A 62,459-nucleotide genomic window follows, 5' to 3' on the forward strand; every position below is an offset into this window, starting at 1 on the left:
ATCGTGTAATTGTATCATCATTTGTTTAATTTCGTAAATAAAAACTGCGTCATCAAGATAAGAATTATTAAAGTTATTTTCTAATGGTAAAATTGACCTTTTAAGAGAATTCGTTTTTCAAGAATTGCATCTGTTTTTTGAAATACTTGTTGCAGCAATTTTAACATAGGCTACCATCTGTAGTAAATATTGGTTTTTCACGCATAAGTTTGGATTTGTGTCTGCGATCCTTTAAATTAGTTGGCTTTTGGGACATTTTACGTTTCAAATTTGGATCGGCGTGACATTTTTTATTTCAATATTCTCTCTTGCTTTTTGTGTACACTTTTCGTTTTCTTCCAAGAAACTAGAACCCAAGAAACAATGTGGTTATGATCACTGCAAGTTCTTGTTTAGTGAAGCGTGACAGTGTATTTGCAGCGATGTTGGGATTGTTACGTTTGTCGGAGAGTCTTCGTCTGGTGCAGGCGATGGTATGGGCTGTGGCGGCTTCTAGAAACCGGGGTGCTGCGGACGAGCAAAGCCCGGCTGCGTGACCGCCGAAGGCGAATACAACAGCGGGGGGTCTCCCTCAGAAAAATTACATTTGATTTGGTGCATTTTGAGCATATTTTAGCTTTAAATTGTGATAACAGTTTAAGTAAAACTTGGCTTATTTAAGAGTTTTGCAAATGTGTAATATTTTGAAGGGACGATCAACAAACATAATATGTTTTTGATCACATATTATGTGAATAACACGTTCAATCTAAATGATAAAACTAGGGACAGTCTGCCATCCCTAGATAAAACGCTTGTTTTTTTCATTACCTACTCCACAAAATACTCTCCCGTGGCCTATGTCACTTAACATTTTGGATGTAGATACGTTGCTTATGACATGACATACTAAATTCAAGCAGTTTTTTCCAAGGGTGGAAGTAGATCTATCTTAAAAAGTATCAGTTTTTTTAGGGCCTGCCTATTTGCGTTCTTCAGTTACTAAGACTACCGTAATACTATTCAGCGAAAATGTAAACTTCTAATTAGTTTATTAGTTACAACGTAAAGGCGGATTCACACTGACGTCGCTATTTCGCCGTAAGCTGCTTTTGATGTCACCATCACGCCAGACACACATCGACTTTTCACACTGCCTTTTTTTCTCAACACACCTTTCTGCTCGTGTGCTGTTTTAAAACAGCACATCGTTTTGCCATTCGTTTATATTAGCAATTCAAGAAAACTCGCGACAATACGACGTCACAATCGAGTGTCTCTTTAGTTTAGTTGTAACCTAGCGCAAAATATTTCACACGCAGAGTTTCCAAATATAATTTACACTTATAGCGGTTAGCAATTCTGTGAACAAAGAACATAAAATACATTTTGGGCAGAAGAAACGCTAAGATGTGATATCATGAAAATGAGGACTAACAGACCAGAGCACTTGCGGAGCTCGTTATTATTGTAGTTGTGTAGATCAACGTAAGCAAACATTTCTTCAGTTTGCGCCAACATATTGTGTCACTGGAATGGGCTTTACGTTAGCTGTTTGAGATAACCCGATGAAGATTAAAACATTTTCTAGGAGCAGTGGTTTCCAAACAAATTTTATTGCAGCTCTCTTTGTAAGTTGAGAAAACCTTTGGGCTGTTCTGAGAGAGAACATGTATGCAGTAATCATCAGCGTATGAGATATGCAGTAATGAAAGAACAAAACGAAGCATTGACATCCACATTAATCAGACATGATTCTTTGTTGGAACAGTTCGCACTAAACTCGTCGTGGACTATTTGGATATGAAACGTCATTTTGTAGGCTACAATGTGGTAGACACTTAAACATAAAATTTTTTGTTAAAACAAATGAATCGTTGGGCCGATCAAAAGTTACAGGAACAGCATTTCAAGCAATCACAAGATTACACGTTAAACAGAGAAAAAACGCAAACATTTCTAATAGAAAGTAAACTCGGTGAACGTTCCGCCATAGCCAGCGTGGTCTAGTGAGTTAAGGCTAGCGAATACATCACGATGATTTGCACTCCTGTCATAACTTTTTTTTTCTGTAATTACCAAACAGAGTTCAAAGTAGGATCAACTTTCTGGCTGAATGCTAGAGGGTTCACGATTGGACGGTAGTCATTTAGCATTATGTTCTGATTGGTTGGCGGTGTCTTGCAGGTCTTCTAGGAAATTGTCATGTTTGAGTGGCTAGCCTACATTCCAAGTATTTGCCCTCAACCAAAGGTAGTGCTAAATCACGCTTCGATAAAAAATATTTTCGTTTAGGTTTGGAAAGTCAGTAAAGCATTGTCAAAGTAAAATCCCGTTACACTCTTGTTGAAAGCAAAATTCTGCTCAGCAAGTTAGATACTCCATTCGCAGAGATGGAAAGGAATGCCATGTATCAACGATCAGTCTGAAGTACCTGCCTATTATCGTTTGCTGGAAGGTGTTGACAACGTAAGTGCTTGAGTCAGTGTTGCCTTGAAATATCTGAAAAACATAGAATTTATAATTCAGTCAAACGCAGTAGAATAATACAAGTGATAGAAATTATAGGCTAGGGCTAGGCTATATAGTGATAACTAAACCAAAGCAATATTACTGTATAGCGACTGGAATAAAGAACAACCTAATTTTTCTAAATCTAAATTTTCATGACGGCTGGTGACATTGAATTACAATTTACAAGAGATGAAATACGCAATTCGCAAGAGATCAAAAACAAAAGATACTCCTATCCTAGGCCTACTACTTTTGATTTTAGCTCATAGCATCAATAAAATAATTTTTTAACTGAGCTGTAGTGGCAGAGGCTGCATTCTTTAAACTACACACCACGATGTTAAATGTTGTTATTTACTTAGTTTTAGACTATGATGTTGTGAAAACTATGAAACTGCGGTATGGAAAGCACCAAATGTTTGATTTCATCATCCAAGACACGCAGTGAGATGGTCATTAAAAGTTGAAGTTGAGGTATGGCCTATTACGCAGTTAGCTGGGCTATAAAAACTACATGATATGACAGCAGTGCCTTAACTTAGGCAAAATATTTGTAAATTTCTCAAATTGGGCGTTAAAACTGCCAATATGGCAATCCTGTTTAGGCCTTATCTTGGACGGCAGCTTTTGGCTTCCAGTCCAGATGCTATTATGGCGAGGTCCACGCTCTGAGCTAATCCTTGAAACTAATTGCGCATCCGATTATTTCACCCCTGAACAGATTGCCAAATAAGCTCAAGCTAAAATATATATCAACAAATTTTGGGTTATTAAGGATAGTTATTACACTTTGCTACTGTTCAAATTGCCTTCCAACCTTGTCTTTTCCACTGGGATCCTTTACAACAACCATATTGCTCGTGGAGGTTCCATAAGATATCTTGAAGGTCTTTATCCACTGATTTACTCCCAGACGACCCTGAGTGACAACCCCATAAAGACGAGTTGGCGTTTTTAAGTCAACTTGTATCCATTCACCTTTTCTCGCTGCACAAAAAAATTAGCATACAGCCGGTAAGTATGATAGCTAGTAGAAGCCTATAAAAAATTGCTTCTTTTTTTCTTTCTTACTGAGCAATATATATTTTTCAAACATACATTTTCTAAAGAGTGTTTTATCTGCAAGCCCGGGATTATAATTTGACAGTTATTGTCTAAGCAGTTTCAATCGGTGCCGAACCGATGTCGTTTTGAGCGTCGCGCAAACGATTTCGCTGGTCGGGCACACTGCCGATGAAGTCCAATGCAATTGTTTAAAATAATCAACTAAAAGTGTTGAACCACTGCTCTAATTCGGATTGCTTGCTGGAATTAAACGATGATGTTTCATTTGAAATAATTTTGAGCCAAGCTGTACCGCAATTAGTAGCCGTTTATTGTTTTGTACAATTTAGAGAAGCTATTGGCGCTCACGTGTCGGTGGCCCACCAACCCAGCAGCCATAATGACCAGTTCCTGGTTGATTGTCTAATCTTCCATACTGGGGTCCATGTGCAGGATCATGAGAAGACGAAGCTGTCAAGTCGTCATCAGCAACTCTTCTATCTTTCAACCCAACCGAACAATATGTAACTACAGAAAGGACAAATCAGATCAAGTCATTCAATCACTAAGTTATCAACACATTAATATAATACAAATTTTCTAATACTATATTTTCTTTCCGGGAATTGATAATATTATCACTCAGGCCAATGCTTTTCAATCTTTAAAAGCACGGTTCGTACTAAATAATTTTCGTTGTTTCATAAAAAAGTCATCCGTACAAACCAGTGGTTCTTAAACTTTTTAAGACACGCCTCCCTTTGACAATTCTAACAAAATTCGCGCCCAACGTTGTTTTAAAATTAAAAAACATTAAGCAGAACAGCAATTCATTTCCAGGTAAGTTGCATTGATGCAAAGGATGTAACTTTTTTGTGGATACCAAATGTGTAAGTTGGGGATTAGTAGCAGATAATGCAGGTCTCAGATCGGCTTCACATCCAAGTTTGTTTCCAAGATTTTGTCTATATGTTCACGAGAATAGAAAAAACTATTTTCGCACAAGTAGGCCTAAGCAAATGAAAATGGAAGAAGTGTGCGTATAGCCACAGGTGTCTCGCAAACATTTAGCAAAGTCTAAAACATCACAAAAAATGCGAGATGTGACAACAACACGCTCTACAAACACTGTAACACAAAGTTTCATCATCAACAATCGACTGTCCAGCGTAGTTGTGAAGACATGTTTAATCATAATTCATGCAGAGTTTTTCAATTTCTTGCGCCCCCCTTGTGAGCCTCACACGCCCCCCAGTTTAAGAACCACTGGTACAAACTAACCAGAGTTAGTTTGTTGCGATTTGTTTTCCCCATTTGTGAAAAAACAATGAAAAGATTTGTTCATTAACATTTTGCACTTAAACTGATTTTCAAATTCAACCTACTTAACCTCTTGCTGCCCTAAGTAAATACTGTTGGCCTAAGGCACCTTAACAAACATGAAAGAAATTTTGTTTAATCAATAACAACAACTAAAGCTATTATAAGTTACATAAAAAGATTGTAACAATAAGAGGAATGTGCCTACAAATATCTGTCGGATTAAACCATGAAACAAGAGAAGTATTTGCCAAGGACACCGAAGAAGGCGACAACTCTTTTTAAGCTTATTCGTTTTGACAACCAGTGCACTAAACGCCTTTTAGCCATTAGTAGGTGGTGGGATTTTGCACAAGAACTTGTATGATCCATCAAGAGTTTCGACCTCAAATTCAGCGTGTTTTTCACGGTATAACATCATTAATCACTTGGACCAAACTCGCAAACGTATTTCAGAAAAGCTATACACTTTTTGTAGTGCAACGTTGAACAAGTAGCGCACTTCTACAGTAAATTATAAATCTAGCTAATTCGTAAAACAAGCCCAAAAAGTAAAATTAACAATAAAACCCGCAACTGCTAAATTTTACTGGTAATTCCGAATCAAAATTATCCCAATACCGCAGGGAAACCGCGGAAATGGCTGCCCTGTAAGCAATAAACGACAAATCAACGTTTGAGTCTACATGTGTGGTCATGTGCCATTACGTTAACTAAAAATCGTTCCAGCTGACAAAGAAAAACAAATAGGCTACAGTTACGCTATTCCAACGAACGAAACCAGCTCAGTGACCGAGTTAGCGCTTTCGCCTCTAGTGCTGGTAGATGTGAGGTCGATTCCAGGTCAGATCAAACCGAAGACTTTATAAAGTTTATAAATGGTACCGATTGAGTTATTTCTTGCATAACGCAGTCAGGATAAATCGGGTAATAATGTGATGACATCGTAAACCAGATATAAAATTAAAAATAAGCCCTGTCGCTGTCGACCTTAGCAGTTGTACAGAAGAGCGAGAATAAATAAAACTATAACATTATTATTATTCCAATTCCAACCAACAGAGTTGATGAAAAGTCACATGAAAAGACTAAACCGGTATGAAGGCATCAAAGACAAACGGTTTTGGGTTACAATACTTTCTTTGGCTTATTTGAACCATTCAACCATTGCACATCATGAAAAGTAAAACTCATGCACAGTTTTCATCCGTCTCATCCGCACCAGCTTGTCATCGCACCAGTGCGGACCTTCTCACGGGATGAAAAGCATTGATATAGGCTGAAGAGCCACTTGCCTAGCACAAGCTGTAGTAAAAATTCAATCAATTCGTTCGTATTGTTCAACGAGATAAGAGTGTTTCAGCAGAGTTTTAAATTTATTTGCATTTTCTTCTCTTTTTTGCGAGAAGGCAAAATAATTTCACAGACAACAGCTGAAAAGCTTCTGGTGCCCAGGGGCGTCGGAACAACTTTTGACTGGGGGGGCAGGATTATGAAAAAAGGGCACTTTTATTGCTTAAAGGCCATTTTTTAAAAAGTTTTAAGATAAGATATAGCTATAATGCTCATCTATCAGCTCATTATAGAGTAATAATACAAGTGTCCGGTATACAAAGAACAATGGCACGGAAGGGCATCAAACTATGTTATAATGATGTAACCTACTGTGATACAGAATTTTGTGTAATATTCTTTTAAGGCAAAAATGAAAGACTATAATTAGGCTAAACGCGAATACCGGTAGCAGAAATTGTTCTATTGCAAAATATGCAGTAGCTTACATGACCTTAAAAGGGCACCATTGCCCCCTCTGCCCCCCCCCATCCACAGAAAAATTGAGGGCAGGAGGGGCATCCGCCCCCCTGCCCCCCCCCCCTCCCCGATTTCGGCGCCTCTGCTGGTGCCATATCGTGTCAACGTGTTTTGCACAAGGAGTTGAAAGAAAATATTTTAACCCTTTTCGGACCAAGCTATTTTTGGCAGCTAATGGCCTAACGTGTGGACTTATTCCATCCATACTTTTATTTTCTAACAACGTTTGATATAAAAACGTTACGAGGTTGCTTTTTTCGCAAAGTTAGAGCAAAATTATTGGCAAACTGGTTAAAATTTTAAGTGCACACACATACTCTACCAGTTTTTTTTATTGCTTTTTTGCTAAAAGTAGTCAATTTTTTTTTAATTTGTCTGATGTTTCCGCAATAATCTCCTTGAAATCGCTAATCTCTTCTTTAAAGGCACGCACGGTCCAGTCATGCATGTAATCCGAAATGGTCAGCAGTCATGTAGGTCACGCAGTAAATCTTGGAACGCACAAAACAATAAAAATGTTTGCTAACTTGCTTGTACAAGACGACTAAGATTTCCAGATAACCAGCAGCACAAAACTTGCATAATTTTGGGAGCAGGGTGTCAAAAACTGCTGATCACTAAAAAACTATACTACACAAAAATGTCATTTTATTACTAAACCAAAGATGAATAATTTTTAGGAAAAGTCATAAAACTTCAGTTAATTTGAGCCAGTAGCTTTTATGTAATCGATGAAAGTTTTAGGTATGGACGGAACCCGTCCACCTGTCAGTCCGAATAGGATTTTAATAAACGCACAACTATCTGTGAAATGTTCTAAACCAGAGATAAGAAAACATGTTGGTTGTCCGTGAAGACGTTGCTACCTTTCTTGAAAGCAAACGATAAAACTGCAGACTGATGAATGGCTAAGCATAAATCGTAAATCTTTTTTGGTCAAATGTATAGGCACGTGGAGGGCTCTTAAATTTATCCACCCGAGTATTTTCGTGGAGATGCACCCATGTAATCGTTCACAAAATGAAACAATAAGCTAACTCAAAACCCCAAAAAGTAACCAATCCAGGCAATGCTAACACTTTTTTATTGCACTTAAATAGATTGCAGTTTCGGATTTTTCAATTGAACTGTATGCAACCGCCTTGATAGGACATCATATAGTCTTTGCTATTTGATTCGAACGTCGGTTACTTGCAATCAAATTTGCAAATCTAAACTATTTTTTTGAAAGTTTAAGACTTTCATAAAACTGAAATATCGGTATTTCAAACATTTATTTTTTGACTACGTTTTGAGTAACTTTTGTTGATGAAAGGAAGGTAGTGATAGTTAGGAAGGAGACATTTTTTCTAGCTTGTTAACTTATCGTATAAGATTTTTTATTTACGAAATTAGCATCATTTCTCAATTATTGAAGAGTTTCTGAAAAAAGTTGTTCTCTTTCCTGAAAAATTCGCTACTATAGTTGAAACTTTGAAGCAGTTGATTAGCAAAGCAAGCGAAAAAAAGTTAGCAAAAAGTGAGAAAATTTGTACTTTCTTAGCTTATTTTCTTAAGCCACGTGACCAAATGCCCATACAAATGTGTTACCGACCAAGCTTATTTGTGGAAAACATATGCCGAAATATTTAGTATTTAATAGTGCCGTGTCTAGGAATTAATGTAGTCCACACTGAGAATCACTACACGACGGAAATGAAGGTTTGGCTTGTCCGCTAGAAGTCAGCATGTACAAATCTGAAGTGGAAATTACAATGTCCGTCAAGGGTGAAAGGATTTTAAATCTGTTAGTGACCATGGACTGCAAGGAAACACTTTGAAAGTAGCTCACGACAAAACTCACCTTTATATCCTGGTAATGCAGTCACTCTTTGACGGAATTCTGAAAACGACAAAACGACGCAAGGATACAAGTTTCAGATACAAAATTTAAACAAGTTTGTTTATTTTGAAAAAGATACCGGTACAGTAAAAGTAAAAGGGCTAAAAACTAACTTTCTCAACTTTTTCTAAGTAATATTATTGAAGAGTGATCTGCCTAAACATAGATTTTGGAAACGAGAAGCAATAATACCATCTTATGCAGGAAAAAGCAAACATTTCAGGTGACTAATACTTAACCTTTTAGAAGGTTCTAAGTAATGTTTTGCATTGCGTTTAAATTACCATGGTCTATTTACATTATAATTTACATTGAGTTTTTAGTATTAGCAGCAACCAAAGTTTGTAGTTTAGATGGTTTTGGACAAAACATCTGAATGTACGTAAATATCGCCAAGGAAAAATATCCACTAAAAAAAATCCTTTCTGATAAATATTCCCAGGAAAAAACTCACCGCATAAAGTAAATGTAATTCGGAAAAAGCTCATCTTAAAAAATATCGCCCTGGATAAAATTCCACTAATAAACAGTCTCCGTTAAATATTGAAACTATTTAATGGAAAGATATTTTTCCAGGGAATATATACTGGAGTGGATTTTTCCTGAAGGATTTTTACCGATTAGGCTACCTAACATTTGCCCATTGCACGCTGAGTCTTCTCCAACTTCAAAATTTGATTAGGATATTTCGGTTGCACGTCTACAACAAGGATTAGCCTACCCTTAATTTGGACTACATTTAGTCTTAATTCAGGCAGTTTAAAGCTTGTCTCAGATGGGTTTGTGTTGTTTGTAGTCTCCAACACACTATATTGCTGATTAGATAAAAATTAAATGCAGAATGTACCTTCCAATTCATTAAGTCGGTTGTTCATTGCTTCCATTTCATCATCGCAAGAACAGACCCCCAGAGGACCAGTATCTCCTTGTGGACCTACTGGCCCAGGAGGTCCCATTGGTCCAACTTTTCCCGGACGACCTTGGGTAGTTTGTGGGACCTCATTATTAGTTTCTTGTCCAAATGGAAAACATACTTCACCTTGGCCAGCAAGAGCAAAACCAAAAAATCCCAAACAAAAAGTAATTTTTAAAGTTATCATAGTCAAAGTTTTAAAAAGAAACTTTGTCGCTGCACTATCGCAAAACAAAAAATTACAAAAGTAATGTTTGATAAACTATCAAAATTAAGAATAAATTTTGTTGAACGACACCATACGACACTTAGTAAATGAAACAGCTGATAGGAACCTAACACCTCAACCACAAATGTAGCTTTAACTTCACAATGTCAATCTCAGTGACCCTGGCTTGTGTTGAATGTTCAAAATTTCTAGACCGAGAGCCCGCGACGTTCACCCAAGTTACCCCTTGAAATTTACTTAGTTGTAATGTAAATTGCTTCTAGAATTCTAGATGATTGTCTGGTATGTGACCGACATTTTTGGTGGTGGAAAAGCTCTGACAGACAAGTTTTATACCCCTCCAAATCTACGCTAGAGCAGCTGAAAAAGTTACCGGATTAAGCCAACCGATTATATTAATTTAAGAAAAATGTGAACACTATAATATAAACGACGACCTTTTAGAGTACATGTTAATTGTATGAGTACATGCATAATTCAAAGTGGACTTTGTCTCACTTTTATGCATGTACTCATACAATTAACATGTAGGCTACTCTAAAAGGTCGTCGTTTATATTATAGTGTTCACATTTTTCTTAAATTTTTGATGCTTTTGTATCTGCTTTACGCGGATCCCCGATTGACTTTACGTTGATCCGGGTTTAAAGTAATCGCCCCTTTTTTTTAAATAGATTGTATTAATGTCTGAGTGTTAAGCTTCACAAAAATGTATGTGACAGACAAATCTGATGGTGATTGTCCTCTGCCAGACGACCTAAAGTAAGTGACCCCCTTAACTTAAGCTAGGTCAGCTGAAATAGTTACCGGATAAAATCGATTGAAAATGAATCTGTGAGTGTAAAGCTTCACCGTTCACACTAATATATGTGACATACAAATTTGATGGTGGGTTTCTCCTGACAGACGACTTGGAGTAGGCCTAGTTAACCTCAAAGTTTGCACTGAATCAATGCCAGGAGTTACTGATGAGGTGTATTTTTGAAGTATACAAAATTAAGTTAAACAATGGGATGCATTATTACTTTGTTTGCCCACACAAAGAAAAATAATTAATGCAATAGATCAAGCATTTTTATAGCTGCACTAAGTAATTGCCTCATTAAAGCATTTGATAGAGTAAACCACAACCTCCTATTAAAAAAAAATTCAACGAGGAGTGCCAATATGCCTTGTTCGTCTAATAGTTTATTGGAATACCCATCAGCGGATATACATACGCTGGGGTTGTCATTACTCACGGTCTTTTTCTGTCAGCAATGGTGTCAAACAGGGTGTAGTGCCCTTAGTCCTTACTTATTTGCCGTGTATATGGATGATTTATCGACTGTTAAGCAAAACCAAGGCGGACTGTTATATAAGTAATATACTTGTCAATCATCTCATGTTTGCTGGTGATATTTGTTGTATCTCTCTAAGTGTTCATGGTCTGCAGAATATCTTGCGTGTGTGTGAAGACTATGCGCTTTCTAATGACGTCATTTTTAACTGCAAAAAGTCATTTGCTATGTACTTCCAAACCAATCACTTAAAGTTAAATTTGAATCCAATTGTACGGCTCAATAGAAGTGCGATCAAATTCGTAGATAGTGTCAAATATTTGGGTGTTTTTCTTGACACGGCAATGTGTGACGACAAGGATATAAATCGACAAGTGCGATCAATCTACTGTTCTGCCAACAAATTAAAATCAAAATTTCACAAGTGCTCCTGTGATATTAAAAATATTCTATTCCGTTCATATTGTACTCCAATGTATGGCATTTCATCTGTAGGAAAATTAATTGATTGATTGAATCTTTATCCTCGGACTGGGAAAGCTTCTTGCAGAGCTTAATCCTGGCAGTTTCACATACTTGTAGAGGCTTTTGAACCACTGACTCAGGTCCGGTCACCGAGATTGACAGAGAAAAGTTTCCGATTGTTGAAGTCTTGTTGGCGGAGAATTATTCCATCCATTAGATGCCGCTGAATGGAGAGCAGTCCTTGACGTGGGTTGCTCAAGCGCAAACCCCGAGAGTCGAACCAGCGCTGCTATTGATCTAGAAGTTTCTTCGTTTCAAATGTGACGCGCTAACCAATTGAGCTACCGAGGCGGTTGTTATCATCAACGTTGTGACATTAATCGCCTGCGCGTTGCTTTCAATAACACATTTAGAATTACTGTAGGCTATACACAATTTGCCTAAACATTATAGCGTACGTGAACATCAAGTCTTGTGCAACATTATAAGATTTGATACATTATTTCGGAAATATTAATTTTGAAATTATTTCGAAAATATGTTTTTTCTTTTGTTGGAAGATGCTAATTATCGTCAAACTCTATTGTTGCCTCCCTGATGAGGTCCGACTGCCATCGTAAATCAAATTACCGTCTTCATTACAATAATACTGTGTATGCTGTTACCTAGTCTTGATGGCTGCCATGGCTCAAAGATATCAATACCGGGTATTCATCGTTTGATAACGTTAAATTTTACTGGTTGGTTGTCTGATCGAAATGAGCTCGTAATTTCATTTTCAATGCTTTTGCGTTGCTGCTGTTTGTATGGCTCTTATTTTTATACTTTCTTTGTGCTGTTTCTTTTGTGATTCGAATATGGGCATTCGTGTCTGATACAAATAAAAATAAATAAAATCAGATTGTCTTACTTTTAGTTTAACAAATGTGGTGATTTATATGTTGGAGCCCTAGCGCAAACCTGCATACTGTCAAATTAGTTTAAAAGGAATCATTTGCTTCGGTGTTAAAGTAGGCAACGACAAATTGTTCACAACTTTCTACGTAAATCGCTTGATCTTCAAACTACTCCCACCATTCACTACGTGACAACATTTTTTCATTACTCCCTACAATGCTATAAGCCAGTGGTTCTTAACCAGGGTTCGATCGAACCCCTGGGGTTCGACGAAGCTGTTTCAGGGGTTCGGCGCGAACGTCTTCTGAAACATCAACACACGCCCTACTGAATGGTATATCAGAGAATATTTTTGGAAAATATGGTCCAGCCGAAACTTAATTGCGGCTTACATGATGCTAAATAAACATCTGTGTGTTTGACGCGTGATGTAGGTCTAAGGATGCCATCTGCAATTCTGCATGTAACACAGAATGCAAAAAACTATATTTTTATCAAACATTGTAAAAACAATCGGTAAGAAAAACTTTATTTTCTCAAAGCATGAATTTCCTCACGTTTGCTATTTGCATGGAACTGCGAAAGCAGGGCTCTCACTTTTGAGGAAACTTCCTTAGTTTAAGGAAATTAGTTCTATTTTTCAACTTTTTTCAACTTAACAGCAGATATAAACAGTCCATAGGCTACTTGGATGACATTATCGAGCTTCAAGAAAGCAAGATGCAAAAAAAAACTTCAACACAACAAATTTTCAAACGTTTTGGTGCCAACAAATAGAAAGTTATCTTATTACAAAAGTTGCCCTTGAAGTTCTCGTGCCATTCATAACTACTTATTTATGAAGCATGCGTTTTCTATTCTGGTGGATGTTAAAGCAAAAAAAAAAAAACGAAACCGGCTTGCATGCGCAAATGATATAGGCTAATTGCTGTTTCTGAGACAAAGCTTCGAATCTCACTACTGGTCACAGAAAAACATCAACAGAAGTCTCATTGGTACAGTAATGTATTACTATTAAAAGTGGTAGATTTCGTTTTTGTGATTCAGCGAAAATTTGAGGTTCAACGAAAGCTTTCAGGTCAGCGTAAGGGTTCGGCAGGTTAGTAAAGGTTAAGAGCCACTGCTATAAGCTATGACAATCGCAATGATAATCACGTACATTTTCATTCCACTAAACCGTTATTCCATGAACCAGACTTTTCGAAAAGACAGCAATGAAAGTTTACTTTAGCTATGCATTTATGCAATAAAGGATTTAATTAGAACGATTTGCAATCTGAAAATGAATTGCAATTGAAATCGAGACGGTGCGCTTTCTTAGGCAATTGGGTCGCTGATCTTCTCGTCTACAGGTACCAATCGAACTGCTCTAAAATAATTTTTATTAACTTCCAACGTTTCCACTCAAAAAGACAGTATACTTCCAATAAACAAATTCGAAATAAACTACGTATCAAGTTGAGATAGAGGCATAGAGAAAGAGATTTCGAATAGTTGTGGCAAACACCGACAACGAGCTTAAATCTGAAAGATAGTACAAAACTATTTCAGTTTATATTCATGGCATAAACGAAGCTACTCTAAAAGTACGAATACACGCTAGGCTCACATCAAGCTACTAAACTGGTCAAATAAATTGGATGATGGATAAAAAACGCGTTCGACTGGAAAATTGTGCACTTAGAACTGCACTATTACTTCTTTCTGTATTGACCTATTCCAGTGAACCATGAATGGATGCATATAGCCTACTTCTGCAAGTTTGCAAAACATCTGCAATGTTTTTAAAACGGCACCTCCCAAAATACGTACCCGAAAGTATTCTCAAGAAAAGAAAACAAGCAAAAATGCACAGCAATTTCATCTTTCCAATGAACGACGAAAAGCTGAAACAAATAAGTGTATCTCGTGCAGCCAACACCATCACCACGTGACCAATGTTGGGAAGAAATCTAGTAAGCATGTTTTTGCCTCGATCGGGACTATTGAAATTTGTTGTGTAAAACTAAATGTAGCAAAACAACACAAGACATGAAAATCAAACTTTTGTCACGTTTTATGTCTGCTGCGAAAGTCACAAGTAGCGAAATCTACAAAGAAAGAAACATTGGTGTAACAACTAATTTCATCAATATCCAACTACTAGACAACAAACCAATCGTTTTTGCATTGATTCAACGTTTTTAGAATGATTGATTTTTGACCGAGATATGCCCAGCAAGCATGAGTTGTTTGTTTGTTTTATTATCTTTATCCTGCATTGCGGGAAAGCAGACATGAGCGCTATGCATCGGTGTACGCCTTCCGACGTACACCTGACCCACGCTGCAGCCGACGGCAATGTCTGTTTCAGGTTGTCTACTCTACTTATGACTTAAATTTGGTACTACCCATTACTCGAAATCGATCACTGGGTAGAGGCCATTATCGTAAAGTTTCTTGCCCAGAGAAACAACAGCAAGTGCTGGTGGCTGGAGTCGAACATGCAGGTTTTTAGGTGTTGGAACAATGAACATCCTTCGAAACCAGAGAGAAAAACATTTAGCTAATTAAGCAACAGCTTTTGTACGTGTTTTAGATTAAAACCAGGTGATTAATTGCGGTAGTAACGGCCATAAATTATAAAGTACAGTACAATCTCTGCAGTATACCCTCTGGTTTTCCAAAGAGAGTGCCTATGCTATCCTTACTGATTCCTAATGTATGATGTTCTGCAAGAATTATCCATGTTATCAATTGAACTTCAGTCTTGAAGGACAACTTTACCAAAAGCCGAATTTTTAATAAAAAGGACAATACCAATTATTGAGAGTTTCAAGGAAAATCCGGGAGAAAAAACACAGTTGGCTTTAGCAGCGAAGGATAATTTAATGTTCAGAAATATTCCTCTGATACAGAATTCTAAAACGGTGCCAATTAACGCGAATCAATTCATTCAGAGCATTGTTAGCAGAATGCAAATGAGTTTGCACTAATGCCGACACTGACAATGGTCAGCTACTGGTTGATACTACTAACTTGCAACCTGAAAAAATGATAGAAGGAAATTTACGTCATGGAGAAGCAGAGGTGAGAAGAATTTGTAAACGCTTTGACGTAGATGAAAGTCAATACAATCAATCCAAAGATTAAGAAACTTTAGTGAAAAAGTTGAAATCGTGCCCAATAATTTGAAGTCACTCTTGACAGCTGTTTCATCTTTACCTTGTTTGACAGCAGAATATAAACGTGGTTTCAGTTTAATGAACAATATTATCACAGGTTTAAGAGCATCTTTGCTCATTGATAATGTGAGCTGTTTGATATTTATAAATTTCAATGGACCACCTGTGGCTCAATTTACCGCTAAAAATATGTAAGATCCTGGCTACTAAACCACCGATCAGCTAAGAATGGTAGATCCCAAATTTGTAAAGAGGATAAAGATGTAGATTCCTCTCGGAAGGCTGTTTGGAATGTATTCATAGAAAAATAAACAATTTTGTACCTCTCGTCCAATTTTGATGTTGATAATTCATGTTATGGTAGAATAAAGATTAATACTTTGCAAGGTGTGTATTATTTATCATTTTGGAAAATCTGACAGTATACCCTGTGCTTTTTTTACGAATACAGCACTATGAGTAAACGTATAACTCAGAACAAGAAAACACCGGAAAACAACAGCTTGAAAATTGATTTGTCAAACTGATTTTTGTGTGAACAAAAATAAAGTTGATTTAGCAAATGAAATCATGCTTAGCCATCATTGACGTTTTCCCAGTTTGTGGTGAAGTCAGGTCCACCGCTCTGGACAGAAAACTTTCCTTTCGAGCAGTGACATAAGTCCAACGCAAAAAATCAAGCGATCGACATTAGAAGAACCTATCAGTTCATGGATTTGCAACGATAATGTAATCAAAACTTCAACACCTCCTTGTTTTGGACAAACAGAAACTGCAACCGCCACTCACAAGCCACAGCCACTTCTAATTGAATGAGCTTTATTCCAAATCAACCAATGACTTTTTAATAGGTGGCTTAGGTGCATTGGGAAACCATGGCAGTGCATCGTTCCTCGCGTTCCTTTAACTCAGCTCAAGCTTATTCACTTCCTGTCAGCTCATTTGAAAATGACCTTGTTGTGGAACGCCCGTCAGAAGTAAAGGAGTTGTGTTTAAATTTCTTGTTTTGGAAGGACCACCATTTAAACATGTTTAGAGAGGTTGGAAAATGTGGAAGATGTTCAAGAAAGTTAGCAATGAAGAGCCTGCTTTATAGGACCTCTGGAAGTACCAACCAAGAAAAAACGAACAACCTTCATTGGTTAATCAGTAGGAAAGTGCTAGGCATCGATCAAACAATACCACAGTCATCATTGATGAAGTTGCTGAATCTTTAAGCTATTGGAATGCTGCAAGCATTGTGGTGGGAGCTTGCTTTACAAAAGCTTTTTATGCCCCATGCAGTGCCGGTTTTTGGGGTGTGCAAACCGTGCGGTCGCACAGGGCCCGCAAATTAGAGGGCCCGCAATTTACACAGAAAATGCAGTAATTTTGTCATTTCCAATCGAAAAATTCAACAAGTGAATTCAACTAAGGAAGAAAACATAGAGACTCAACGGGTGCAACCTATTTCGTCCCCTGAACATTTCGTACCCTGAAAAGATCGAGAAAAAAAACAACAGAGCCGAAGTCGCTGATCGGAGTTGCCGCAAACATTTCAAAATTTCTCTCGATCTTTTCAGGGGACGAAATAGGACGAAATTTGATTTTGTTACTCCGATTTCAGGGTACGAAATCGGGGTACGAAATAGGTTGCATCCAAACTCAATATAGAGACATAGCTTTATTTCCGAAAAATGCCAAAGAAAGCATGATCTTATCCTTTTGCTATGCCACCAAACAGCACCATTTTACAGTAATAATCATGCCCAAATTTTTGTTAAAGATGCTCTCAGAATGCCCCAAATTCAAATTAATTTTTCAGAGTTTTCTGGGGCAGGTTCCCCAGACCCCCCACCGACTGTCAAATCACCCCCCTCCCTTTCAAAACACCTAGCTAAGCTACTGAGTTGGATCATTGTTATTGGGGGCCGCAAAGCATATTTCGCACAGGGCCCGAAATACCCTAAGACCGGCATTGCCCCATGAGATCCAAGAATTTAGACAACTCACAGACAACAACAAGGCTTGTTTTGGCGCTTGCTTGAAGCAGTAGAGCAACTTGACTCTTGAGAGTCATAGCAGTGCCGGTCTTAGAGTATTTCGGGCCCTGTGCGAAATATGCGTTGCGGGCCCCAATGACAATGATCCAATTCAGTAGCGTAGCTAGGTACTTTGAAAGGGGAGGGGCGGTGGTGGCAGCGTGATCGCTGAAGGCGACAACCAGCGGCGGGGGTCTGGGGGGCGTCCCCCAGAAAATTTTGAAAAATTACTTTGAATTTGAGGCATTCTGAGAACATGTTCAACAAAAATTTAGGTATGAATATTACTGTAAAATGGTGCTGTCCGGTGGCATAGCAAAAGAATAAGATCATGCTTTCTTTATTGGCATTTTTCGGAAACAAAGCTGTGTCTCTATGCTGTTGAGTCTGGATGCAACCTATTTCGTCCCCTGAAAAATTCGTACCCCAATTTCGTACCGTGAAATCGTATAACAAAATCAAATTTCGACCTATTTCGTCCCCTGAAAAGATCGAGAAATTTTGAAATGTTTGCGGCAACTCCGATCAGCGACTTCGGCTATGTCGTTTTTTTTTCTCGATCTTTTCAGGGTACGAAATGTTCAGGGGACGAAATAGGTTGAATTCGTTGAGTCTCTATATTTTCTTGTTGCTAATTCCTTTGTTGAATTTTTCCATTGAAAATGACAAAATTACTGCATTTTTTGAGTAAATTGCGGGCCCCCTAATTTGCGGGCCCTGTGCGATCGCACGGTTTGCACACCCCAAAGACCGGCACTGGTCATAGAGATGTTGAAGCGTTCTTCAAACGTGTAATGACAAGATTCATAACAGCATTATGAATCTGAACCAAAACACTATGATGATGCTTATTAATAATGAACTACATATGGTCGTTTCGTTGTCTCCCTGTCAGTATGGGAACTTGTGCTACTTTTGCAGTGTAGACTATATACCACTTGCATATTTCGAACATGTACTGTTCCTGTTTCTGGCAAATAAACTATTGATTGAATTGGTTGAAATCAAGCAAGATGTAAAAAATTAGTTAAAAGAGCAACTCCTTGACAGGGCTGGCATACATATCTTGGTTCGTCGATGAACAGTCGGTGTTTACAAAAGAACATTGAAAAGTAATATTAGATATAAATAAGTAGTTTTGATCTTCCCACTTTTTGGGTAACATGTGTCTCTATTGTGTTTTACTACAATTAATGGATCTAGAAAAGAAATGAGTTCATTACTTTTAGATTGACTCTCTCACATTGCAATGACATTGTGTGCTAATGTTATTACTTTTTCGGACCAGGTGACACCGCACTCATAAAAGTTTTTCCTCTGGAACAATCCATGAGACAAGACACTGACACAATTGTGACAATTACAGTAAAGGCATATAACCTTCATTTTTCAAATAAACCGTTGTACTTGCTTTTGTTAGTTTCTAATGAAACAAAAGGGTACTAGCATCAAGCCAGCTAATGTCGACTTTCATTTCATGTGTCAGGTTTAATAAGCCACATTTGCAATCCAAGGCAAATAAACAATAAAAAAAAGTAGGCTGAGCCTACAGATAGTTTTCATATGAAAGTGTTTTCAAATGAAAACTATCTGTAGGCTCAATTTCAATTGTTTTGCTCTGTAGGCTTAACCTTGTTTCAATCAGTGTCAAAAATGTACAAGATAGCAACTTTGACATTCGTTTTGGATACGTTTTCTTAAAACATCAAAATCTATTTTAAGAATTCACTCTAGCAAGTGTTTATACTGATAACCATTCAATAAAAATAAGACAGAAATAATTGCCACCCTGCAAGACATAATGCCTAGCTTCTGCTATCGGTGCGACCAGGTTTCCATTAGTAGATCAAACATGGCTGCGGGCACCATTGACCTCTTTTCTATTCAAAACAAATCATGGGTGTACAGTTTTCTTGTTCGAGTGTTGGTTTGGTTGGTTTTTAAATCTTTATCCTCGGACTGACAAAGCCTTGATTGGTTATTCCTAGTAGTTTCGCATACTTGTAGAGGTTCTTGACGCAGGGCCGGTTACCGAGATTGGCAAAGTGAAGTTTTCTGATTGTCGAAGTGTTGTTGCGGGGAATTATTCCATTCACTTCTAGGTGCCACTGAATGGATAGCAGTCCTGAAATGCGTTGCTCAAGCTCACACCCCGAGAGTCCAACCAGCGCCGCGTGATCTTGAGCCAGGCGCGTATCCATTGAGCTAACGGGGCGGACTAGCTGCAACCTCGGCCACTGTCTTCAAAAACATGCATTAAAATTTATTTTACGCTCAACACGAATTAGGAAATTACATCTTGCGAGGACTAAGATTTCACTGTATCATTTTCCAAGGATTACTTTGCTTGGTAAAACAGGTTTACCACAATCGGCGTCCTGTGACAAAATTAAAGGAAAAAAACTGGATATGACATGTCAACCAGACATGCGACTCTGGTACAAACCATTTTTATGTTTAGTTAAGTTAATCTTAGGAAACGATCAACTTCTAGTAATCGTTTCGAGCTCCGTTTAGGTCAGGGGTCACCAAACTACGGCCCGCGAACTGATTTCATCCGGCCAGCTACGTGCTGCGGAAATAACAGCTGCACTATAACTGTTAAGAAAAAAGTTACAACTGTTAAGAAAAAAGTAAAAACTTTAAACTGGTTGCTATTGAAGGAAATGGCAATACTGGCTTAGAAAAAGATACGAAAAACATACATTTTGGCAATCACGGTAATAAAAATCAACGAACTAGATAAATCAGACACAGGCTGCTAATTGAAGCCAGCAGAAAGCAAGAAGGAAGAAATTTACATAAAAATACGAATTATAAAGAATTAGAAATTAAAATCTCATAATAACAGTTTTGTCATAGCTTTTTGATGAGACATGCCACCATTATAAAATCAAAATTTAAGATTCAGATTGTATTTCAAGAACATTAATGCAAAACTATTTGATTTTCTTCTGTGTGAGTTCTGAGGTACAATGAGGAACTGTGTCTCTAAACTTCATAACAAATTTTTTTGGCATAACTACAATCCATCAACCGACAGCAAAGACAGAAATATAAAATAGCCTATTGCGCAAGATTTGAAGCCTTCTCACTCGGCTTGTTGAAAGTGACCATTCAAAAATTTTAAAATCAAATTTAGTTTTGGCAAGTAAACGAAATAAGGCTTTAAGCAACCAGCACACTAACCTACTTACAAAGCATAGCATTGTAAAAATGGAATGATATAATGAAATAAATAGCATCAATAAGCAACACACGGAAATAAAAACTGCATAAAACAATAGAGACAGCTCGGTAGGGAGTAACATACATTATTCCGGTATCATTGCATAAAACTTACTGTCTGGTTTAATTGACAACATTTTTTTTAAATGGTGAATTCTATCAAACAGCTGTATTTATGTCCAGTGTGTTATAGTTGTTGGCTGTCATGTCAACCACACGCCGATCGCCATCTTTGTTTCTATAGAGATGATCGTATTCGCTCTGGAGCTTTGATTAGTTTAATAAGGACTTTGACTTGGAACTGGAACGACCAAATTTTAAACGATTTGTTGAATCTGAAAGAAATAGAGAGTGAAAAGTCCGACTAGTAAACTTGTAGTGGCGCGGCAAGTCTGTTTTAACTCCATGGCAAATCGGAGGAACTGATTAAACACAAATATTTGCGTTTCAAGGCAAGTCTGTGTGTGCAAGCAAGCAAGGTGTGGGACTTAAATAAAATATATTGTAGAACATAAGTACTAGGATGACTAAGATAAAAACAGCGTTATGGATTGTAAAATTTCATGTTGTCTACATGGCAGTAGTAACTCTATAAATATAAGCTAATTAGGCAATTAGAAGCATAAATTTCTACCTTTCAGCATCAATTACCATAAAATGCAATCCTAGTTTAGAGCAGCGATCCACATGGGTTTTATCCACATTGCGGAAATCTGTTTTGTGACGTCACATAGCAATGCATCCTATATGAAGTGACGTCAGACTTTAAAAGAAAAATCAAACTTTGGAATGCTTGAATTTTCGTGTTTCGAATAGTTTACAATTTTGCATGATTTTTAACTATACTGGTTAATCAAAGTTATGAACTCAAAAAATTGAGCTTCTCTCGTAAGTAGGGGAGGGATAATTTTAATTTTAGTCTTGATTTTAGGATGCAACAGTATAATCTAAGACCTCTGGTAGGCTACAACTTTTTTGCAATGTTTGTCCAAACCTAAATATTTAGTCCTAAACCTGAATACAGCTACAGTGTTCTGTAATCTGTGTATTAAATTGACTCAAGGGTGTTGCACAGCTTTTGCCACACAACAATGACTTCGTCAGTAGGCTACATATCATTCTCACAAACGCATAACTTGAAACCTTTTTCTTGGATAAGATAGATATATAAGCCTAGTTACTAATGAAAAAGTTTATTTCGAACCTTTTACAAGAATTTTGCTCTTTCGTACAGTGAAGTGCATGAATATTTCCGTATTATTTGCGTGCGAATATATATAAATCTATTTCAGGTCAAAGTCCCTGAAAGTAACATGTTATTGGTTATAATAGGCCTAGCCTATGCAGCCTTTTCTCCCACGATAGAAATAGCCTAATTTCCGAGGGAAAATAATTTTTTCCACAAGAAATGTCGGATTTTTTAAAGAAATATTTACCTGGAAGGACTTTTAAAAACGACAGCAATTTGACAATGCTGTATGTTGTGACACAAAATTATTGTTTAGACACTGTGAAAAGTTTAATAACAAGGTCCGATGTGTAGGTCATGCCCAGGAGTAGGCCTAATGTATGTAAATTAGTGATGGTTGCAATTATTGCTAGAAAATTTAGTGACGGCAATCGCATACTTGTAATTATAAAACAAGTCAAATGTGTATTTATAGATATAAGGTCAAGCAAGTTAATATCCATAGCTGGCTAGGCTATGGATATAGGATCCTGGCTGACTTCTACATATGTACAGATTAACCAAATGCCGTGGCGCCAAAGTTCTCCATGTTTGGCTTATGGGTCAAAAAACAATCGGAGGAATACTGTAGGTTTAAAAAAAAGTTATAAAAACAAGAAGTTTTGTCTTTGCGCATTGTCTAGTATCCTTTTGATAGAGCTTTTTCTATAACTACCCACCATCCATTAAGCATGCAACAACTTTACACTCAATATTACCGTTGAACAATCTTGAGCAGCTGTTGTCAGCCCGAGGTTTTAAATTGATAGTTACAGCAGAAGCACACTAAGCAAATGAGATGGAGAGATGAGATTGACAAAGAATGTGAAACAACAAACTTAGGCTACATAAAAACACACGATCGACTGGATTGGCAAGAAAAGGGGAAGGCCTTAGCTCAGCAGTGGGCTACCACAGGCTAATAATGATGATGATACTAACCAAATATGAAAACTTTTCAAATGTTGTCCATATATTGTTTCCAACAATATAAACGTTCCATATAAATCAACACCGTGAACACATCAGTATAAAAACGTAAAAGTAGCCTACCTACATCACAACATCAGATCGTACTGTAGTACCATTCCACTGCATCGCGTCTTAACGTCATACTGCTGCCATGTCATGCGATGACGTCAGTTTACCGTGGGCGTGGCATGGTAGGCACTTTAACATGCAGATATCCAATCCACCACGAACCAATCAGATGTTACGTTGTCTGTCCAATTGTGACCATTCCAGCATTCAGCCAGAGACTTGATTATTACTTTGAACTTTGTATGGTAATTACAGAAGAAAAAAGAGCTATAGCAGAGGTGGGAATCAAACCCACGTTAATGAAATGACTAGCCTACCACCGCCCTAACCCTCTGCGCCAAGCCAACCGATGGCAAAGCGATGACTTAATTCAGCTAGAAGCGTTTTTCCTTTGTTCTTTCTAAACGCAACCTTGATGACGTCATGAACAGCGTAGCTTCTGATTGGTTCGTGCTGGATTGGATATCTGCATGTTAAAGTGTCTACCGCGTGGGTAGCATATCCCCAGCAGGTCTTTTTGTTGTGTTTCTCTTTGGTTTAATATAATTATGTGGTGCATTGTACAATTTAACCGAAGCATTTCTAATTGATCTAATAAATTAATTGTATCTGTTTGCATTGTTCTTGTGTTACGCAGATGTTATAATTACATTTATTTTTGCAAACGATTACTGCATTTTGTTGTTTCTCTTTACGTAGACTGCTTTCCCTGGGATGAGCAAGAGTACTCACACTTAGAAAGCTTGCAAGAAATTATGATTTCTTAAAAAATATAAAATGATGTTTATTTGCACGAATTATGGAGGAGTTGATATTTTCGTATGTTCATGTCAGCAGAATTATGAGGTTTTTGAAGAATTTTTCATATTTTTAAGTCTGTGACGGTTGTTTATGCCGTGTTTTCTACTTAATTTTCTGAGGAATATATTTTCAATATAAGATTGAAACTTGTAGCTAATTTCATGTTACTAAAGAATCTATCGAATGTAAGCCGAAACACCGATTTGCTTTTCAATTTTTTATACTTCTGCGCTTTCAAATATACTATCTCAGTTAACAACGCTTAGAATTATGAGATCTTGTCAGTGTTGCCACGCAAAAAAAAATTACTAAATCCTTACAAGCGTCATTCAAAAATTCCTACATGTACCTACGCAAACTTTAGTACTGATTAGTATCAAAAAATGTCATATTTTAAAATGATTGCCTGCTTTAGTTTCTAGACCTCTGCTATGTTTGGCATATATTGTTTGTCGTTTTGATGATCAGTAGGGCAACCAATTTTTTGACCTAAAAACTTGAAATTTTGACTTTATAATTTACAAATTTGACCTAATTTTGACCAATAGCTTTTTGCGTTTGTAACCCAAATGGGAAATACAAAAGCATATTAGAAATCAAACCGTTAGGTAAGGATGAAATCTAATGAAATAAAAGAAAAATGTGGAAGACTCAACGACACCACAGCTAACGAACAGGTAGCCTAGTAAAAGTAACTCGAAAAACTGCAAAAGATAAATATGGAGTGTCTTTAAATATCCCGAAATTACTGGGAAGGTTCTGCAGTATTATACTTTAACATCACGTAATGTTTCACATTATCGCCTTTGAAGTTCCTGCCTTCTGTCATTCACCTTTAGGGGTTGAGATAAACTCAGAAGCGTAATCAAGCAGTCTTCTATAAACTTTAGAAGAATTGGATTGTTTAACCTTACGCATAATTATAGGTTAGCTGAAAACAAATTTGAGAACATCGGGAAGCTAAAACTCAATACTATATGTATAATGGTTTGAGCATTCATCTAACCAAGAACAAAGACCACGTTATCTGCCTTCCACGCCTAGCCTACTTAATATTCAATCGTCAGTAGTGGGCGAAACAAGATTATTACCTCAGAAATTGCAACAAATGGATTATTTCAGAATAGCAAAATAAATTGCAACAAAAAAAATCAGCATCTGTGTAGCTTTAATAAAATATCAATGGAGAGAAGAAAAACTACGTTAAAAGAATATTTTTACCTCACCATGAAATTTGACGTTTTTTTTACTTAATAACTTTGGAACCTCACTTCGTGACAGCCTGAAATTTAGTTTATGGACGTTTTATAAACTTTGAACAAGGCAGAAAAATTTTGACTTTATTGACTTTTGGTTGCCCTAATGATCAGAAATAAAAAAAAACTGAACAGTGTGAACATAACAAAACGTGTATTGTTGCTTGATAAGTTACAATTAAAATTTCTTAATCGGCCACCTTTAATTGGACCACCTATACAAAAGAAAAAACAATATTTGCGACATAAGTGATAAAGTAGAGTCCACTAGATCAAGCTACAACTGACTGCAAAGTAGTGTATTGGTCACGTCTATTTAGAGGCGTAGCCAGCAAAAAATTCAGAGAGGGGACAAATGAGTATTTTTGCACATGTGAGTGAGCCCAGAAACGAGTCTGCGAAGGCTTATCACTCACAGGTGTCAAATTTTCTCCAGAAATATATGAAAAAAATACCATAAAATTGCGCATTTTAAGAGTATTTTCAGCCTAAATCAATAATAAAACTTTGTTAAATGATGCTATAACCGAGTGTGCAGTTGGAAATTAAATTATTATCGTGGATGGGAGGGCGAGGGCAATTGCTCACCTTTTCCCTCCTAACTATGCCCCTGCGTCTATTGTATGTATAGATTTGAAGAAGGTGATGGTGACTAATTGTGATCATTTTTTGTTTTGCTAATTGTAAGTATCAAGATGAAAAGCGCAGCAATTGTGAAAAATCCCGTAGGAATTTCCTACTCCCTACAGATGTCCCAAAATCTCTACCGCAGGGATCAATCCCTACGTGTGGCAACATTGAACCTTGTACTAATAAAAAGTACAGAAATCGTGTAATTGTATCATCATTTGTTTAATTTCGCAAATAAAAACTGCGTCATCAAGATAAAATTTATTAAAGTTATTTTCTAATGGTAAAATTGACCTTTTAAGAGAATACGTTTTTCAAGAATTGCATTTCTTTTTTGAATACGTGTTACAGCAATTTAACATAGGCTACCATCAGTGGCGTATATTCAGGGTGTTCAAGGTGTGCACTGAACACCCCAAGAAATCCAGAAAAAAAAAACTTCCATCGGTTGTCGATGTTCTTTACTTTCATGATATTCTAACATCTTGCTACATGCTGATTGCTTTCTTTTCAATTGCAAAACTCGTCCCCTTCTAATTTTAATACCCCAACGTTTGAGGTCATTGCCTTTAATTTTTTTCGGTCATTACCTTTAAGCTGGGTGTGCACTGACAGCTTGGCGAGTGCTATTTAAAATAAACAATTAAGAAAAATGACGTCCCAAGGCAGCGAAAACAGCAATGGTTTTAGGTCATCCAGGCTGTGCACTCACTGATCTGCACACCTTGGCGCGTCATTGGGGGAATCCCAGGCAATAGCAAGTTTTAGCTTGTTGGATTAGAGTTTGAGGTGATCAGAGTTGGAAACAAGATGATAAAATGTTTTTTATGCACCAAGTGCCAGTAAATTAGGACTAGCTTGTATGAATCTGCAACAAAGCTTATGGCAACAGCCAAAATCATTGATGCAACATTCTAAAACAACACATCTAATCGTTTTGTAATTAGAGTGTTTGTATGTTACTGGTATTGTACCTTATTGCTGAAACACCTTAATTATGTAGCAGGTGCCAGCTGACTCAAAGTCAATTTCTGTGTCTCCTGGTTTGTATCACATTAATTATTGCCTATGTTTGTTTCGTCTTGGGTGTACCACCGGTACGGTATATAATATATATATTAAAATGTGAAGCCAATGAACAAAATGATACCGGTACTGATAATAAAAAAATTGGCTAGTGGCTAAAGCTGCGTTTAGACTACATCCGTTTTTACTACCGGTACATGTTTGTTTTTAATTCGCTTGTACATTTCTCAAGGTGTTGCGACCATGCCTAATCCTTGCATGAAGTAAATCATTTCCGTCTCGAGCACGCTTTAACTTTCGCGTTTTTTCAGACTCCTGCTGTGTTATGGCAAGTAAGATTGTTCGTTTTGATGGTCGGAAATAAAAACTGAACTGAAGTATGTGACTTTAGAAATGCAACTTAAAATTTGATATTATTAAGTCTTTCATTCAATAGGCGCTGTCAAATAAATATCTATTTTGTATTCTTCTCCATTCCGACAACATTATTTTTGTCAGTTCTGTTCATGTTCAGAATTTGTGCTGAAAATGCTCTCAGAACGCACCAAATTCAATGTTAATTTTAAAAATTTTATGGGGGAGGCCCCCCAGACCCCCCGCTGTTGCTTTGCCGTCACTAAACACCCTGTCAAAGTGGTCACGGTACGCCACTGGCTACCATCTGTAGCAAATATTGGTTTTTCACGCATAAGTTTGGATTTGTGTCTGCGATCCTTTAAATTAGTTAGATTTTGGCACGTTTTACGTTTCAAATTTGAATCGGCGTGACATTTTTTATTTCAATATTTGCTCTTGCTTTTTGTGTACACTTTTCATTTTCTTCCAAGAAAATAGAACCCAAGAAACAATGCGGTTATGATCACTGCAAGTTCTTGTTTAGTGAAGCGTGACAGTGTATTTGTAGCGATGTTGGGGTTGTTACGTTTGTCGGAGAGTCTTCGTTTGGTGCAAGCAATGGTATGGGCTGTGGTGGCTGGTGAGTCCTAGAAATGGGGGATACTGCGGACGGGAGAAGCTAGGCAGCGTGACCGCCAAAGGCGAGTAAGCGGGAGGTCTCCCTCTGAAAAATTACATTTGATTTGGTGCATTTTGAGCATATTTTAGCTCTAAATTGTGATAAAAGTTTAAGATAAAACTTGGCTTATTTAAGAGTTTCGCAAATGTGTACTATTTTGAAGGGGACGTTCAACAAACATATGTGAATAACACGTTATAAATGATAAAAGATAAAACGCTTGTTTTTTTTCGTTTCCTACTCCACAAAAAATTCTGCCGTGGCCTATGTCACTTAACATTTCGAATGTTGGTCACAGCAGTAAACCATAATCTATTCGTGGGAAAATTGTAACACAAAGTTCCCGGATCCGTTTGTCTGCATGTAGTGACCGAAAAGAAACACTCCTTGAAAAGTCTATTCAATCAGTGTATTCCTGTAAAATTGGCCCGCGGCTATCGAAATTGAGATGCAATGCGTACACCTCTAAAACTGTCACTACGATACAGATTACTTGGATAAAAGACGGAGAATTTGTCCAGCTAGCAAGCACCAAATAAACCAGTTAAATGTGCGACCGACTTCCAACAAACAACTTCGAGAATGAATCAGAAAAATTTGTGATAACTCAAAGGCACGCCAGCAGTTAGCGCGACGCAACATTTCATGTTTAAACAGGTTTCAACAGGTTTGACACAGGTCTTACGAACGATGGCGCAATTTTGTCTCATGTTTTAGGAATTTCCATGACGTAATATTCAGTAGACTTGAACGGTTTTTATATGACGTTTGACCAGGCGAACAACCGTCTGGAACAAATGTAGATACGTTGCTTATGGCGTGACATATTAAATTCAAGCATTTTTTTCCAATGGTGGGAAGTAGACCTATCTTAAAAAGTGTTTGTTTTTCTAGGGCCTGCCTATTTGCGTTCTTCAGGTACTAAGACTACCGTAATACTCTTCAGCGAAATTGTAAACTTCTAATTAGTTTATTAGTTACAACGTAAAGGCGGATTCACACTGGCGTCGCTATTTCGCCGTAAGCTGCTTTTGATGTCACCACCACGCCAGACACACATCCACTTTTCACACTGCCTTTTTTCTCAACACTGGCCTTTCTGCTCGTGTGCTGTTTCAAAACAGCACATCGTTTTGCCATTCGTTTGTATTGGCAATTCAAGAAAACTCGCGGCTCTACGACGTCACAATCGAGTGTCTCTTTCATAGCCGTACGAGACCAAACCATTTTGGGGGGGCAAAACGTAAATTTGCCCAAATCTGCACGCTTTTATAGAAATTGCCCAAATGTAATGTATGCGGTGCATGATAACAGTAAAAAACTAACATAACAAGATCCCCAGCAGTGGCGTAGCCAGGAATTTTGAAATGGGGGAGAGTTTTTTGACGCTTATGGCGACACCCAGCGGCGGGGGGTCAGGGAGGCCTCCCCAGAAAATTTTGAAAACTTACTTTGAATTTGGTGCATTCTGAGAGTATTTTCAACAAAAATGTGGATATGAATATTCCTGCAAAATGGTGCTGTCCGATGACATAGCAAAAGAATAAGATCATGTTTTCTTTGGCATTTTTCGGAAATAAAGCTACAAGTCTCTATGTTTTCTTGTTGCTAATTCCTAGCTGAGATATTTGAATGTTTGGTAATGGCAAAACTCGCTCTCTTCATGTTTTATTTAAAATTAGGCAAACTTTGTTTTAGAGGCATAGACTGAAAGCATCATTCTCAATTTCGTGACGTCACACGTGTGCCAAAGGGGGGTTGCAACCCCCAAAAGCACCCCTTTGGCTACGCCACTGATCACCAGCTAGCTAGAATTTCTTACCAAGTAATCAAGATAGAACAACTGAATTTATCTTTAAAGATACCTTACTTGTGCATTGCGATGCTTCTGCACTTTGGCATGGTAGGTAGGTAGGAGCAGTAGCGCACCCAGCATGGGGCTAAGAGGGCTCAAGCCCCCCCAAACCCGCCACAAAAAGTGAAGTTTTTGTATGTTCCCCATTTATACCTTTTGCTTACAGGTTAGATATGAATAAGACACAACAATACAACAGGGCTGAGCATTATAACAATATATTTGACATACTTACAAATAGTTTTAACAGTCGAACGTTTACGGCTTAACTTTAAGCCTTCATCAGGAATCTGAAAATAAGTTAATTAAAAAATGCAATAAATTTCAACTTCTTGAAGGTAAATCTACATTAGGAAAAGGCAACAACATAAATAACTACCAAAAAGTGTGCACCACAGGGAACGTAATATATCAAGTAAATGGGAGAATGGACGCGCCTCCAGCAAATAATTCTTGGTTTGAATTTGGGTTGTAGCGTTAACAGTGCTTCCTGAATTTTGGTGTCAAATTGGAATTTGTCTTTGCGTAAAATTTTAAATGAGTCAGCAGAGAATTTTTGATCTGTGCAAAAAGAACACTCCATGGTATGGTCTTTGATGGCACCTTTCTTCAACCCTATCTTAATACGAGCTGTTTTCGTACTTGGGTAGCACGTCATGAGCTATCTTAGCCCCGGCTAATTAATCATTAATAACCTGAGCTATGAAAATCACAGAGCCAAAATATTTTACAATGTGTATTGTGCGTATAGAAATTAAATTTTTACCCAACAAATTTATTGAAATAAAGTGTTTGAGATGAAAACACGTCAGAAAGTCGGTTTTTATTCTACTTTCCCAAAAATAGCTTCAAAATTGAAAGTTTTGAATTATAACATAAAATAATGCTAAACTAAACGTAAAATTACTTTTGCTTATAAATATAAGACATTTTTGGGCGTTTTTATATTTCAAAGTAATTCCAGTAACATTTATATTGCATTTACATTAAATTATATATATCTATTTTTATAACATTGCACAAAAATGTCTAGCCACCTGAGACGAAATGCTTATTGTGAAGGGCAGGAAGGTAAAAAAATGACCAGTGTAGGTTTAAAAAAGTCGCAAAGAACAATAACTAAAAGTCAAGAAATTTCACATTTCTAACATATTTCCTTTTGAGAAATATTTCATTACTAGAGTGGGGCGTCTTCATTAAACCCCGTATCGCTACAGCTAGGGTTAACTCCCTAAAGTTCAGATGCTCCCATACTCTCGTGGTGCAAAACTGTATACGACATTTGAGCAGAGAGACGAAGGCATCTGGGACTTTAATTGAAAATACGAACTAATTTTGAATGTTTTGCAAGTAGGAAAAATGTCCACATCAAATTTATTGTTTACAAATTTAGTGTTTTGTTTCCAACTGTTTTCGTGCTAGTTGTTGTTTTCGCACTTATTTGTGTTGGCAAACGGAAAGCTAATTCTATTTTGTCATACATAACAAAAAAGTCGAGATCTATAGAAGATTGCGAGAGTGGACGTAGGGATGAGAGTGCTGATGGTTCTAATAGCAGCTGCCTAGGGTGTTCACTAGGTCAACTTCTAATCTGATTGAGAGAACGAATCCTGATGTATCGGCAACCGCGGTGGGTTGTGGCCTGTGGGCCGTGAGTGCCTTTAAATATTAATTAAAGGGGTGGGCATTGGCCTACTGTCACTATTGTCGCAAGTCACTCGGCCGACATTTCTGAATTAGCTCGCCCTCAATATTTTTCTGGGTGCGCTACTGGGTAGGAGTAACAAATATTGTGTTACACACCACAAATAAAAAACAACCCCACTTAAATATTCAGTTGTGATGTCATAAAAGACTCAGAAAAATAAACATTGCAGGAAACCGGCTCAGGGTGACCATGCGGATTCAGAAAAAGTACATAACAATAGAGAAATTATAATTAAATGTAATAAAACACAGACATACTACTTCTGTTCAAATAAACTTTGTTCAATCAAATAAAGTAGTTTTGATGATACAAATTTTCGGAATGGCCCGTTTCAGTGAGTCCGATCCCTTAATGGGGGATTTTTTCAATTTTTTTTTTTAATTATCGAGTACCGTAGCCTAATTATCATTGTCGTTTTAGGGTTAGGTGTTAGGGGTTAGGGGTTAGAGGTTAGGAACTCACCGAATCGGACTCACCGAATAGTAGCAGACCCACAAATTTTAGTGCAAAAAATAAAAGGGTCTGGCATCACTACTTCTAAAAATATAGTTAGGCTAGGTAATTTGATGACAAAAATAACTGATATATTCTAAGTTTGCATACAGACAGACGGTGACATAGGATTCAAAGAACCCAATTAGCCTAACAGTTTGTATTTACACTGATTCAATGTCTGAATATTGAATAATGTTCAATTGTCGGATTTGCAGAAGGCGTCGTTGGATTTTCAAAAAATCGCCGAAAAAGGCTCTCGCCGAATAGTAGCAGAACCTTTTATAAAAGTAACCAAACAAAGCTAAGCAACACCTTAACATTACTTTTAACAGGTATAACATTTTTTGTTAAATGTTGTGGTGTTGCTTAGCTATGTCTGTTTATGGTTGAAAAAGTACTGTAACCTCTCCACCCGAATTGTTTTATAAAAGTACCGGTATTCACCAGATTTATATAAATTCATATTTTGTAGTTGCCCAAATTGAGGTGATGCATTTATGGACATCATGAAAAAAATTAAAGACTTTGTAAATTTTGATGCCGAGGCAACTGCATCATGCCAATTTGGGCAGTTTTATAAATAGACTATGATCAGATAATTTCATATTTTTTGTTGCCCAAATCTAAACGATACAGTTGTGTAAATGGAAAAAATTAATGAATTTGTTCATTTTGGGGAAACTGCCTCACGCTAATTTGGGCAGTTGCATAAACAGACTAGCCTAATCAGTTTCATCAGATAATTTCATGTTTTCAGCAGCCCAAATCAACACGATGCATTTGTGAAAATTAATAAAATTAGCTATATAGCAAATTTTGTGTTTTGATTTGGGCAGTTTCACAAAAGTATTAGAGACATATTTTGGTGGCTGCCCAAATTGGCATGATGCAGTTGGTTAAATGCATTTCGTACTACAGTTTGATCACCATGCAATACAATGCATCAATACGGGTGTATCAAATGAAAATTTTGCGGCACATTTCTTGTGCAAATAAGAGGCTGTACTTAGTTTGATAGGTAAAAGATATTAATTTATAGTTTTTCTTAATTCATGCAATTTTGTCGCTTTTCATATAGCAATTTTTGCCCTAATAATTGCAAGATTTTGCCCGAATTTGCGACGTTTTGAAACAACAGGGGGAGCGGCTTCCCCCCCCCCCTGCCCCCCTGGCTCGTACGGCTATGGTCTCTTTAGTTGTAACCTTGCGCAAAAAATTCACAACACGCAGAGTTTCTAAATATAATTTACACTTATAACAGTCAGCAATTCTGTGAACAGAGAACATAAAACACATTTTGGGCAGAAGAAATGCTAAGATATTTGAGAAACGTTTTGTGAAAACTCTTTCATGGGAGTGCTGCAGCACCGCAGCACCCACTAGCGAGTCGCCCTGGGTATGGCCATTGGAGAGATTACAACTCTGTTTGAAAGTTACTGTATGTCATGTCATGATAATGAGGACTAACAGACCAGAGCACTTGCGCAGCTTGCTTGCAGACCAGAGCACTTGTGTTGATCAACGTAAGAAAACATTTCTTCAGTTTGCGTCAACATATTGTGTCACTGGAATGTGCTTTATAGCTGCTTGAGATAACCCGATGAAGATTAAAACGTTTCCTAGAAGCAGTGGCTCCCAAACAAATTTTATTAAAGATCCCATTGTAAGTTCCGAAACCCTTGGGGCTGCTCTGAGAGAGATACATGAATGCAGTAATCATCAGCGTATAAGATATGCAGCAATAAACCAACAAAACGAAGCATTGACATCCACATTAATCAGACATGACTCATTGTTGGAACAGTTGGCATTAAACTCATTGTGGACTATTTGGATATGAAACGTCATTTTGTAGGCTACAATGTGGTAGGCACTTAAACAGAAAAAATTTTGGCAAGACAAATGATTCATTGGACCAATCAAAAGTTACAGAAACAGCGTTTTAGCCAATTACAAAATTACACGTAAAACAGAGAAAAAACGCGAACATTTCTGATAGAAAGTAAAATCAGTGAAAGTTCCGCCGTAGCTAGCGAGGTCTAGTGGGTTAGGGCTAGGGAATAAGTTACATTACGATGATTCGCACCCTTGTCATGACTCTTTTTTTCTGTAATTATCAAACAAAGTTCAAAGTAGGATCAACTCTCTGGCTGAATGCTACAGGGGTCACAATTGGACGGTAGTCACTTAACATATGTTCTGGTTGGTTGGCGGTGTCTTGCAGGTTATCCAGGGAATTGTCATGTTTGAGTGGCGAGCCTACATTCCAAGTTTTTGCCCTCAAACAAAGATAGTGCTAAACTTACGCTTCGATAAAGGTATTTTTGTTTAAGTTTGGAAAGTCAGTAAAGCATTGTCAAAGTAAAGTCCCGTTACAGTCTTGTTGAAAGTAAAATTCTGTTTAGCAAGTTAGATACTCCATTCGCAGAGATGGATAGGAATGCCATGTATCAACAATCAGTCTGAAGTACCTGCCTACTATCGGTTGCTGAAAGGTGTTGAAAACGTAAGTGTTTGCATCAGTATTGCCTTGAAATATCTGAAAAACATAAAATTTATGCTTCATTCAAATGCAGTTGAATAATATAAGTGGTATAATTAAAGAGATTGTAGGCTATATAGTGATAACTAAACCAAAGCGATATTAGTACTGTAGGCCTACATCGACCGGAATAAAAAACCAACCTAAGTTTTCTAAATCTAAATTTTAATGACAGCTGGTGACATTGAATTACAATTTACAAAGGATCAAATACGCAATACAACTTAGTATCTAAACTTATAGCTCAATAGAAAGTCTGTATATTTTAGAAAAAATGTTTCTTTTGTGCTAAAGTAAAACATAACAAAAGAAGCTCCTACTACTTTTAATTTTAGATTTTAGCAACAATAATAAAAAATTTGATTGAGCTTTAGAGACAGAGGCTGCATTCTTTAACCTACACACTAAGATCTTAGATGTTGTTATTTACTTAGTTTTAGACTATGATGTTATTGTGAAAACTATGAAGCTGTGGTATGGAGAGCACCAAATGTTTAATTTCATCAACCAACCACGCAGTGAGATGGTTATTGAAATTGAATTTGGGGTAGGCTATAGCTTTCTACTCAATTATCTGGGCTATGAAAACTACATGATATGACAGCAGTGCCTTAACATAGGTAAAATATTTGAAAATTTCTTAAATTGGGCGTTAAAACTGCCAAATTGGCAATCCTGTTTAGGCCTTATCTTGGTCGCCAGCCTTTGGCCCCAGACCAGATGCTACTATAGTATAGCGAGGTCCACGCTCTGAGCCAATCCTTTAAACTAATTGCTCATCCGATTATTTCACCCTTGACCAAATTGCCAACCAAGCTCAAGCTAAAATATTCATCAACACATTTTGGGTTATTAAGGATAGTTACACTTGTAACTGCTGAAATTGCGTTCCAACCTTGTCTTTTCTACTGGGATCCTGTACAACAACCATATTGCTCGTGGAGGTTCCATAAGATATCTTGAAGGTCTGTATCCATTGATACCCCTCCGGACGACCCTGAGTGACAACCCCATAAAGAGCAGTTGGAGTTTTCAAGTCAACTTGTATCCATTCACCTTTTCTTGCTGCACAAGAAAGAATAGCATATAGTTGGAAAGTATGATAACACTGGACTACAGTATAAAAAAATTATTTTCTTGTGCTATTTGGACATTAAAAATTGGTTTGGGGTAATTTTGAGGTGCTGAATCCGAATTTGAAATTAAATTTTTACTATCTCATCAGATTGTTGAGATATGATAACAAAATACTTTATTTTTGCCTAAAGTAGAAGATTTGACATTGCTTCTACCACCAACATATGCAGTGCTATAGCGCAAGGCTATAGTGTTGGACAGGCAAAAATAGCTTAAATAACATTACTCGGCCAGCAATCCAGCATTGCCACAAGACTATATCAATTTTTGTGATTTCATGTAAAACATTGACAAGTGGTGGCTAGTTATACTTTTAGCTTCCTTTTTGGCTTGTCATTGCTGCTTTGTTAATAATGTTGCGCCAAAAACAAATTGATATCAAAATTGTAGTTTGTGGGTGTAGCCTATTTTTCAGCTATTTATGCATCCCATGGCAAGGATTAGTAAATATAGCACAGTGCCTATGTGTGACAAGAGCAACTTCAAATCTTTTACTTCTTGCAAAAGTAACAATTCGTTGTTATCATATCTCAAAAACCTGACGTGATAGAATAAATATTAGGTTAGATTTGGATTCAGCACCCCAAAATTACTCTAAATCAGTTTTCAAAGTTCACATCGGAAAAATTGTGTAGACCAGAGTAAGAAATAGTATAGAAAATTGCTTCTTTTTTTCTTTCCAACTGAGCAAAATATATTTTTCAAACATACATTTTCTAAAGAGTGTTTTTGTGCAAATCCAGGATTATAATTTGATAAAAAGTTTCAATTGGTGCGAATCGATGTCATTTTGAGCGTCGCGCAGACGATCTCACTAATCAGGCACACTGCCGATAAAGGTAAAATAATCAACTAAAAGTGTTGAACCACTGGTTTAATTCGGATTGCTTGCTGGAATTAAACGATAATGTTTCATTTGAAATACTTTTGAGCCAAGCTGTACCCCAATTAGTTGCGATTTATTATTTTGTACAATTCAGAGAAGCTATTGGTGCTCACGTGTCGGTGGCCCACCAACCCAGCAGCCATAATGACCACTTCCTGGTTGATTGTCTAATCTTCCGTACTGGGGTCCATATGCAGGAGAATGAGAAAGCGAAGCTGTCAAGTCGTCATCAGCAACTCTTCTATCTTTCAACCCAACCGAACAATATGAAACTGCAGATAGGACAAATCAAATCAAGTCATTCAATCACTAAGTTATCAACACAATATAGCCTAATACAAATTTTCTTGTAGGCTACTATATTTTTTTTCAGGAATTGATAATATCACTCAGGCCAATGCTTTTCAATCTTCAAAAGCACGGTTCGTACTTCATAAATAATTTTAATTGTTTCGTAAACAAATTATTCGTACAAACCAACCAAAGTTAGTTTGCAGCGATTTGTATTCTCCATTTGTGAAAAAACAAAGAAAAGATTAGTTCATTAAATCTTTGAAATTAAACTGATTTTGAAATTTAATTTACTTCACTCCTTACTGATGCTAAAGTACGGTAAGTATTGTTGTCTTAATGACACCTTAACAAACTTGAATGAAATTTTGTTTAACCAATAGCAACAACTAAAGTTATTATAGGCTACATAAAGAGATTATAACAATGAGAGGGGATGTGCTTACAAATATCTGTCGGATTTGACCATGAAACAAGAGAATTATTTACAAAGAATACCGAAGAAGAAGACAACTCTTTTTTCTCGTTTTGACAACCAGTGCACTGAACCACTTTTAGCCATAGTAGGAGGTGGGATTTTGCCCAAGAACTTTTTATGACCCATCAGGAGTTCCGAGGGTGTTTTCTACGTTAAAACATCAGTAGCCTAATCACTTAGACCAGGAGTTCTTAAATTGTTTTTAACTCGGACTCCTTAAAAATAGTTTGGGTTTGCGTGGACTCCTTTTGTGGCCTAGTCAGAAAAACTTTTTTTGATGAACATAAATTGAACATAAAGCAATAAAATAAAAAATGAATTGGTAACAAAATTTATTTCTAGCCTATTTGAATAAGGACCTTCTGATGATCCTTCTTTTAAGGTGAAACAGGCTGTCAAGGGTTTAGATAGTAGTAGGCTAACTATATTTGATTTGAGGTAACAAAATTTATGTTTTATTAAATTTAAGAAATAGCGAATGCAGATTGTTTTTCAATATTTTCGATTTAATTTCATTAATGTGAAGGAAGCTGCTGTTTGTCTTCAACATAAACATGAAATTGTGGCTTCGTCTTTGATAGGGCAACACGCATGTCATCCTTTGCATCCAACCGGTTTCGACTCTTTGTTTTGATAGTTACCAAGGATCAGTGATGTACGCGCATACAAAAAATATTGACGCCGTCAGCGTAAACGCAAACGTTCAAAAAACCATACACCGTATGCGTCAACGTAACTTCTAAATAAAGTTGGCGGCGTCAGCGTCAGCGCATACACTAGCGTGGTTATAGGTGAATTGTTCGTAAACAGTTGTTCGTAAAACAATTGTTCGTAAACAGTTGTTCGTAAAATTAATTCTTCGTAAAACAATTCTTCGTAAATCATTTCTTCGTATACATCAATTGTTCGTATAGTGAATTGTTCGTAAATAGGTATAATAGGTCAATTTTTTGTGAACAATTTTTCAGTTGTTACTCAGGGGCGTCGGAAGCGGGGGGCAGGGGGGCATCATGGAGGGACAGGGGCGCAATGGTGCCCTTTTAAAGTCATGTAAGCTACTGCACATTTTGCAATATAACAATTTCTGCTATTCGCTTTTAGCCTAATTATAACACAGGCCAACAAAAAATTTTTGGCACAAATAAAGGTGAGAGTCATTTTAAAGTATTTCAAGGCCCCTGATTCCGAAAATGCACTTAGTTTTTTCGCATTGGCTCTAGTTTTCGAAATATTCGACAATGAAAATATTTTTTAAATCGTTAATCAAAAGCTTTCAATCAAAAGCTCAAAATAATGTTCACAGCACAAATTCTGCAACACAGTAGGTTACAATTACAGCATTATAACATAGCATGATGTCCTTTGAAAATGCTCAAATTTCCAATGAGTAGTTTCTTGCCCTTGTGCGTTAAGGGCACTACAATCTTTGTAATAAAGCTGGCCACCATACAAAAGTTTTGGCTTTCCTTTTTCGCTGCCATTCTGAATCAGGGATTCTACACTCTGTCTGCTCGTCTACAGCACGTCACATCTAGCACATCTTTAGCATATACGCTACCCTAATTAATTGTTCGTAAAGAATTGTAACTGTTTTACGAACAATTTGTATTACGGTCAATTGCATGCACGAAGAAATGCTTTACGAAGAATTAATGTTACGAACAATTTTTTACGAACAATTGTTTTACGAACAACTGTTTACGAAAAAAACGTCGGACCCCCAGTAGCGTAAACTAATTTTGTTTGCTAGGTGCCAAACATTCACACGGTATAAACTACTCGAAACAAACAAGTTTTATTTTGAATTTCCACGAAAATACACAAGCATCTGAAAGTGTTCATCTGACATTTTGCTGTGTTTTGGTTCCAATATATGTCTTTGCCCATTGAAAACATTCTTTCAACTGCAGCGCTGCAAGGTATTGGCGTGTTGTAGCGAAAAAAATACATTAAAAAGTATGCGTTGACGCTATGCGTTAAAAAACCGCGAAAACTTTACGGCGTAGTATCCAAAAAAAAATGTGACCGTAAGCGTTAGCGTAAACAAAAAGTCTACGCCGCAAGTATGCGGCGTATACGTACATCTCTGCCAAGGATGAAAATCCTGACCCACTGTTCCAGACAATTGTTCACCTAATCAAACATCATATAAAAACCGTTCAGGTCTACTGAATCTTAGCGTATTACGTCATGGAATTTTTCCTAAAAATGAACCAAAATTGCACCATCGTTCGTAAGACTTGTGTCAAACCTGTTTAAACATGAAACATTAGATCACCACCTTTGAACACCTGTTAGAATTGCGTGACAATGTCTTTCATTATTGCGTCACAGTTACTGTTTACGTGAGTTTGAGATATCGCAAATTATTCTAGTCATTTTAAAATTGTTGCTTGAAGAGGTTGGTCGCATGTTTAACTGTTTTGCTTAGTGCTTGTCAGCTGGACGAAAATTTCCGTCTTTTATCCAAGTAATCTGGATTGTAGTGACAAGTTTTTAGTGGTGTATCGCGTTGCACCCCATTTTCGACAGCTTTGAGGCTATTTTTACAGAAATACAATTCTCGAATAGACGTTTCCTGAAGAGTGTTTCTTTTCGGTCATTACATACAGACGAACGGATCTGGGAATCTTATGTTACAATTTTCCCACGAAGAGATTATGGTTTACCGCTGTGACCACTCACATAAATATGTAGTTGCAAAAGGGATTATAGCAGCCATGGCTCTCTTTACCAAAAGGGGATATGCATAAACCTTTCACAATCTTAACCTAGCTGACGTCTAGCTTAGCTGCAACTGATAAAAATTTGATATCAAATAGCGGCAAAACAAAAATGTGGAAAGTGACGTAATAAATGTTCGTAACAAAAAACTGTACGCAACAAAAGTACAATTTGATAACAATTATCTGGAAACACCAACCAGAAATCATCAGCGTTTTTTGAACTTAATATCTTTTCTTTTGAAAAATTTATTCCATTTTTGAAATTATACATTAAGATTTCCATTGGACCTTCATGGACCCCCTAAAACTAGTCAGCGTACCCCTTTAGGGTCCATGGGCTCCACTTTAAGAACCCCTGACTTAGACCAAACTTGCAAACGTATTTCAAAAAAACTATACACTTTTTTGTAGTGCAACGTTGAACAAGTAGCGCACTTCTACAGCAAATTATAAACCTAGCTAATTCGTAAAACAAGCTCAAAAAGCAAAACTAGCCATAAAACCCGCAAATCTGAAGAAGGGAGCGTTTTTCCTGGTTTAGTGGTGCGATACCGACGAGCCCAGCCTCATAGGTGAAACATGGTGTCTATCGCTGTCAATTCTTGATACAATCGGCTGCCAAGAAACATAAAACCCGCAACTGCTAAATTTTACGGGTAATACCGAATCAAAATTATCTCAATACCACAGGAAAACAGTGAAACTGGCAACCTTGTAGGCAATAAACGGCAAGCCAACCTTTAAGTCTACATATGCAGTCATGTGCCATTACGTTAACTAAAAATCATTCCAGCTGACAAAGCAAAACAAATAGGCTACACTACAGTTACGCTATTCCAACGAACAAAACCAGCTCAGTGACCGAGTGGTTATCAGTGGCGTATATTCAGGGTGTTCAAGGTGTGCACTGCACACCCCAAGAAATCCAGAAAAAAAGAAAATTTCCATCGGTTGTCGATGTTCTTTACTTTCATGATATTCTAACATCTTGCTGCATGCTGATTGCTTTCTTTTCAATTGCAAAACTCTTCCCCTTCTAATTTTAATACTCCAACGTTTGAGGTCATTACCTTTAATTTTTTTCGGTCATTACCTTTAAGCTGGGTGTGCACTGACAGCTTGGCGAGTGCTATTTAAAATAAACAATTAAGAAAAATGACGTCACAAGGCAGCGGAAACAGCAATCGGTTTAGGTCAGCCAGGCTGTGCACTCGCTGATCTGCACACCTTGGCGCGTCATTGGGGGAATCCCAGGCAATAGCAAGTTTTAGCTTGTTGGATTAGTTAGAGTTTGAGGTGATCAGCGTTGGAAACAACTTTTGCTAGAACTGAAGCAAAAGCAAGCTTTCTACGACGATGTAATTCAAAAATTTATTGCACAAACAAGAAGAATCGAATTATGCTATAGATGAATTTTCCTTCTGTAGTCGAGGTGTTAAACATTTTCTTTTTTACTAAGTAGTACGGCGGATAAAAGTACAGCCGACCAACATAGCAATCCACTTTCTTTTCTTGTTTATTATCGAGTTGATTTGCTATTGCTTTAACTTTCACCTGTTTGTTTTTAATTCGCTTGTACATTTCTCAAGGTGTTGCGACCGTGCCTAATCCTTGCATGAAGTAAATCATTTCCATCTCGAGCACGCTTTAACTTTCGCGTTTTTTCAGACTCCTGCTGTGTTATGGCAAGTAATATTGTTCGTTTTGATGGTCGGAAATAAAAAGTGAACTGAAGTATGTGACTTTAGAAATGCAACTTAATGTTTGGTATTATTAAGTCTTTCATTCAATAGGCGCTGTCAAATAAATATCTATTTTGTATTCTTCTCCATTCCGACAACATTATTTTTGTCAGTTCTGTTCATGTTCAGAATTTGTGCTGAAAATGCTCTCAGAACGCACCAAATTCAATGTTAATTTTAAAAATTTTATGGGGGGGCCCCCCAGACCCCCCCGCTGTTGCTTTGACGTCACTGAACACCCTGTCAAAGTGGTCACGGTACGCCACTGGTGGTTATCGCTTTCGGCCCTGGTGCTGGTAGATCTGAGGTAGCTTCCAAGTCGGATCAAACCGAAAACTTTAGTGCCGTGTCTAGAAATTAATGTAGGCTACTCTGAGGATCACTACACGACGGAAATAAAGGGTGGGCTTGTCCACTAGAAGTCAGCATGTACAAATCTGAAGTGGAAATTGCAATTTCCGTCAAGGGTGAAAGGATTTTAAATCTGTTAGTGACCATGGACTGCAAGGAAACATTTTGAAAGTAGCTCACGACAAAACTCACTTTTATTTTGTGGTGATGCAGATGCAGTTACTCTTTGACGGAAATCTGAAAACGACGCAAGGATACAAGTTTTAGATACAAAATTTAAATAAATTTGTTTATCTTGAAAAAAATACTGGTGCAGTAAAATTAAATAGCTAAAAACGAACTTTCTCAACTCTTTCTAAGTAAAATTATTGAAGTGTGTTCTGCCTAATCGTAGATTTTGGAAACGAGAAGCAAAAATACCATCTTATGCAGTTAAAAGCAAACATTTCAGGTCACTAATACTTAACCTTTTAGAAGGTTCGACGCAATATTTTCCATTGCCTTTAAATTACCATGGTCTATCCATATTATAATTTACATTGAGTTTATAGTATTAGTACCAACCAAAGTTTGTAATTTAGATGGTTTTGGACAAAGCATCTGAATGTACGTAGCCTATATATCGCCCAGGAAAAATCCACGGGAAAATATCCACTAAGAAGAAATCCTTTCTGACATAGCATCTTTTCACATATAAGCCAAGTGGGCAATTCTTTGCCCCCCTAGTTTGAAACTAGGTGGGCAATTTTTAAAACTTAATTTTGGTTTAAGTTTGATCCTAGTTTTATCTTAAAACAGCAAATCTGTAGTTTTTCTACATTCTTGTGGAACACTTCACTTCTGCGATCTATCAGCGCTACCGAACGTGGGAATTCGTTGTATTTCATTGCAGTTATTTTTATATGTTTATGCTATAGCAACATAGGGTGGCATCACTAGATGCCTACATCATTTCTTAGGAACGAAACCTGCCTGCCAACGCAACTACTTCGAGATTCTCACAGCTTTTACCATTAATGACTTATAGACCGGCCAGGAAGCTGACTTGAGAGTATAACCCTACCCCTATGTCATCAAAGTAGTCCTTTCCAATTTTGATAAAAGTGATTTGGTAATTGCTTCTTAACAAAAAATGATATGTTTTGGTACGAAGGGAATCGTTGTATTTTTATATTTTTAACTGGCTAGGGCTAAAATTGAGTACAGTTTCCCTTTAAGTAAATATCGTTTTGTAACTCTGTTCATTTACTTCGTTCTGGCTTAAAGCAACTGAATTTTCTTGTTCTTTCTAGATAGGCCTATGTGTAATGATTAGGGCCATTTTTATTTTGACCTAAAAAAATTTTTTTTGATTTTATTTTTATCAAATTTTGACTTTACTTTGACCTAACGAAATTGCTTATTTGTAGTGGTCGCAGTTCTTCCTTGAATTGATACCAATTACCCAAACATAATATTATGTCGATTTCAGACCCAAACGTGATCAATAAAAGGGGCTTGTTTAATAAAAGTTTGCCTTAATTGCGATGCTTGTTGTCGCTCCAATCCAGCTTGATGGCGTTTACTTTTCCTGTGGCTTTCAACAGAATACTTTTTATCGCACTTCACTATAAACTCGCAAAAATTGCACCTTAAATCACCCCCGGGAGTTGCATTAAATTCATCAGGAAAATCTCGACAAATCTGTCTAACTTTTGCTGAAGACGATTTACGTAGCTTGCTTAGGCATTTTTGTATTACAGAATGTCACTAGGCTATTCCCAAAATCCAAACTGTTGATCTTCGAAAGGACCACGTTGTGAAGAGGAAGTGTTTTATAAGAATAATTAAGTACGTAACAACGAATAAACAATGGACAATTTGCGATAAAAGTTGTCCAAGTGGGCATTGTGACATATTTCCTGCTTTTATTCGTTAATATGGATTGTGTCGCAGTTCCTGATTTACAATGCTTCTACAAGGATTTTGACAAAAATTACTCTCAAGAAACACAAAAAGTTTGTCAAAAGCCATAATTTGACAAATTTTGATTTTATTGAAAATTTTGACTTTATTTTGTCTTGTAGCTTAAACTTCTTAGAAACAGTCCCGTACGTGCTGAAAACAACTTTATTCTTTGATTAGTGGACAGACGAGATCCTTAAAATTTTTTGACTTTATTGACTTTTGCGGGCCTTAGTAGCCTAATGATGCATTAGAAATAGCAGGTTATGCCGGACTGAGCAATAATGTTTTATCAGCTTGTTAATGTCTCGCTGCTAATTATTCATTATAGTTATTGTATAATATGAGCGGACTGCTCTGTAGATTGACAAACCTTCAGCATGATCTAAATTTTCAAAAGGCATGGAAAATGATTTTCAAGACGAAACAACAGCCAGGTACCCATTACCCAAACCTTAGTCATCAATGACAAAAGAACAAGAAAAGTGACAGGACAAGCTGCATAACAGGTTTTGCACTATTTTTTATTTCAAAAATAACTTTTTATTAGGCATAACAGTTGGAAGAAAACTTTGCAGCTTTTTTCGATTAAACTTTTTAGATTATAAAAGTGATCAAGTATAACGTTTTTGATACTCCTTACATGTTGAACTACTTTATTTCTTTGGCAAAGAATGAACAGCTAAATGGAAAGCTTCAGCATACATCTAGAACTTTTGAGCCTAACCTTTGACCTTACTTAAGTTATCGTTAATGTTCCATTCAAGCAGATTATCAATTTGTGTTGTGAGTAGGCTACTTCAAATTTGGTGTGACATTTTAAAAGTCTGAATTACCGAAGTTTGTTGCCTGACTTTCATCAAAATGAAGTACCAGCTCTTTGGAGTCATCTAATTCTGCAAAGACTCACTATCTTAGCAGTTGTGTTTCATATATTATCATAGGTGCTTCTTTTTACTTTAGTACAAGAGACCTCTGCAACTAAATGTTGCTAGATTAAATTTTTGTTACATTATTATTTATAAAATATTGTGGGCAAGGATGAATATAGGAATCAATTATAGGTTTCAAAAGTTTAGCCTAAGTATAATAGGCTATGTCTTTTGACCCACAATTTTCCTGCAAACTCTACATTTTTACATGTCTTACGCTCGGAAAAAATGCCCTTTTTCCCATCATTTACGCACGAAAAGTGCCCTTTTTAACATAATTTGAGCGCTAAAAGTGCCCTTTTTTGCAAATTTGCCCACCTAGTCCCAATTTGTGAAAAGATGCTATGCTTTCTGATAAATATTCCCAAGAAAAAATTCACTCTAAGTCAATGTAATCCGGAAAAGGCCTATCTTGAAAAATATCGCCCTGGATAAAATCCCACAGATAAATAGTCTCCGTTAAATATTGAAACTATTTAATGGAAAGATATTTTTCCAGGGAATATTTATTGGAGTGGATTTTTCCGGAAGGACTTTTACCGATTACCAGACATCTGCCCGCTGTGCGCTGCGTCTTCTCCAACTTCAAAATTTGATTAAGATATTTCGGTTGCACGTCTACATCAAGGACTACCTTTAATTTGGACTACATTTAGTCTTAATTCAGGCAGTTTAATGCTTGTCTCATATAGGTTTGTGTTGTTTGTAGTCTCCAACACACTATATTGCTGATTAGATAAAAATTAAATGCAGAATGTACCTTCTAATTGATTAAGTCGGTTATTCACTGCTTCCATCTCATCATCGCAAGAACAGACCCCCAGAGGACCAGTATCTCCTTGTGGACCTACTGGCCCAGGAGGTCCCATTGGCCCAACTTTTCCCGGACGACCTTGGGTAGTTTGTGGGACCTCATTATTAGTTTCTTGTCCAAATGGAAAACATACTTCACCTTGGCCAGCCAGAGCAAAACCAAAAAATCCCAAACAAAAAGTAATTTTTAAAGTTAGCATAGTCAAAGTTTTGAAAAGAAACTTTGTCGCCGCACTGTGGAAAAACAAAAGATTACAAAAGTAATGTTTGATAAACTATTAAAATTAAAAATAAATTTTGTTGAACGACACTTAGTAAATGAAACAGCTGATAGGAACCTAACACTTCAACCACAAATGTAGCTTTTAACTTGACAATGTTAATCTCAGTGAACTCGCTTGTGTTGAATGTTCAAAACTTCAACAGGTGTGTGAAACGGCCAAGATCAGGTTTCAGAAGCGTTTTCATTTCAATAATATGTTTTTATGAATCATCAAGCATTCCAAAGTTGCAGTTAAGTTATAAAAAAAAGCAAAAAAAATGTTTTATTGCAAAAAGAAGCGCTGGCTTTGCAGTTTGAAGTGCAAGCAACAAAACACATGTTTACAACTTTATATACGGTAGGTTACTGTATTTGTGAACAGAGCATGTCGGTGAAGACATGACACCTCGTGCAATCTGTTCAAAGTGTTCAGAATGCTGCTGCTGGTGCTGCTGCTTGGTTAATTACTTTAACACGTAAACATCACAATATTACTCCTGTGGGTAAAATTACTTCATCGGCCCCTTGTATTGTGTGCCGCAAAATAGACACGTTTCAAAATGTGTCTATGTATTTGTATAGAAAGGTTTGCATGGTCTTACACCTAGTTAACTTGACACTTTACTTGCGTATCATAAGCCAGCTAGAACTTTTCGCTCGAAACATCGATTGCTCATATGTAGCCTTTTACGCCTACTATATACAAGGTAGACTACGCCTACAACAAACAACAAGATAGGCAATTGCAGCTTTCCAGTTGTTACTTTTGCTTGCTGGAATTGTTCATCGACCTGTGTAAAGAAAGCTGAATATGGACAAATTTATTTTCGTTAAAATAAAAAACAATTTAACATTTGTTTGAAACCATTCTATTTCACTGAACATTGTTGCTGGATGAATTATTTTATCATCCTCATCATGTATAGCGTCCGAATTCAGTGGCTTATCCAGGGAAGGAGCAATTGGGGCGACCGTTTTCTTTAAAACTGCAGAACTGAAAAAGCTTGAATGAAGTCATGACTCTATAATAGGCTGTGCAAAAAATGGCGAGGTTCATTGGTTACCAGTATCAATTTTCACAAAAATTGTCATATTTCGAAAACCACTGAAGATAAAAAGATGAACGTTACATCAAAAGCTGTAGAAGTGGCATGTTTATATCTGCTCTAAGAACACTTTTTATTCTAGCACTACTTGAAAAATGTTTATAAGCAAAAAACTCAATTCTACAATATTTTTGTGGTAGGAGAGATGCAGGACCTATTAGACATTTTTTTTCTTTTTTGCTCTCATTTTTTCAGCTTATATCAAAATAAGACAACATTTTTAGAGAATACGCCCAAGGTCAATGTTTATTCACTGTGTAAATATCTTGACAACCGAATTTATTTTTGTGAGGTTAAAGCTTATACAAATGTTTTTAAAAAGTGTATAATCGGTCCTGCCCCTGAAGGACCTAGTATACACAAGCAAACATTGAAAAACAAAACATGTTTTTCACTTTCATTGCAAAAACAAGCATATAAGAATGTGAAATAATAATACTTAGGGCGGAATTCAGAAACCAGACTTAAGGCGGCTTAAGTCTGTCTGGACAAAAGTCTGCGTTAAGCGTCGATTTTGCGATTCAGAAAGCAGACTTACGCTTTAGCAAGGCTTATACTCGGCTTAAAAGCCGAAAGATATAAGCCAACTGCGGAGGTGGTTTAACCGTTTAAGCCTCTGTTGAAGGAAAAAATGTTTGGCTAATACTGTAGGTATTGAAAGTAGGAGGTTTGTTACAGCATTTTTTTTTTAAATATACCATCTGGTGCAAAGACCACGAGACTTTTTTGATAGTTTTTAATGTGAAACAGGTGTGCCTGTTATCTTAGCTTGGTTGCAGGCAGAGTTTCGGTCTGACAGTTGGCTTGATTGTTGAATAACTACACTTCTTTCAGACGCTGACAATAGTAGGTTACTAGTGTTATTGCTGGTGGTGTAAATTTTGAAATGCCTATTTTGTGTTGTTGAATAACCAGACGCTGACACGCAGTTTAGTAATATTGCTTGTAACATCACTTTTGCAAACATACAATTGTGATTGGTCATACTTTTTCCTTTGTCTGCAATGCCAGGAAAAGCAAGTCTATTAACTATCTTACATTTGACAGTTTTCAGACCAAAGGGAGTCTATGCGCCCGCCCTTTTAGTCATAAACTGGCAACAGTATTCCTACAATTGTACTATTTTTAACTTTCAAGGCATCAAAAATAACCTGAGTTATCTGATTCTTTCAAATTGATGAATTATTGCAAACGAAAATCATGTGCGTATTGGCATAACGTTGTCTTAACGTTGTTTCAGTGCTTAATGAGTATTACTTGCTTGTGAAGGAAATTTTTGCGCCAGATCTATTGCGTCATGAATTACTTGGCATCTACGTAGATGCCAAGTAATCCAAGATGCCAAGTAATCCAAATCTACGTTAATGCCAAGTAATCCATCAAACGATCATCTTTTTTTCTAGTTGTAGGTTTAAATAGCACAACATTGCATTATTTGCATTATTTGCAACATTGCATTATTTATCACGAATATAGCTCAGCTATACGCAAACACTTCTTCGCGTCAGTTAGCTATCGCTAAGATATGAACTACTGATTTAAATTCAGTGAGCAACTTGATGAGCGAGTTTGCTGCGCTTTTAGATAAAGATAGTTTATACAAATTCCCGTAACTCTTTAATGTAAATTGCATTATCATTTCTTATTTCAATAAAAATACCAAGAGGATTTAATTACAACGATTCTGAACGCCAACTGCTTATTGACCTCATCAAAGACTTTCCAGTGGTGGAAAATAAATAAAAAAATGATAAAAAAGCCTTTCCAAAATAATCAAGCGAGGAATGATTTAACTAAAGTTTTTAACGCGAACAGCTCTACTGAAAGGACCACCCAGAGAGCAAAACCCGTTATATTTACATTGATTCAACGTCTGCAGGCGTTGAATCAATGTAAAAATGACGAATCTTGCTGTCTGGGCACAGATCAGCTGAAAAAGTTAGGGTTAGTTAGTCCATCTGAAACATGCCGCTATTGACACAGATTTTGGTTTGATACTTAGGTCACAGTATATTATTGCATATAATTGTATTTTCGTTTTCTCACAAATTTTCAAACCATTGCTTTTAGGCAACTCTTCGATGAAGAGTATGCAAATATTTGCATTGAAAGGCCTGTTCGCGATCATGCAGATCCTTTTAATCAACTTAACGACAAGCAGTTTTGTCAACGTTTTCGTCTTAGCAAAACTGCAACTATGGAACTCTTTGAATTGTTTAAAAATGACGAAACGTTGACAGCCCGATCGCATGCAATACGCCCATACTGCAGCTATTGGTAAGCCTTCGATTTTTTGCAAGTGGCCATTTCCAGAGAAGCGATGGCGACTTGGCCGGGGTTAGTCAAAGTTCTGTTTGCAGAATTGTAGCGCGTATTTCTCGGTGCATACCCATTGTCACCCAATAGGATTCCATCAATTTCTCCATTCTCAAATTTATCTCGAATGATGCTGTTGTCAAAAATCTGCGCATCATGTGTCAATCCTGGCCATGATTGTGCAAGCAAAGTCAAAACTTTCCTATTTAGGCATCAAAAATAACTTGAGTAACCTGATTCTTTCAAATTTATGAACTATTGACTAAACGAAAGCCATGTGCATATTGCCATAACGTTGTTTTACGTTGTTTCATTGTTAAATGAGTATTCCTTGCTTGTGAATGAACTTTTTGTGCTAGATCTGTTGCGTCATGGATTACTTGGCATCTACGTTAGTTAACGAACGACTTACTGATGCAACTATAACATATTTCAACATCATAAAAAAGTGCTTTTTTCTAGTTGTGAGTTTAAAGCACAACATTGCCTTATTTGGTGGTTCAGCAGGAATGTCGCTCAGCTTTACAGCCTTCAGTTTCACGCTTCATTACCTCAACCAAAGAGTTGCTATAGCAATTTCTCTTTCGCGCGAAAACAAAGAGGCTTAATACGATCTTATATAAGTCGCGCGTAAGTCGAGTTTCTGCATCGCAAATAAGCTTCTTGTATAAGCCTGGCCTATATAAGTCTGACTTACGCATAACACTGACTTATTTTGAGACGCAAATCTGAATTCTGCCCTTAGTGTCTATAAACATTTTAATCGCCAAAGTAATATTAATTAGCGTTGCATCAATAGCTCTTAACTGGGTAAGAGGCGTCTTCATAAGGGGGATGTTTCGCTCTTTTCCGCCACGGCCAAATTTCACTATTTTTGTTTAAATGACTTTTGGAGCGTACATGTAATATACTGTTGCTAGAAACGTAAGCTTTATTTTTAAAACGTACAAAAGTTAATTCTTCAAGTGCCTTAAAAAACCCATTGTATAATAGGTCTTGGACGTTACTGTTTAATAGGTCCTTCAAGGATTCATTTCAAAGGTGTGAAGGTGTGAAAGAAAATCTTGGAAGTTTGGCGACATCATCAGAGCAGGGTAATAAAAAAGCCATTGCCGTTGTTCATTATAACTGGAGTTGAGGTGACAAATACCAAAGACACATTTTCGAAATATTGCTTCATGTATACTCTTTATGGACAGACATAAAACGAAAAACATTGTTGTCAGTGCTAAAAGTGTCAGTGTTGTCAAAGTTGTCAGTGTTGTCAGTGCTAAAATTTCAAGCAATTGCAATATGTTGTCTTATATAAATAAGTCAGGTTTATAGCAGGTTTTAGTCAATAGCAAAATAAGTCAGGCTTATACGTAAGTCAGGCTTATAGGAGAAGCTTATTTGCAATGCAGAATGTCGAATCTCTTATGGACGACTTATAGCTTCAGCTATTGAAAAGCCTTCGATTTTTTGCAATTCGCCATTTCCAGAGAAGCGATGGCGACTTGGCCGGGGTTAGTCAAAGTTTCGTTTGCAGAATTGACATTTTTCGGGGCATAGCTATAGACGCAAGACACTGTTTATTAAACTTCCAATGTCAGATTTGCAGAAGACCAAAGTTGACCACTACAATATCGCCAATTTCCATCAGTAGTTGGAGCTATTGATTGCACTCACATTGGTATTATATCAATGTGGGTGCAATAATGTTGAAGCAATTTGCAATACTAAAATAGGGTTATCACGAACATTGTTGCAAGATGGCCAGGATCGATATATGACGTGCAGATTTTTGACAACAGCATCATTAGAGATAAATTTGAGAATGAATAAACTGATAGAATCCTACGCCTGACGAAAATATCTCATGGCGCATTTGCTTGATCCTGTAAGGAATGCGAAAGACGGTACAACTCTTCACATACGGTATTCGTACTTGGTCGCGTATTGAACATATGTTTGGGATGCTGAAAATGCGGTTTCGATGGTTATCTATCCCGCCTCCAACAAAACTGGAAACTTCTTTAACCATTATTGTTGCTGTTGTTTGTCTGTATAATTTTGCTGTGGAAAGAAGACACCGTATGCCAGATGAGGATCCTCCACTCCTTCATCACGATTACGATATGGGCACAACCCAGTCCCAGGGGCGTATTCTCAAGGGAAGCATTGCTTCCCTTGTCAAAATTGATAAAAGAGAAGATGATATTTTTCAGTACAACGATTTCGTAATTTTTTTACCTGAATACGAATTAAAACAGCTTCTAACTCATGTCTCGTATGATTTCAGCTGGGTTTTAATTTTAAAAAAGTTGGAAGCTTACGGAAGCAGAGATTCGTACCGCATTCCTTGCTCCTGTTTTGCTATACGAAGAAACAAAGAAAAAAAGCAGCGCAAAGTTTACTCGATTTACGTTTCTTTTAACTAATCTGTGAAAGCAATTTCTGAATCGCTTACTCTGTTGGGTGTTGTACCGGTAGCAGGGTTGAAAGTAACGACTAGTTGTCACTATTCGATAGCGTTACTCGTTGCTTTCTGAATATCGAATGCTTATACCCATTCCTTTTAAAAATTATTATCGAATGCGCGTTATTCACTGCTTTTTTATGCAAGCAACGAAATCGTTATTCGTTTTTCGCTAATCGATATTTAGGAGAACTGCTGAATCATTTTTTGTTGTTCACTTACTTCGTCGTCAAAACGAATTTACGAGATTTAGTTTTCGGATTACTATCCGACCTACAGTAGTCCCCTTCCGATTTTCGAACTTTAAAGGATTAAGGAAAATTTTGCGGCAACACAGTTCAGAAAAACCATGCCAGTGAGAGTCGTTAACAGTGTTGCCAACCTTGTTATCCCGCAAGTTTGGGCTTGTTTTTTTCGTGTTTGCGTACCTTTTTTTCAGTTTGCGGGTTGCTAGTTTTTTGGCCAGTCAAACTTTTTTAAACTTGTTTCTGACACTGAAATTGCGAGGTTTTTATTGTAGTCAACATTGTATCCCTTCTTTTGAAGATAATTATTTCTTGGAATGGCGTAAACAAATGTCATTCTTGAAATAAACATGATGTAGGCTATGGACTGCAAAGGTTGTATTGAAAATTTTGAACTGCTAAACTGCGTGCTTTATGCTAATTGGTATTAGTTGTAAATTATTGGAACTGATTTGCCTATTTTGGGCTTGTTTTTTAGATTCAATTGCTTGTTTTCAAAAAACAACCTGGCATCACTGGTCTTTAAATACGCAAATGCAATATTTTTAGTAATTGCTAATCATTGCTTTTTTTAAGTATCGATAGCGGAAAGTCATTGCTTTTTTGGACACTATCAAATAGTGAAATAGTGATTGCTTTTTGGCTAACGACTTCCAACCCTGACGGGTAGGATACGTAATGAGAAAATGTAAGGCGGTGTTAGGGTTAAATCGGCCTCGTAAGGAAAAGTTTAGGCCTAATGTTAGCTTTACACTGTTATCCTGGCTGGATAGACTTTGGCATAAGACAGGATATGTGAGGTCTATAGGCTAGACTTGACTGAAATGAATACTGGCAAGCTACTACAGCAGTAGGTATAGCTGTAGCCAGGCCCGCAACCAGCAAATATTTTCGGGGGGGGCATTTAATTTTTATCAAAGAACAAACATTAAAATGATGCATTGTGACATTTTTATCTTAATGTCCACGCCCATTGATAGAGTGTGTGGCACTACCATGTTACGGTTCAGTGGTCATAACTTATGTCAATCACGTTTTTGTTTAGTACGTACAGCATTAAAGGAAACTAGCCTTTGTAACCTTTTCTCATTTAGCTATGACTACCCAAGGAAGAAAATTACGATAATACAGTAATATGTTCAGTCGATTACAAATAAAATACAACATCTGTAGGCTACGAACTGCATTGGCACGACTGGAGTCATAAATTAATCAATAATATATGTTTACATCAACATAAACAAACAGATACATATGAATAAACTCAACACGGTAATTACTGTACAAATTACAATCCTGAAACATTTTGTTGGCTCAACAAGTTTTTATGTTTCAGATTTACAAATGCCTAAGCCCAACTGAGTAGCTTATTCACCACGCTATCGCAGCTGCTTTTGATCTCGAATTATTTAGTTGTTTTTAAACGCTTTTTATGGTGATGATGGATGCTGACATTCTGTATACGCTAACGAAACAGATAATGAGAATGCCAGCCTAATTTATCGAGCAAAATCGGTACGGTAGCATAGCTTCCAACCAGCGTAGCCTACTTTCGGTAACGATAGTCTACACTCTACAGTATGGCTTCTTCTTCTCTTCTTCTTCTCTCGTTTGACTTGTAGTAGCTTAGATTGGCAATGCCTCCTCGTGCAGCCAAGATACGGTAGTTGGGTCCAGTTGTCGAATACCAGTGATTCCACTTCGGGGCCGTAAGATGGAACATTCGTGGAGTATGTGTTGCATTGTTTGTTCTACCGCTCCGCAGACACATATCGGCGAATTATGCAACCCCCACCTAAACAGATTAGCTCCAGTGCAGCCAACGTCACATCTGATCCTGTTCAATGTGACCCATGCCTTTCTTGAGAGGTCTGCTCCAGGAGGGATGGAGAGTGCTGGTATAACTGAAAACTGGGGAGGGATATGTGGCAGCTCGTTCCATTCATGGGCCCATGTTTCCATGCAGCTGAAGTTCTTATCCACAAGTTGTGTAGCATATCGATGGAATGGGCGCCTTGATGATAGGCTTTGAGGTCTGACTGGTCCATTTGTTTGGGAGTGACTGTGGAGAAGGTGTTGAGGATCGAGTCTCGCATGCAAAGCCAGTTTGTGAGAGGCTTCTTCCCTACGGACATCCGAGCCGGAGCAATGCCAGCCAAAGTTGGCAGATAAGCAGTAGGTGTGGGGCGGAGACAGCCAGTGATGATGCGCAAGGTGTCGTTAATGCATACATCCATCTTTTTTTTTGTGTGTCTGCTGCGGTTCCACACAGCTGAGGCATATTCGGCTGAGCTGTAGACTAAAGCTAGTGCACTTGTACGCAAGGTTGATGCTCGGGCTCCCCATCCTGTTCCTGCTAGGCTTCTCAAGAGGTTATTTCGCGAGGTAACCTTGGCATGGAGTGACTCGATGTGGGGTCTGTAGGTCAACTGCCGGTCAAGTTTTACTCCAAGGTAAGTTGTTTTTTTTTTGCAGTATATGGTAAAGGATTTTCTTTTAGCGACCCAGACAGTTGACGCTGAGATTCCCGATTATTTACAATAACATATGTTTATGGCTGTACGTGTACGACGTACGTCTATTAATAGTACATTTCATACTGCATAAGACGCTTAAAAATTTTTCAAAAAATTTCGGGGGGGGCAAATGCCCCCAATGCCCCCCCCTGGTTGCGGGCTTGGCTGTAGCTGAGCAGTTTAGTTGAATTTTTTGTGTTCTCTGATTTTAGCGCAGTTTTTGCCCGTTTGTGTGTAAGATCCACCTTTAATAAGTTAATAGCTGTTTATCTGCTAGTAAATTTCATACAAATATTACCTTAAAAGTGTTTCCAGAAAGCACTATAATCCATTATTTGAGTGTAATTTTGCAAAAGTTTTTGCAAAATTCCCCCGAGTTTTATTGCTTCCCTTGCTCAACCCACCAGGATACGCCACTGGCACAACTGCACTACCAGTAACAGTAGCCGAACGAACTGTACAGCAACGCGTCATTGATGAGAAATTTTCATGACTAGGCCTACTCCACATGTAGCCTACTGTTTGCGTTAAACAGTTGTTAAATTTATCCACGCTTGATTTTTTTTGAAAGAGTATTTTCATCAGTTTTTTTATTATCCACTACTGGACAGTCTTTGACGAGATTAATAAGCAGTTAGCGTTCAGAATCGTTGTAATTAAATCCTCTCGACATTTTTGTTAACATAAGAAATGATAATGCAATTTATCTTGAAGGGTTACGGGAAACTGTATAAACTATATTTATCTAACTCCTGTACAATATTGTACATTTAGCCTAACACAGAATTAAAAAGGACCACAGCAGTAAACTCTCTAATTAACTTGCCAACTGAATTTAAAGCAATAGTTTATATCAGGGGTACCCAGTACCCACACCGTGGCCCCCTTTGAAATCAATGGCCCCTCCTATTTTTTTCAACGTTTTGAAAAAATTAAGAAACGTCATTTTAATCAAAAAACTTGTTTATACAGTAACCGGTAGTTAGAATGATAAAATGATATAAATACAACACACAATAAACTCTATACAGTACATTAATAATTTATTATATACGGTATGCACTATGCAGTGAATGTGATAGTTGAGGTTGTTTTTGCTCTGACAATGTCTTAATTGCTGGTTTGGTGGTGGAAAGAGCAAAATATACTAGTATTTTTATTAAATTTTAATCTATTTTTTTGTTATACAGTATAGTGTTGGAGTGGACTTAGAGATGATAAATAAAAAAAAATATTATTTTTCAAATTTTTCCATGGCCCACTTGAAAAAGGCTCATGGCCCACTAGGGGGCCATGGCTCCCAGGTTGGGAAACCCTGGTTTATATCTTAGCAATAGTTTATAGCAATAGTCATATATGGCGTCTGAAAGAAGTTCGGTATTCAACGACATGCAAAAACCAGTTACAACAACAGTCAGCAATAAATACCTTAACCTTCCTAATGTCCAAATAATCTGTTACCAACTGAATTTATCGCAGTAGTTCATATCTTAGTAAAGTCCTTGTCAGCGTCTGGTTGTTCAACAACAGTCAGCAATTCCTCAAACTTCCTGAAGTCCAAGCATTCTGTGGGAGTCTAGAAAATTTCGTACAGCACAAAATAGGCTGTCAAAATTTACATTACCAGCAGAAGCCCCAGTAAGCTACTATTGTCAGCGTCTGAAAGAAGTCTAGTTATTCGACAATAAAGCCAGCTGCAACGACAGTCAGCAATGTTAACCTAAAATTTCCTAAAGTCCAATCCATACGATGAGAGTCTTTCTGTAAGTTACTATCAAGCTGAAACTCTGCCAGCAATCAGGCTAAAATAATAGTCACACCTGCTTCAACATTAAAAACTAACGAAAAAGTCGCATGCTTTTCCACCAGACGGTATATATTTTTTAGAAAATGCTATAACTAACCTCCTACTTTTAATACCTCCAGTATTTAGCCTATAGCAGTTTTCCTTCAACAGAGGCTTAAACCACGTCCGCCCCGTTAGCTCGGTGGTTACGCGCAAGGCTCAAGATCACGTGGCGCAAGTTCGACTCTCGGGGTGTGCGCTTGAGCAACGCATTTCAGGACTGCTCTCCATTCAGCGTCATCTAATGGATGGAATAATTCCCCGGCAACAACACTTCAACAATCAAAAACTTCACTCTGCCAATTTCGGTAACCGGCCCTGCATCAAAAATTTCCACAAGTATGCGAAACTACCAGGAATAACCAATCAAGGCTTTGTCAGTCCGAAGATAAAGATTCAAAACCAACCAACCACCTCCGCAGGTGACTTATATTTTTCGGCTTATAAACCTTGCTAAAGAATAGATCTGCTACTCTGCTTTCTGAATGCAAAAACCAAACCTTAAGACAAACTTTTGTTAAGACCGACTGAAGCTGCCTTAAGTCTGGTTTCAAAATTCCACCCTCTTTGTGGGATAGCCTACAGTGACAAGTTTCCTAGCCTTTGCTTCATATCTGTTTAAAGTAAACTGAAGAGGTAGATGGAATAACTGGCCTCCTTCCTGTAGCCTACACTAAATTTTTATCTCCAACAATTGAGCAAACCCGGATATAACAAAAGTAGACTGCATACAAAGGTTATCAGTGCAACAAAGACTTCTTGGCTATTAAAACGTGCACCAGTTGGCTGGAACAGCTCCCCTCCCCTAGTAAGAAACTCCTGCTTACGCCACTGAGCGTACCCTCAATACGAGTAATTTATTGGTTTTGGTGAGTTAGCTATTGCTTTTATGTTAAAAAGTTTTTAACACAAAATTTCAGACGGAAAAACCTTTGTCTTCCGTTTCGAAATCGTAGCAATTTGGTTTTTTTATGTTCTTAAAAAAAAAAATGAAATGCAAGAAAATGTTACAACGCAGAAAGAGCCATGAAGTGCAAATTAACCGAGCTTGCATATAAAATATTTGGTCAAGATGTTTAAACTAGGCTTATAGTTTCGCGTGGGAGTGTTTCAAGCAAAATACGGTGCATTTCAAAATTTGTGTCATTTTTGTTACATCATTTTTTACATTAATTTTCTTTTCGAGTTAAACTTCTCAAACGAAATAAAGTCCTTTGCCAGGTGCAGTCAAACTTTGTTTTCAACAAACTCTTCTATCGTATAATTGTAGATCAGTGCGGTCCAAATTAGTTTTGTCGGTGATTGTTTGTTGATTTGTTTGGGAACCAATGAGTGGCAATGACGATGCTGGTTCAAATTACTGATGCTAAATTAACAATTATGTGCATCAAAACCTTGGAATAGCTTAAAAACTAGGCGGCATTGTGTAGAGCAGTGGTTTTAAACATGTGAGTCGCGACCCCCGTAGGGTTGGCGAGCCGTTTTTCCGGGAGTCACGACACCAAGTGTATCTGTTAAATTCTTATTTGCGAGAAAAGAATAAAAACTGTGTTTTTTCGCAATCGACCATTTCTCGACTTCGGGTTACTTTATTGGGAAGCATTCGATACTTTTCACGTAGTTCTTTTTTACACATTGCTTTGTGCAGACAAAAGTTAAGCAGTAACTACGCTATGGCAAAGACCAAGGTTATTGGAAATTCTGTACCAAATATGCATTTTTTAATATGCTTTTCAATGGCATTGAAAAATTTCAGTGTGAAAGCTACCCTTTGTATGAAAGTTCTTTCAGCAATATTTCCACGCATTGACAAGTTTGTTAAGAAGATCCAGCACTAACAAAAACTTCACTCTGTCAATCTCGGTAACAGGCCCTGCGTCAAAAGTCTCTGCATGTTCGTGAAACTACCAGGAATCCCCTATCAAAGGCTTGTCAGTCCAAGGCTAAAGATTCAAAACCAACCCACTAACCGAAATTGCTTTTAATAGACCCATAAATTAATAAATTAACGATTGCTATAAAATCTACCGGAGAAAATGCGAAAATGTAGGTTTTAATTTTACTCCGCAATTGAAACAACAATTCAAAAATGACCCATCTTACGCAGAAAATGAAGGTCCCACCATCAGAGTCCCTTTCCCAAGGAGCAAACGCCCCCTGGGCAAAGTAGAAAATTTTGAATCGACTCCTAACCGGTGTTGGCCGTACTATATCTGCAATGGAAAGGTGAGGCTACAACAGGGGCCCAGTTACATGTATCTGTGGCACCAAGCCCTAAACAGCGGACCATCTTCTTGTGTGCACTGCAGCAAGTGAGACATTTCAATATTCTGTACAAATCCGTCGCACAAGAATGTGTCGATCTGTGGTGTATCAATCAAATTTAAAAGAATCGATAGAAGACTCCTTTAATCTAGCCAAGCCTGATAGCAAATGGAAATAATAATTGGAGGAAGCGCAATAAAGCAGGAATAACATCGCGAAAAGAGGTGTTTGATTTCAAAAGTTAACATTAGAAAAGCGAAACGAGACGTAGATTGGATGTTGGAATGAATCAAATTTGATTATATTTTGCATTACACATGCTTTCATTGGATATTTTTATGGGGGCGTCGCGAGGCTACAGTGATGCAAAAAGTTTGAAATCCACTGGTGTAGAGGTGTCAAAAGAGGTTTCAGTAAAAGGTTTTAAAACCACTTATGTAGCTCTCATTTTGTTTCTAGGAAAACTTTGCAAACACACATTTTTTGTGCAAATGCATTCGTATTCTTCGATTTGTTGCAACTGCATTTTAAAATGAAATCAAGAAGTCAAAAATTTTTAACATCATTATCTTTTAGAGCAGAACGTCTTCAACAGCAAGCAATAATCTCTAACAACGTAACTTTGAAACGTTGATTGGAAGTTCTTAAAAAACCTCAAAGCCATGCTGATCCTTGTGTTACAGTCAAATTTTAGAATCTTTCCAAAAACAATGCGATTTAAATTAGCCTATGCTAACATCTTGTGCTTAATGTTGGATAACATTTTGAGCTCTCCAGTTGTCAGTGGAAAAAGCAATCTACAAAAAGTTATGAGTGTTTGAGTAATTGTTCAGCAAGCTAACACTCTGCTTTTTATTATCAATTTACCATCAACTGTTAGATTCACTACTCACGGTACAACGTTGTAAAAACTTTAAACTGGTTGCTATATTGAAGGATATGGCAATACTGGCTTAGAAAAAAATATGAAAAACATACATTTTGGCAATCACGGTAATAAAAATCAACGAACTAAAGAAATCAGACATAGGCTGCTAAGTCAAGCCAGCAGAAGCAAGGTGGAAGAAATTTACATGAAAATGCGAATTACAAACAATTAGAAGTTAAAATCTCATAATAACAGTTTTGTCATAGCTTTTTGATGAGACATGCTACCACTGTAAAAACAAAATTTGAGATGAAGTCTGTATGTTAACAACATTGATGCAAAACTATTTGATTTTCATCGTTTCTTCTATCTGAGTTATGGGCACAAAGAGGTAGGCTACTGTGTCTCTAAAATTTGTAACAACATTTTTTGGCATAACTAGGGTATAGTCCAGGCCTGGCCAACCCGCGGCTCGCGAGCCGCATGCGGCTCTTTGCCCGGTATTATGCGGCTCTTTCGTTCATATTGTGTTTGTGTTTTTTAAGAATTAGCAACAAGAAAACATAGAGACTTAGCTTTATTACCGAAAAATGCCTAAGAAAACATGATCTTATCCTTTTGCTATGCCACCAGACAGCATCATTTTACAGGAATATTTATACCCACAATTTTGTTTAAAATGCTCTCAGAATGCACCAAATTCAAAGTAATTTTTCAAACATTTTTGGGGGAGGCCCCCCAGACCCCCCGCCGCTGGGTGTCGCCTTTGGAAAAGACGCCGACGGGCTTCGCCTGTCGGTCGTCAAAACCTCCCCTTTTCTAAATTCCTGACTACGCTACTGCCAATGTGTATGATGTGGCTCTTTGCGGTTAACACAGTAAGAAATGAGGCTCCTAGTCTCTGACTGGTTGGCCACCCCTGGTATAGTCCATCAACCGACAGCAAACACAGAAATATAAAATAGCCCATTGGGTAAGATTTGAATCCTTCTCACTCGGCTTGTTGAAATATAGCATTGAAAAAAAGTTAAAATCAAATTTAATTTTGGCAAGTAAACGAAATAAGGCTTTGAGCGACTTCACGACACACAAACCTACTTACAAAGCAAAGCATTGTAAAAATGGAATGATATAATGAAGGAAATAGCATCAATAAGCAACACACGGAAATAAAAACTGCATAAAACAATAGAGACAGCTCGGTAGGGAGTAACATACATTATTCCGGTATTGTTGCATAAAACTTAATGTCTGCTTTAACTGACAGTATTTTTTTAAACGATGAATTCTATCAAACAGCTGTATTTATGTTCAGTGTGTTATAGTTGTTGGCTGTCGTGTCAACCACACGACGATCGCCATCTTTGTTTCTGTAGAGATGATCGTATTCGTTCTGGAGCTTTGGTTGGTTTACTTTAAGGACTATGTCTGTTTTAACTCCATGGCAAGTCGGAGTAACTGATTGAACACAGATATTTGCGTTTCAAGAAAAGTCTGTGGGTGCACTGTGCAAGCAAGCAAGGTGTGGGACTGAAATAAAGTATGGAGATTGTAGAACACTGCAATAGGATGACTAAGATAAAAACAGCATTATGGATTGTAAAATTTCATGTTGTCTACATGGCAGTAGTAACTCTATAAATATAAGCTAAGGCAATTAGAAACATGAACTTCTACCTTTCAGCATCAATTACCATACAATGCAATCCTAGTTAGAGCAGCGATCCACATGGGTTTCATCCACATTGCGGAAATCTGTTTTGTGACGTCATATAGCAATGCATCCTATATGACGTGACGTCAAACTTTAAAAAAATCAAACTTTGGAATGCTTGAATTTTCGTGTTTCGAGTATTCTACAATTTTGCACAATTTTTAACTATAGGCTACTGGTTAATCAAAGTTATGAACTCAAAAAATTGAGCTGCTCTCGTAAGTAGGGGAGGGACAATGTTACCTTCAATTTCAGTCTTGATTTTAGGATACAACAGTATAATCTAAGACCTCCGGTAGGCTACAACTTTTTTGCAATGTTTGTCCAAACCTAAACATGTAGTCCTAAACCTGAATACAGCTATTCTGTGTTCAAGAAATAGAGAGTAGGCTACCACATTGAATTGATTCAAAGGTGTTGCTGTATAGCTTTTGCCACACAACAATGACTTTGTCAGTAGGTTACATATCATTCTTACAAACACATAACTTGAAATCTTCTTCATGGATAAGATAGATATATATGCCTAGTTACTAATGAAAAAATTAAAAAACACATAAATATAACCATGTCCTTTCCACTTCCAGTTTATTTCGAACCTTTCTTTTTTGCTCTTTCGTGCAGTGAAGTGCATGGATATTTCGGTATTATTTGCGTACGAATATAATTATGCAAAAACTATTTCACGTCAAAGTCCCTGAAAGTAACATGTTATTATATACAATACGCTTAGCCAGAGATGTACGTATACGCCGCAAATTCTACGCGCATAATAGCGGCGTAGACTTTTTGTTTACGCTAACGCTTGCGGCCACATTTTTTTGGATAGTTTGCGCTTGAGGCTACGCCGTAATGTTTTCGCGGATTTTTAGCGCATAGCGTCAACGCATACTTTTTAATGTATTATTTCGCTACAACACGCCAGTACCTTCCAGCGCTGCAGTTGAAAGAATGTTTTCAATGGGCAAAGACATATTGGAACCAAAACACAGCAAAATGCCAGATGAACACTTTCAGATGCTTGTGTATCTTCGTGGAAATTCAAAATAAAACTTGTTTGTTTCGAGTGGTTTATACCGTGTGAATGTTTGGCACCTAGCAAACAAAATGAGTTTGCGCTAGTGTATGCGCTGACGCTGACGCCGCCAAATTTTTTTACAAGTTACGTAGACGCATACGGCGTATGCTTTTTTGAACGTTTGCGTTTTCGCTGACAGCG

The 62,459-nt window shown here is 37.2% G+C and overlaps 2 protein-coding genes across 2 annotated transcripts; both read right to left on the reverse strand.

Moving 5' to 3' along the window:
- Positions 1-1,196: 1,196 nt before the first annotated feature.
- Positions 1,197-9,689, reverse strand: LOC145787546 (lactadherin-like). The gene is made up of 5 exons (XM_082599309.1): positions 9,399-9,689; positions 8,513-8,551; positions 3,907-4,065; positions 3,311-3,480; positions 1,197-2,481 (listed from the first exon to the last, which is right to left on the reverse strand). The coding sequence occupies exons 1-5, from the start codon at positions 9,649-9,651 to the stop codon at positions 2,344-2,346; spliced, it is 759 nt and encodes a 252-aa protein (XP_082455435.1). The 5' UTR covers positions 9,652-9,689; the 3' UTR covers positions 1,197-2,343.
- A 23,340-nt stretch (positions 9,690-33,029) lies between these two features.
- LOC145787192 (lactadherin-like) lies at positions 33,030-45,844 on the reverse strand. The gene is made up of 5 exons (XM_082598915.1): positions 45,592-45,844; positions 42,148-42,192; positions 36,481-36,639; positions 35,240-35,409; positions 33,030-34,341 (listed from the first exon to the last, which is right to left on the reverse strand). The coding sequence occupies exons 1-5, from the start codon at positions 45,842-45,844 to the stop codon at positions 34,204-34,206; spliced, it is 765 nt and encodes a 254-aa protein (XP_082455041.1). The 3' UTR covers positions 33,030-34,203.
- Positions 45,845-62,459: the final 16,615 nt, after the last annotated feature.

This window comes from Aplidium turbinatum, chromosome 18 (assembly GCF_918807975.1).
Source record: "Aplidium turbinatum chromosome 18, kaAplTurb1.1, whole genome shotgun sequence".
Classification (NCBI taxonomy): domain Eukaryota; kingdom Metazoa; phylum Chordata; class Ascidiacea; order Aplousobranchia; family Polyclinidae; genus Aplidium; species Aplidium turbinatum.

Coding starts and splice junctions, on each gene's coding strand:
- LOC145787546 (XM_082599309.1), bottom strand. CDS start 9,651: ATGATAACTTTAAAAATTACTTTTTGTTTGGGATTTTTTGGTTTTGCT. Junction 4,066..8,512: donor TGCATTACCAGGATATAAAG/GTGAGTTTTGTC, acceptor TCCTTTCTGTAG/TTACATATTGTTCGGTTGGG. Junction 2,482..3,310: donor ATCCCAGTGGAAAAGACAAG/GTTGGAAGGCAA, acceptor TATGTTTTTCAG/ATATTTCAAGGCAACACTGA.
- LOC145787192 (XM_082598915.1), bottom strand. CDS start 45,844: ATGCTAACTTTAAAAATTACTTTTTGTTTGGGATTTTTTGGTTTTGCT. Junction 42,193..45,591: donor CCGACTTAATCAATTAGAAG/GTACATTCTGCA, acceptor CGTCGTTTTCAG/ATTTCCGTCAAAGAGTAACT. Junction 36,640..42,147: donor TGCATCACCACAAAATAAAA/GTGAGTTTTGTC, acceptor TCCTATCTGCAG/TTTCATATTGTTCGGTTGGG.